The following is a 72089-nucleotide window of genomic DNA, read 5'->3' on the forward strand; positions in this document are numbered from 1 at the left end:
AGGCCAAGAGGATTTGAGTAGAGATTTTAAAACAAACTTGGCAATTAAGAAAGGTTTCGTCCCCAATTGCCACTGTAAATATAAATTTATACGTGGGAGAGCCATGCTTCGGCACGAATGGGCCGGCTCGACCGGAGAAATACCACGTTCTCACAGAAAACCGGCGTGAAACAGCGCTTGCGCTGTGTTTCGCCGAGTGAGTGAGTTTACCGGAGGCCCAATCCCCTACTCTATTCCCTTTCCTACCCTCCCCTATTCCCTTCCTTTCCCATCCCTACCCTCCCCTATTACCCTATTCCCTCTAAAAGGCCGGCAACGCACCTGCAGCTCTTCTGATGCTGCGAGTGTTCATGGGCGACGGAAGTTGCTTTCCATCATGTGACCCGTTTGCTCGTTTGCCCCCTTATTTCATAAAATAAAAAAAATAAAAAAAGTTAGCTTAGCCCGCTGTTAACACGGCTCGGTTAATAACGCCCGAAGCGCTCCCGAGCCGCCCCGAACAGAGCCGAGCCGCCCCGAGCCGCCCTGAGCCACGCCGAACCGCCTAGCTGGATTTATAATATGAATCCTCGCGAACGAGCGGTTTGTTCGCTACGTCGCGAGATCACAAGCTATGGCATGTAACGATTAATTTAAGTAGCGGCGCGGTATGCTGTCATGTATAATAATTGTGATCTCGTGGTGAAGCTGCAAACCGACCCAAGCCTCTCCAAACAGCGCCCCGAGCACCGCCGAGCGCCCCCGAACCGCCCCGAACCTGCCGAGTCGCCCCGAGCGTCCCCGAGAGCGAGCATACAGGATTATGATATACGCAAAAGAATTACCACAGAAATAAAACGAACTTGTTAGCGAGTGATGGTTAGCCGTCGGAGCAATCAGTTTAATTAATAACCTCTGCAATCAGTGTGCAGTGCTCAGACTGAACAAAAAAAAAGAAAGAGCTTTGTCAAACAAAAAGTTGCATTTATGCATAAAATATTATCTTGCTTAAAATGCCTTTGTGACAAAGTGAGGTGCCTACACAGTAAAATAGCTTATACTTACTCTAGAGTCAAGAGTACTATACGCTATTTTTCAGTTCGTAAATGAAATAAAAACAGACCTAGATTTACGATTCGTTTGTTCAATTACAAAATAGAAACAGATGAACAAGTTACAAAATAATCTAATTTATTTTCTACGAGACAATTAGTCTTAAGCGTGCAGTTATAGGAACCTTAATCCACTATGTAGTTATTTCTCTGTTCATCGGTATAAAATTTTTACTCTATGGTCTATCATGTATCTAGTTTATAACACACACTGCACACGGTATAACAGTGAGAGCTATGTCTTGTGTTCTCGTGATCTAGTGCATGTGATTTGATAGACACGTATGACTTTAATTAGTTATCTCTCTATAATGTATTGTCTCGCCTGTCTCTATATTCTATTTACGTTTTGTTTAAAGCGAGAACTTTTTTCGCATAATGATTTATTCACTATACGCGTGTATAAACTAAACATTTAAAATATCTTTAATAAATGCATTGCTCTGAGAAACACCTCAAGAAATGTTCAAGCCATATACTTTCAGATTCGATCAATAACTTGATATTCCTCTTGAAAGTGCATTGACTTAAGTGACTATCATAAGATGTCGATTGTGGTTAGAGGGAGGCTATAATATTACTCTACGTGGCGACGTCGCCAAGGAATGAACGCATTGAATTCCATATTTGCGTTGTATTTACGCGCGATAACACATTTGAGTTGATTCACAATTATTGCATGTTATTGTAACACCCTAAGGGTCAATTCAGACCGCAACGCAACGCGCAGATGCATTTCTAAATTTGTACTGAATTGACAGAATTCTATTGCATGAGATGAGATGTCTTGCAAATATGTCAAATTCATACAAATTTATAATTGCATAGGCATTTCTTTTATAAAAAACGCATCGCGTTGCGGTCTGAAATACATTTTAGGTGTATATATATATATATATATATATATATATATATATATATATATATATATATATATATATATATATATATATATATATATATATATATATATATATATATATATATATATAATTGGAATCGGCTCCAACGATTTTCATGAAATTTAGTATATAAGGGGTTTCGGGGGCGATAAATCGATCTAGCTAGATAATCTCTTTTTATTCGTGTTCTATCGATAATCGATAAACTGAAAAATAATACTATTTTGTTAGCAACTAATTGTTTCAACGACCAGCAGATGGCGTTATTAAGTAACACGAAGTCAATGAGTGTTTGTTATACCGAGCAAAGCTCGGTCATCCAGGTACTACACTAGAATATGGTAATTAAATAGCGGAACGCGCCCTCATCATTCACTCTGCCATTTCTTTATCTGATGTCTATCGTACGTAAAAACGGCATTTGAACTCTGACGTCACAGCGTGTGTGATAACTCATATCAAAAAATATGTGCTTAGATCGTTGGAGCATCACTACTCGCGTCGTTGCAATATCGTATATCGTCGCTGCGATATCGCTACGCAACGTAGCATCGTGGCCTCGCTTAAAGTTGTGCTTCATAAGCCACATACACAAGGCTTTAATAAGTTCAGTCGTCGAGCGGCGGCCAACTATTAGAGTATTAGCAGTACTTAGAGGTTTAGAATACGAATAAGCTTGAGCTGCACGGATTGCCGAGACTTCTTACTAAATGTGGTTACTGCGAAAGTTCATTTGAAGGATTAAGTAGCTTATAAATATAATAATTCATTTACATAAATGCAATGTTTAAAACTATATTCTGTGCTAGGAAGTATTATCTAAGACTGGGTTGCACCAACTAACTTTAACTTTAACTGTAAATTTAACTTTGGCTTTAACTTTAACTACAATGCAAAATGTCAAATCTTTAGTTAAAGTTAAAAATGGACGCCATCAAGACGCCATATTTAACCATAATTAACCATAGAGCTCGACAAGGTTTTAAATGCATGTGGCGAAAAAAGGAACTAACGCTGTCATCATACAAAAACGCCATTTTTGTCAGTTCTCCTTTACCAGCAGCGCCCTCGCCCACGTGCATTTATAACCATGTTGGATCAGCTGTCATCTGTCAATTTCTCCGGGCAAAGTTAAGGATAAAGTTAAAGTGAAATTTGCCTTAACTATAACCATAACTTTATCTTTAACTTTAACCACGCCTCTGGTGCAACCGTTGGGTTGCAAAGGTATGTAAAATAGCTTGATCCCGATTAGTCATACCTACAATTGTAATGGGTATTATTGATGTACAAACTTCTTAATTAGCAGTGTAGTGCAATTATTTTTGGTAAAAAAATTGTAACTTCCAAAGACATTAGATCATTTAACAGCCGGTGTAGCGTAGAATAGGAAATAATATCCCACTGCTCTGCCGTTTTGTTTTCATTCTGCTACAACTGTGCAACATCCATACTAATACTATAAATGAGAAGTCTGTCTGTCTGTTACCTCTTCACGCCCAAACCTCTGAACCGATTTTGCGGAAATTTGGTATGGAGATACTTCGAGTACCGGGAAAGGACATAGGATACTTTTGTCTCGGAAAAATGTACGGTTCCCGCGAGATAAACGAATTTTGGCGCAACGGAGTTACGGGTGTCATCTAGTTTTTAATAAGTGTCCACTTTAATAAGCAGTGGTGCTGAACGAAGATGTATTGCATACAACAGTTTAATAAACAAAACCGTTCTAGCCAGTCGCGTAGAAATAAAAGCAACAGCCACAATATTATGGCTCGCTTAGCAGATGTTCAGTGCTACGCGAGTGAATTTTGTGTGTCTCTGGCGACAGAACACTCTTTGATTTTTTCTTTTATCATAACTGTTTTTAGAAAACTATGATGAAATCGCTTCGGTAAACCCAGTGTTACCCGTACTAAAAAGTTATTTTGGTGAAATTTCTTCTACAAACATTTCAGCAGCATTTAAATAACAAACCGATAATTTAGTTATGTTTTGTGAAAAGGTCTTGCAAGATACGACTTTTTATAAACATGTAAAGCACAGAATAACATTATAAAGTTTTGATTTTAAATCGTCATAAAAATGATAAGATGGATGATAAAGAGGAATTAATGACATTCTCAAAACGAAATTTCCTAGAAAATCGCTTAAACAAATCGCCTAGTGATGACGATGTTTTCACAAAGACAGTCGAAAGGGCCGACAATTTGCTAAGAGCTTTTTTTCCTATTTTAAATCACTCAGCAAACTTGATCAAAGGCGTCTTATTTATTCACGAGGGTCTCAAATCCCAGATATTGTTCCCTTGGATTTGCGCCGTATATTTATTTTTATTTGATTTCTCGTCCCTCCGAGCGATCTCATTAGCTCTGCTCATTACCTGTCGAATATAACACACTCGCACGAGTGCACATTCATAAAATAATGATTTAATATATAAGGTTTATTATCTACAAAGAGATGTGTACACTCGTTTGGAGATGATATATATATATATATAATATATAATTGGAATCTCGGAATCGGCTCCAACGATTTTCATGAAATTTAGTATATAGGGGGTTTCGGGGGCGATAAATCAATCTAGCTAGGAATCATTTTTAGAAAATGTCATTTTATTCGTGTTTTATCGAATACCGAGCAAAGCTCGGTCAAACAGCTAGTTAAACAAATGCTTGACTGGTTTGTCAGACATTCTTTTCTTCAGGACAAATTACTATTTGCGTAGAAAATGTTAAAGGTGAAGTCTCGGAATGTAATAATTTGTGGGTTTCATATTATTATATCTGAAGTAAATTGGAAGTTCAATTTACAATAATAGGAGCTTAAAATTAATATTTTCGTAGACACGGCAACATATCCCCGTTTACGTTTACATAATATTATTATCCCAATACTATTATGTACTTTTTAATGATTTTATTTCAATTATTTCATAATAATACTTTGTTGGCATTGTAAAATGTACCTATATTCACTGGTTTGGGCCACGTTTCCGTTGCTACGACAGTAGTAGACTAACGGCCGTTCCCAATATTTGATCTATCTCTGGTTTTGCCCTACTAGAGATAGGAATAGCTCACATTAGACATTAGAGACATATATTTTATGTCAATTGTGAGCTATTCCTATCTCTAGTAGGGCAAAACCAGAGATAGATCAAATATTGGGAACGGCCGTTAGTGACAGCTCGATGTTATGTGCGAAGTTTTTCTTCTTGTGGATGTAGCAGTAGTTACCAATTACCATACGTCAGTGGCAGCAGCCCGCTCGAATTGGACGGTAATAAAACAATAAGTGCGTTCGGAGTGGATTTACCTCTAAGAATAATCTTATTCCAATGGCATAAGAGTCTTTTTGTTACAAACTTCGACGTAAATGTAGTGTGTTGATTGTTTCCGATCGCTCGTTATTTGGGCCGTAATTACTGGCGTGATTACTGATACATCTAGAAATAATTGACGATTTCAACGGCTGTATGGATATATTTATTATATTTTGTCGTGTCTGTGTGTTTGTTTTCGTTTGAACTACTAATCTGAATTTAATAACATTAGGTTTGGAGACCATTTGGGTTCTGAAATAAAGGATAGACAATACAATCTGGCATATTTCTGTGCAAACATATTCTATTTGAAAAGCGACCATTATTGCTAGCAACACCAGCCTGCCTAGCATACGCCAACGAAATATCCCACTCTCGAGATAATTAAAAACTACTCGTCGCATAATATCAAAATCTCGACATTATCTCGACAAAACTCTATAAAAATGTGTTATTTCGATGATGGATCTACGCGAGAAAAAAAATATTGTCATGCTAGAGTCAATAGAGATGAAGAGACAAATAATCAAAATAAATAAAATAAAATAAAAAATGTTTTATTTCTGAGTAAATTTGAATCAAATTTTTTCAGAATGTCTACCTGATGCCTACCACCGGTTCGGGAATTACCCCGGCGAGAAGAACCGGCGTAAGAAACTCGCACGGGTTCCACTTTTTACCAAAAAAGTGAGGGAAAAATTGTTCTTTTAAAATAAAGTTAACAATTTTGTAACTTAATATTATATACAATGTCAACATACATAATTGTAAGTCATAATATTATAATGTAGAAGTAGCCTTGCAAGAAGCCATCCTACTCCCAAGATGTGCCATCTTCTATGAAATCATTGACCTTATAATAAGCTTTGGCACACAAACGCTCTTTGACTACTTTTTTAAATTTATTAATGGAAAGATTTTGAACGTTTTCTGGGATTTTATTGTAAAGGCGTATATATTGACCTTTAAAAGATTTACTGACTTTACTAAGTCTGATCACTGGCATGTCCAGCTTGTGCTTATTTCTAGTATTTCTACAGTGAATGCCACTTTTAACTTTAAATTTATTTATATTTTTTCTAACATATATTACATTATCCAAAATGTATTGAGAAGCAACAGTTAGAATACCAATTTCTTTAAATTTATCTCTCAGAGATTCTAAAGCAGACATTTTATAAATAGAACGTATGGCTCGCTTCTGCAGCACAAATATTGTATTAATGTCGGCAGCGTTTCCCCATAAAAGGATTCCATATGACATCCTACTATGAAAATAACTAAAATATACTAATCGTGCCGTGTCTTCGTCAGAAATTTCTCTAATTTTTCTGACTGCATATGCTGCAGAACTGAGCGTACCTGCTAGATTAGCAATATGAGGACCCCACTGTAATTTACTATCAAGTGTAATACCTAGGAATACAGTGTTATCTACCAAATTCATCTTCTCATAATTTAATAGCACATTGGTTTGGACTTGCCTAACATTGGGCAAAGTAAACTTTATACATTTAGTTTTACTAGAATTTAAAAGTAAGTTATTAACATTAAACCAATGTACTATTTTTGAGAGAGCACTGTTTACCTCGTCGTAGTTCCACTGTTCTCGCTTCACTTTAAAAATAAGTGAAGTGTCATCAGCAAAAAGCACTATCTCATTATTATTATCCTTTACTAGATAAGATAAGTCATTTATATAGATGAGAAAAAGAAATGGGCCTAAGATAGATCCCTGTGGGGCACCTAATTCTATTTTGGTTCCATTGGACCTTTTACTATTTACCTCAACCCTTTGAGTCCTATTTTTAAGGTAAGAAGTCAAAAGGCTGAAAGCAGAGTCCTTTATGCCGTAGTGGCGCAGTTTCCTGATCAATGTAGCATGCTCAACACAATCGAAGGCTTTGGAGAGATCGCAAAACACACCTAAGGTATCCTGCGACTCCTCCCAAGCTTCAAAAATACTACAAAGAAGTCCTATACCAGCATCCGTTGTGGATCGACCCTTAGTAAATCCGTATTGGTTATCGTGCAGCAAATTATTTGAATTAAAATGCACTAGTAATTGTTTTAAAATAATTTTTTCAAATATTTTACTAAAGGTCGGTAGAATCGATATAGGCCTGAAATTAGTGGGATCCGATTTAGTCCCGGCTTTAAATAAAGGAACAATCTTGCTATGCTTCATCAAGTCAGGAAAAACACCATTTTTTATGCAGTCATTAAAAATCATTGCTAGATGAGGAGCTACGATATCAATTATTGATTTAATAATTTTTGTAGACATGCCCCAGAGATCTGCAGTATTTTTAATATTCAACAATTTAAAGGTATCAATAATATCTCTGGGGTTAATTTCTCTAAACTTAAAATTGACATCACACTCCTTTACATTGTCTCTGAGTAGCTTTTCGGCAGCTTCAGGTGAAGAATTTAAATTTTTAGTCGTTGAGACCGGAATGTCAGCAAAAAACTTTTCAAAGACCGTCGCAACTTCTTGATCATTAGTAATCTTTTTATTTTCAAAGTATAGTTCAAAATCAGAGCTGCGACAGGATACATTTTACAAACATCGAGAAAACATGTAGAGTGAGATATCTCGTTGGCGTATGCTAGGCAGGCAGAAGTATCAACGGGTGCTTATAATAAAGAAGAACTTAATTGATAGCCTTGAAAATGCCCGATTAGCAGATAAATAACTTTACAAAATTTTCGAATTGATGAAATTCAAAAGTTTAAAAAATTATCCCCCAAAAGAAACAAATCTTTCACTTAATTAAATTGGAAACTTGTGTCAACAAACAAGCCCCGAGATAAAATTTATATTGTAATTTCTAAGTCTTGTAATGTTTTAATTTAGAATTTCCAAATTGCTCTCTGTTTAACAAGTTAAGTACGTTTTTAAATCTTGCTAATTTACGCATTTTTAAATTCATAAAATTTGAATATCATGTTGATTTTCGCCAATTTGAATAGCGAAGTTAAAAATATAAGTAATTTAATTATTTATCCACTAAAACACTGCCTTCCCTAAATTATGTTTACTTAATTATAATTATATACTTACAATCATAATACTTTTCTGGGGTGAGAAAAGTTTTTTTAATAATAATCTTTGATTTTTATTAATTCATAAAGAAACACGCACGTACGAAATTTTTAAATTTATTACACACATATTTACTGGCGGGTTACCATACAGTTAAAATACAAATATACGGAAGCTCTCGAGCCATCGGATAATGCGAAACAAGCGCCTAAAGTACCTCAGTACTTGTGGGATTCACTTTTATCGACGAGCAATATGATACGGTAATATATAGGCCCACGGAGGCCATTAGGGTCGGAACGATATCGTAAGGAACATCAGCGATATAATATCGTTTCGGTAGGAAACGGAATATGGAATCGCCGATGGGACGATTTAGGGAAATTACGATTGTAACGCGGTAAAAGATCGTGTGATTTAAACGGAAGTTAACATGTTATGGCGTTTGTTTTACAATTTTCGTTTGAGGAAGGCTCGCGTAGGGCGGGCGATTATCGTATAGAGACGAAAATATATACAATTGCATAAACATGCCCCCCCTTACTTATAAAACATGTATAGATGATGCTCGCAACTCCGTTACGCCAAAATTTGTTTATCTCGCGGGAACCGTAAATTCCGGAATAAAAAGTATCCTATGTCCTTTCCCGGGACTCAAAGCATCTCCATACTGAATTTCAGCACAATCAGTTTAGTGGTTTGGGCGTGAAGAGGTAAAGACAGACACTTTCGAATTTATAATATTAAGTAAAAGTATGGACTTGGATTACTAGACAAGGTCTATATTTTTATTTAGGTATTTGTCTAATACACTGGAAAAGTCACATGCAAGATAAAAACAGCGGATCTGTTTACAGCTAGTTACACGCTGTGCTATCAAAAATATACTTATTAGTAAGGAGGAGGTTTCTTAGGTTTTTTAGAAAGAGTTTATCTTTACAATAGCGTTACTTCTTAGATAATTTTTTGGCGGCGGCCGTAGCGCTAGCAAAATAATAACGCTAGTAAATACTCCTGTCCCCGTGTTCCGGTTATAACCCATCAATCCCCAAGCGGCAGCCGGCTGACGTATAACAATTGAAAATCTATTGTGTCTGCGAAACCCACGATGGAGATGCTACGGGTTATTTTACTAGCATTTTTTGCATCAGAAAGAGTTATTAAAGTAATACATATTTAACAAATAACAATATCCGGTGGTAAGTCGCCCCCGCTACAGTTGTAATATACGAGGCCATAAGCACCGCCGGTATAATTCCGGTATAATGTTCCAACTTGATACCACACTCCGGCATAATGAGATTACACGTACTTTGGGTGCCGAGGAATCGTAGTACTTTTAATGACGCGTTACTTACTTTTGTTTATTCAAAAATGCGCTTTTGCTTACTAAAATATTTTCGTGGTTTGGCTTCTTGGCCAATACTTAATTATTACACACACAAAGTCATGGATACCGATCTGAACTGAAACAAGTTTATGGCTCACCCAGTTGAAACTAGACATGTTTATGAATTAATTTTTAAATTGAATTCAAACGCAAATTAGAAATAAAACTCAAAGAAGTGAAGGATTTGTTCTGACGTTTCAAAGCATACAAAACAATCGCGTAATATTTTTAACCGACTCTTGTATTGTTCATCACTCTTGCCCACCGAATATAATGAAATAATCCGAGCTACAGTCATCACAATTAGCAGCCAAGCTCATCTCTGCTCATCTCAGCCAGACAAGTAAGGCTAAGCGCTCACCTAAGACACGACTTTCGTCAGTCTCGGCGATGTAAGACAATCAATCAGTTTCATGACTGTATTTAGAGTGTTGTCAAGCTATCGACTTTTTGGTTTAGAGCTAGCTTAAAACATGGCAATTGGCAATTTTCAATGTATGTAACGATTTATTTAAATCACGGCGCGTTTGCGCTATAATTTACATACGAGTGCTTGTAACTTCGCGGTGTACCGTGTAGCCACCAAACCACCAATTCGGGCGGACGCATATAAATTCAGCCTAAGGGTCAATTCAGACTGCAACGCGACGAGGCGAGGCGCGGCGCGGCATAAATTTGTATGGATTTGACAGATTTCAATTGCGTGAAACGGCTTGCGAATCTGTCAAATCCATATAATATTTTAGAAATGCATCTACGCGTCGCGTTGCGGTCTGAATCAACTCTATGAAGCGTTTTTATTACGTGTATGTGCTCCGTTTTATACTACTTTTGCAGCAAGCGGCTGCAAAAGTAGTATATATATTAGCGGCTGTTTAGTCGTATGTGAGCGGTAAGCCCAAATCTCGGTGAAAGCCGTAAATAAGTGTTCCGGCATTACGTCTCTTCAATTACGCGACTGCCGACTCCGCTGCGGAGATAAAAACTTTCCATTAAATATTTCATTTTTACGATTCGTTTGAGTCTCGTATTCCGGAGCGTGGAACAGGCTGCATTAGCTACACTACAGACAGCGATATAGCCGCACACTTCCGACATTATAATACTGTATCTTCGATTCTTCAATCATAAATTTTCTTTCCTAGTTTCCAATATTAAACTGCTCGAATCGGCGGCGCGCCCGCGCGCGGACTTGGCCACCTTGTATGACGATTAAAGTTATATAACAAAACTCCGAAATGCGCAGTTAAAATATAATTTCGAGTAAAAGCGAAGTGCTGCACAACCATAAAATATCTACAGAGCGATTCCTACTCGACTGTAAATATTAAATAAAATAAAATTAAATCTGGATAGGAAAGCGTAACAGAGACAAAACTATCGTGCGGCCAGTAGATATCATCGCTCTCATTACTGCAAACCTACAACTTACAAGTCACAGATAGGTAAGTATTGGCTGCACGATCTCTATCTCTATTTCTAGGGAGAGGTCAATTTTATTCAGGTATTGCTCAGTCCATTTCTCTAAGTCTATGTCCTACCTGCTAAGCTACACACGTAAAGACAGAGCTCCTGCAATCGTCTTAAATCGCATTCGACTTCGATGTCTAATAACGCTCGAGGCGTCAGAGCACGTCAACAAATAAAAACTTGACGCTCGTCCGTAACCGAATACCAAACGAATTAGGTTTCTTTCGGAAACTTGCCAGTCAACAGAACATAATATGGAGCAAAACAATGCTTCGGTCTGCTGTTTTATCACCAGCTAGATAATTTATTTGTGAAAAAAGAATCCCCCGGAAACTAAATTTTTATTATAATAGTGATTACACTGTACAATACTCCACATTAGTGCCAAATTTCATCTGTCTGTCTCAAAAATCATCAAAATCAGTCATGTACTCTTATACAGGGTGTAACAAAAATAAGTGATAATACTTTAGGGTGTGTATGTGTTCCTTGTAGAGAGTTCACTGTGAAAGTAGCAGCGCTGAAAGACCAAAATTTTTTTTCACTTTTGTATGGGGAAACTCGTGACGCTCTGGCCCTTGCCCATACAAAAGTGAAAATTTTTTTTCGTCTTTTAGAGCTGCTACTTTCACAGAGAACTCTCTACAAGGAACACGTACATACCCTAAAGTATTATCACTTATTTTTGTTACACACTGTAGACATAAAAAATCGGCCAAGTGCGAGTTACGTACCACAATAGAGCAAAAATATTCTGAAAATTGTGTTTTTCATATGGGAGCCCTTAATTCTTTAATTTATTTAAATTTTATTATTAATTAATAAAGTACAAATACAACTGAGTATTTCGTGAATATTTCAAGTGCCTATGTGTTTCGCGAAAAAAATTTCGAACTTTCAGAGTTATATATTATAATGAAGAAGGCGCTACTCATATCTATAATATTTAAATAATAATATTTATTTATTGCATATAAATGTGGTACAAAAAGGGATAACTAGGGGATACCACGTAAAAGAAAGGCGCCTGGAGGTGCAACCCAGCGTTAGTGCGAAAAAGGGACTTAAATATTGATTACTTACTGAAAAAATCATAAGAATCAAGTTCGAGGAAATTTAATAATATTTGTACTTGTGTGTAGATTTTGTACTTAATTTTTTCTTTTGATGTCATACAGGCGAAATTATACTTTGACTTGTTTTTTGCAATTACTTCCGTAAAAATGTATAAGAATCAAACTTACAGAGAATTAAATTTGCAACAATCTTATAATTTTTGTAAAAAAATGAAAAATATAGATGTGGTCAAAAATAGACACCTTCAAACCAATATGGCGGCTAACGCCCCGTCGGATTTGGTTGAGAATTTGAGATATTTATGACCTTTTCTAAACACTAGCGCAAAAAATAACTTTCTATAATTATTAATTTCAGAAAAGATCTAACGCGAGTGTAGTAATACCGTGATGAACGCTATAAATTATAATGTTAGCGGCTCCTATAACTAGACTAGCAATTTTATTGCGCCATATCACGTATTGCGTAATATTATTGACCGTCTAGGGTTGATATTGAACATATCGCGCGCCTTCAGTCTAATAATTTTCAAATAAACTGTTCAATAAAATTGAAGGGTGATATTGCACAATACAATTGATCGTCTAAGGGCCGGCTTATGCAACAAATCATTAAAGTTTTCAAGAAAAATAATAAATAAAAGCCTAAAATTTTATCCCGTAGTTATCTTGTTTTATTTTATAATCTTGGTTGACATTTCAATTTGAAAAATATTTGAAAAATTGGAAAAATATATTGGAAATTTTTCTTTTTTTCTTTTCTTTTCTTTCGGAAATTTTTCCATTACCCATCTGTATTTACAATATTAGACGATATAATATTGTGAGCCCCGACAATATTAATTAATCGAAGGTATTAAAAATAAAATAAAAATAAAATAAAAAATGTTTTATTTCTGAGTAAATTTGAATCAATTTTTTTCAGAATGTCTACCTGATGCCTACCACCGGTTCGGGAACTACCCCGGCGAGAAGAACCGGCGTAAGAAACTCGCACGGGTTCCACTTTTTACCAAAAAAGTGAGAGAAAAATTGTTCTTTTAAAATAAAGTTTACAATTTTGTAACTTAATATTATATACAATGTCAACATACATAATTGTAAGTCATAATATTATAATGTAGAAGTAGCCTTGCAAGTAGCCATCCTACTCCCAAGATGTGCCATCTTCTATGAAATCATTGACCTTATAATAAGCTTTGGCACACAAACGCTCTTTGACTACTTTTTTAAATTTATTAATGGAAAGATTTTGAACGTTTTCTGGGATTTTATTGTAAAGGCGTATATATTGACCTTTAAAAGATTTACTGACTTTACTAAGTCTGATCACTGGCATGTCCAGCTTGTGCTTATTTCTAGTATTTCTACAGTGAATGTCACTTTTAACTTTAAATTTATTTATATTTTTTCTAACATATATTACATTATCCAAAATGTATTGAGAAGCAACAGTTAGAATACCAATTTCTTTAAATTTATCTCTCAGAGATTTTAAAGCAGACATTTTATAAATAGAACGTATGGCTCGCTTCTGCAGCACAAATATTGTATTAATGTCGGCAGCGTTTCCCCATAAAAGGATTCCATATGACATCCTACTATGAAAATAACTAAAATATACTAATCGTGCCGTGTCTTCGTCAGAAATTTCTCTAATTTTTCTGACTGCATATGCTGCAGAACTGAGCCTACCTGCTAGATTAGCAATGTGAGGACCCCACTGTAATTTACTATCAAGTGTAATACCTAGGAATACAGTGTTATCTACCAAATTCATCTTCTCATCATTTAATAGCACATTGGTTTGGACTTGCCTAACATTGGGCAAAGTAAACTTTATACATTTAGTTTTACTAGAATTTAAAAGTAAGTTATTAACATTAAACCAAAGTACTATTTTTGAGAGAGCACTGTTTACCTCGTCGTAGTTCGACTGTTCTCGCTTCACTTTAAAAGTGAAGTGTCATCAGCAAAAAGCACTATCTCATTATTATTATCCTTCACTAGATAAGGTAAGTAATTTATATAGATGAGAAAAAGAAATGGGCCTAAGATAGATCCCTGTGGGACACCTAATTCTATTTTGGTTCCATTGGACCTTTTACTATTTACCTCAACCTTTTGAGTCCTATTTTTAAGGTAAGAAGTCAAAAGGCTGAGAGCAGAATCCTTTATGCCGTAGTGGCGCAGTTTCCTGATCAATGTAGCATGCTCAACACAATCGAAGGCTTTGGAGAGATCGCAAAACACACCTAAGGCATCCTGCGACTCCTCCCAAGCTTCAAAAATACTACAAAGAAGTCCTATACCAGCATCCGTTGTGGATCGACCCTTAGTAAATCCGTATTGGTTATCGTGCAGCAAATTATTTGAATTAAAATGCACTAGTAATTGTTTTAAAATATTTTTTTCAAATATTTTACTAAAGGTCGGTAGAATCGATATAGGCCTGAAATTAGTGGGATCCGATTTAGTCCCGGCTTTAAATAAAGGAACAATCTTGCTATGCTTCATCAAGTCAGGAAAAACACCATTTTTTATGCATTCATTAAAAATCATTGCTAGATTTTATACGTGGGAGAGCCATGCTTCGGCACGAATGGGCCGGCTCGACCGGATAAATACCACGTTCTCACAGAAAACCGGCGTGAAACAGCGCTTGCGCTGTGTTTCGCCGAGTGAGTGAGTTTACCGGAGGCCCAATCCCGTAACCCCTACCCTATTCCCTTCCCTACCCTCAACTATTCCCTTCCCTTCCCTTCCCTACCCTCCCCTATTACCCTATTCCCTCTTAAAAGGCCGGCAACGCACTTGCAGCTCTTCTGATGCTGCGAGTGTCCATGGGCGACGGAAGTTGCTTTCCATCAGGTGACCCGTTTGCTCGTTTGCCCCCTTATTTCATAAAAAAAAAGATGAGGAGCTACGATATCAATTACTGATTTAATAATTTTTGTAGACATGCCCCAGAGATCTGCAGTATTTTTAATATTCAACAATTTAAAGGTATCAATAATATCTCTGGGGTTAATTTCTCTAAACTTAAAATTGACATCACACTCCTTTACATTGTCTCTGAGTACCTTTTCGGCAGTCTCAGGTGAAGAATTTAAATTTTTAGTCGTTGAGACCGGAATGTCAGCAAAAAACTTTTCAAAGACCGTCGCAACTTCTTGATCATTAGTAATCTTTTTATTTTCAAAGTATAGTTCAAAATCAGAGCTGCGACAGGATACATTTCCAGTCTCACCAGCTATAACCTGCCATGTTGTTTTTATTTTATTTTTAGAGTGTTTAATTTTGTTTTTTATGTACAGGGCTTTAGCAGCTTTGCAAACTTTTCTAAAGGTTTTTGAGTAGTTTTTAACAAATGCTTTAAATACTTCATTTTTTATTTCATATTGTTAATACACCTTTCATCATATAGTTCATATAATCTTTTTCTACTAATTTTAATCCCCTTTGTTGCCCATTCAATAAATTTAGTTTTTAGTTTTTTTATTACTGTTTCTAACTGTTTTAGAAGTAAATATTGAATTAAATTGAGTTCTTATCACCTTAAATAATTTATTAAAAGCTTCATCAGAGCTATGTGACCTATCCAATAAATGGATATTTGAATTTAATTTACTTCTAAATTGCTCAATACGTTTTGTGGTCACAGGAATAAACACAAGATTTTTCTTCGCGTCACTGTCACATTTCATATTAAAATAAGCTATTTGTCCACAGTGATCAGAACTTAGCTTATTAATTATTTATTTTTTATCAGGAATAAGATTAGTAAATATGTTGTCAATACAAGTGGCTGTAGTCTCACAGACCCTTGTTGGTTCCTGAAACAAACTGTAAAGGTTATACGATTGAAATAAAGATGTGAATCTAACAGTAGTGGAGGTTAAATCTAATAAATTAATGTTGAAATCACCACATATAATAACCTTTTTGTTAGATGCACATATTTTTGACAAAATTTGTTCCATTGTTACTTCAAAAGAATCAGTTAATGGAATCAGGCGTTACTTTGCGGAAATCCATAGTTTAAATTTAGTTTGTTATTATTTTTAGCAATATTCCGCGAAAACAACTTCCACCTTTAAGTAAATGAGTGAGTGTACGCATAGACATGCGTACAGCACCTCCCTCCTCCCACACTGCCTATGCGTACACTCGCATGCAAGAACTTGCAAACACCACCACCACACAAGCAATAATGTTGGCAAATCCGTGCAAGGCCCCTCACCACCATGCAGGTTGAAAACCTCGACGCGCGTTTCGCCCCAACACCGGAGCATCCTCAGGATGTGGACTCTACGAACAACGTCCGTTAAGTGCACTTAACGGACGTTTTCAACCTGCATGGTGGTGAGGGGCCTTGCACGGATTTGCCAACATTATTGCTTGTGTGGTGGTGGTGTTTGCAAGTTCTTGCATGCGAGTGTACGCATAGGCAGTGTGGGAGGAGGGAGGTGCTGTACGCATGTCTATGCGTACACTCACTCATTTACTTAAAGGTGGAAGTTGTTTTCGCGGAATATTGCTAAAAATAATAACAAACTAAATTTTCAAAAGAATCGTATAACCCTGATGGAGGCCTGTATACGCCCACAATGATGAGATGGCTCAGCTCTATGCAGGCCACTTCTATTATTCGTTCAGTAGAGAGACTCACGATATCCTTACGTTCCTTAAACTTCAAATTGTTTCTGATTAAAATTAGAGAGCCTCCTCTAATGGCATTTTCTCTACTGAACGAACTTGCTATCTGGTGATCATTGAAATTGAAAATGAGTTCATGTGATCTGAACCAACGTTCAGATATACACATAATATCAATGTTAAATTCGTTTAAAAATAACTCAATTTCAAGTTCTTTATGTAAAGAACTTGAAATTGAGTTGTTATACAAGGTATGGTATGTACCATACCTTGTAAATTCTGATGCACCAGATTAATCAAATTACATTTATTTTTCCTCAGTTTGATTGAGTCTATCAAGTTATTGGTAGGATTTTCAACATTTAGACTTGAACTTAATTCATTTGTGCAAGAGATGTCCTCCATTGTCTTATTATCTAATTTAAATAAATATTGGAACATATACCAAATCGTTAACACTATGACTAATATTCTGCTCAATAAAAGCAGTAGTCGGGGAAGCCAAAAACTTGGCTGGGTTTATATATAAAAAGTTAAATAGCAACTTGGCTATACGTCGTTTATAAAAATTAGATAAGAAGAACTTATCTCTTTTCATTGTGGATACCTTAAAATCTAAATTATTGATATCTATAACCTGACATTCCTTATGTGAGTCATTCAAAATTATACAATTATTATTTACAGCAGTATACATAAGGCTGTTCAGCTGATATCTAGCAAAATTTTCTTTATTATCACTCTTTGGCAAAATTTGTATACGAGTATAAGGAAAAGTAAACAAGATAACTTTTTTAAGATTTTCAATACTAAATAACTGGTCCAAAAATTCAGTCATATGTTTCCTATTTACCTTTCCTTTCCTCCCAGCTAAAATTATTAATGTAGTATTCGGACAGTAATTCATAGTTAAGGCCCTTTTTAAAATTTCACTGTATGTAGCTCCGGGCATACAAAAATTAGAGATAGATTGTCCGATACACATTCTATTCAAATATACACCCAAATCTTTACCTAACTCGTCACTGAACAAAGTAATGTGTGTTGGGCATTCAGTATGCACCTTCTGACTGGAACATATATCTGCTACTTTATTTAAGACAGAGAGATCTGTTTTATTTGAGAAGCCGTTGACCCTCAATAGAGAGTAAACCCGCTCCTCATTGTAATGAGTCACTTCGAGCAGATCATTCATAGCTGATATATGCCCCTGCATTTCTTGCTGTGACAATTCATATTTCTTTTTCAAATTATCCAAGGAGTCGAGGAGTATTGAAATTTCGGCCTGAAAGTTGCATACATCGGCCTCATAGCTACATTTTATTTGCTCTAAGTCAATTTTACAATTTAGTAAATTATTATTCAATTTTTGGTTTTCTTTAGCAAGTTTTGATAAGTTATTTATACATTTTTTATTTTTCAGTGACAGTTTACAGTATTGTTTGATGCACTTTCTGATTTTAATGTATTTATTTAATTTTTTCTTACTATTCATTTTACACAGTGGTAATGTATCGTCACCGGTCAAATCAATAGTAGAAATGTCAACGTTACATGATTTTCTGTTAGAATCAAACTTACTTTTGTTACAAATGAGTTCATCAAATAAAGTTTGTGTTTGGGTGGCCCTTTGAACATGGATTTGTTCTTCAAGCTTTATAATATAGTCCTCAGCATTATTCAGTTTGATTTTTAAGTTAGCCGAGTTCTTGAGAGTGTTTTCATACTCCTCCCTGCATTGGTCGAAGCCGTTGACGATGCTCTGTAGTTCCATGTTTTGTTTCTGAATGTCATCAAAGTCCAAGCTTAACTTGTTAAGTTCTAATTTTAACTCTTTATTCTTTTGTAATACAGATAGCATTACTTTTTCATTATCATCTCTCTCCCTTAACAGCATTTGGCACTGGTCCTTATATTGTTTTAGTTCTGCGACGATAACCTTGAGACTCCGGAATGAAGCGCGTAAAGTGTAGTTAGTTATTAAGTATATATAATAATTAATATGTTATTAAGGTATACATTGTATGAACCTACGTAGCCTGATTTAAATAAAATTAAATAAATATATAAAAATCTATACATATAAATAAAATTGGAGTGTCGGTTTGTAATATTGAAAGAACCGTTTTTTACTAGATGCATATGAATTTATATAGGGTACATACACCAAAACAACAATTTTTACAATTTTTGTCTGTATGTCTGTCTGTCTGTCTGTTTGTTCCGGCTAATCTCTGAAATGGCTAGAGCGATTTTGACGGGACTTTGTTTGGCACATAGCTGATGTAGTAAGGCATAACTTAGGCTACTTTTTAACCGACTTCCGAAAAGGAGGAGGATATATTTCACTTTTGTTATATTGGTTCGCGGACAACTCCGTCGTTTGTAGACCGATTTCCAAAATTCTTTTGTTGTTGTATGAGATGTAGCCCGCACTTGGTAACATGATCACAAAAGTGGTGATCTGATGATGCAATCCGTGAGAAATCGACGGGACTCCTTAAAATTTATATGGAAACATATAGTGATTTTACGTTTTTCTGAAGGATTTTAAGCTTAAACTACCAAAAAATAAGAATTTGCGCCGAAGTACACCTTGCTTCCGAAGGTGCTGTACAGAACTCTTGAATCCTTATAGATAAATGTTCGGTAATTTTGGCGTTGTTTCAACAACTAAAAGCATATTATGTCAATGTGTCAATAATACTAATCATCATCATCACATTATTCTCAAAAATCTTGCCTTTGATTGTATTATTGTTCCACCGTTTTTTTAATGGTTTTCAAAACTCTTTTGTTGCTATTTAGTGTTTATATAGAGGTACAATAACCCGAATTTCGTACAATGCTTACGAAAGTGGTGATCTGATACTGAAATTCGTGAGATATAGAGGTAACTCCTGGATATTTTTTGGGACACACATTATAGACGCGTCAACTATTTCTGTATTCAATCTTCATAATTTTTTACTCGGTAGCAGCTAACTTTAGCGCACTTTTATTTGTGCAATTTACCAATTTAAATACAGAATATTTAATACTTTTAGTCCATTGAATTTTTTTGTAGATCTAAATTAAATGGACTAAAAGTATTAAATAATTCATATTCTGTACCCAGTATTTCTGTTCTCAGTATTCATTATTTTGAAGTAGGTACCAACTACCAGCTAACTTAATCGCCAGTTCTATGACAAAATATAACTGCAACTTATATTATGAAGACTGGTACCGACTTTAAATAATGAAGATTGAGAACAGAAATACTGAGTACAGAATATGAATAATTAATTAATACTTTTTAATTCATTTAAGAAAATTACTATTGTCTTTACCTTGGAAGTCGGTTTCAATTTTTGTTTAAAGAAAATAATTTTACTCTTATTCGTTATCCTTAAGATTTTCTATAAATAGTATTGGCGTTTTTTTTACATCTTTGTTCATGAAAAGTGATCAGATCAACTATTTAACAAGATCCCATTTTCACTACTTATTTGGGTAAGGAAGGGGAAAATTTATCTCTTTGTTCATTTTCTTTTTTTATCACATTTTGCTGACGCGGACGAAGTCGCGGGCAAAAGCTAGTAGATTATAAAAAGTGTTCAAAAGAATAATGTCCGAAATAATAACTATGGTAATATCAATTGTGATGCCAGAGTTCTGTGCATCTACGGGACTTCTTATGTTAGTGCGATGCGGGATCGAATCTATTGTATTCGCTAATTTCAATAGTGAAGTCAGTATTTAATTTTATGACGCTATGTGACATAGGTCATAGTGCTTGCGATAGTTCCGTGATCCACGAACGGCAACTGTGCATAGCTCCGCTCGAACTTCGTGCATAATTAACCACAGCATATCCGACATACGAACTACAGCTTAAGACTCGAGTGACGTCAGTCTAGCTCATAATTGGTCAGATTAAGCTCCCTCACGTCCCGCGCCAGGGTGTGATTATTGCTGAATTAGAACGTAAATTGCGTTTTTACGTGAAGTGTAGCTTGATACGTGGTACAAGCGGGGTCTTACAGGCCGTTATGATAAATAAAATGCAATTAGTATGATAATAGTCAGGTAGTAGGTATAAATTCGTTTTTCCCGGCTTAACACCGCGCGAAGAACGGCGGCATGATTTGATTTGAAAGATCGATGATATCATCGACTGAAGACGACAGCGACGACAGTAAAATATTATGATAAAATTGTTTATGTAATTAAAAATACTCAACTTGATTACACGCAAAACCGCTTACAGAAAAATATAAAATGAAATATAATTTTAAGTACAAACAAGGTTAATTTGGACAACATTTTTATTATTTTTTATTTATTTAATTATTTATTGTGCACAAGAAATATTAACAAAACAACAATTCACACAGTAAGACGACACAAAGGATCTGCTTATTTCTAATAGAAATCTCTTCCAGCAGCCCTACGGAGAGAGATTGGATAAGGATAGCAGATAGGACGTGCACAATCATGAATGTAATATTATAATATAAACAAGTACTTCTACAATAAAACTAATAAAATAATAGTAGTAATAATAATAATGAACAGATAAGATAATATTATATGAATGACAAAATAAATAAATTATAAAATATGAACCAAAAGCTATAGCTACAACATACAATAAAATATAATAAATAGTATTATAAGTATAATAAATAAATACTATATGTATATATAATAATGGTATTTAAATGGATGGAGATTCAAGGTAGTGCTCTTTCAAGCGTCTTTTAAAAACAGCAATGGTGGGACTGTCACGGATGGTGTGAGGGAGCGAGTTCCACAATCTGACAGCATGAACAGTGAACGAGTAGGAGTAGAAGTTGGAACGATGGGAGGGGAGGGAAAGATTAGACCGGACATTGGACCTACAAGGGAGATCAGGAGATCGAGAGAAGTTGAATCGGTCAAGGAGGTATGAAGGAGAGTGAGGATTGTACAAGGTTTTGTAAAGTAGGCAGAGGATGTGGGAGTTACGACGGAGGCGGATAGGTAGCCATTTAAGTTTTGTACGGTAGGCCGAGATATGGTCAACCTTCCTCAAACCAAACACGAAACGTATACACAGATTCTGTAGACGTTAGAGTCTAGTTAACTGCTCCTCAGTGGCGTCTAGGTAATAGGAATCGGCGTAGTCAAGGATGGGAAAGATGAGTGTCTGAACAAGGAAAATTTTGGTATGTATAGGTAGGAAGTTTTGGAGGCGCCTCAGCGTGTGTAGTGAATAATGGACTTTCCTGCTTACTTCGGTCACTTGCGGGTTCCATGACAGGTTACGGTCAAGAATTATGCCAAGGTTTTTAGCCGAGTCTACGTAGTCGATAATGGTGCCATCATAAATTACGCTTGGAACATTGCATAACCGTTGAGACATGTATCTGCTGCCTATGATCATGGCTTTCGATTTGCTGGGATTAACCAACAGACCGAAAGATTTTGCCCAGTTGGCTATACGCTCAAGATCAGAGTTGATGTTATTGACTGCAGAGACGATGTCGAGGATGTGAGAATGGTGGTAGATTTGCAAGTCGTCTGCGTAGAGATGGAAGTAGGATCTGATTATTAAAGCAATGTTATTTATAAACATTGAAAACAGGAGAGGAGAAAGAACGCCACCCTGGGGCACCCCCGCATCGAGAACACACCAGTCCGAGGTGGCCTCACCGGAGCGAACTCGCTGCAAGCGTCCCCGAAGATACGAATCTATCCAGTTAATAACTGACGGGGATAAGTTAAGGGAGCGCAGGACGGAAAGGAGGATGTCGAAGTCAACAGAATTGAACGCACTGCTGAAGTCAAGCAACACTAGTATAGAAACACACTTATTTTCTAAGGCAAGGCGCAGATCATCAGTTACCTTCAGCAGTGCAGTTACAGTACTGTGACCAGATCGGAAGCCGGATTGAAAAGGAGAAATCAAATGGTTGGAGGATAAAAAGTGGGACAGCTGCTGGTGGACTATGTGTTCGAGGACTTTGGAGAGGTAAGGTAATATGGAGATAGGCCTGTAATGGGACAAAGAGGAGGGATTAGGGGTTTTAGGTAAAGGAATCACATCAGCACGTTTCCATGCCGAAGGGAAGCAACTCATTGCCAAGGAGAAATTAAAGATGTGTGTGAGAACTGGCAAGAGTTCAGGGAGGGAAAGGGATATCATACGGGAACTGAGCCTGTCATTACCTACAGCAGTAGATTTGATAGCCGCTATATGCTTAGCGACATCGTCCTCAGTAACAGGTGTAAAGGAGAAAGCGGTACAGGAAGGGAGTGGAGAGGAAGAGAGATGGGATAATGTGCGCGCTTTTGTGGCTTGGTCAACGATAACAGGAGGCTGAGAGAAATGAGCATTGAGTAAATTTAAATCTAGGGTGCTGTTGGTGCATGGTGAGGACTTACCAATGCCAAGTGTCGAGAAAAATTTCCAAATTTGAGATGGGTTGGATTGGTCGATGGAAGAATGTATGTGGCGTCTTCTAGCGTCTCTACACAGACGACTGCAAAGATTCCGGAGATATTTATATTTGGCTAAGTTCTCGTCGGTGGGTCGTTTCCGATATCGACACAAAGCTCGGTTGCGCCTGGCCATCACGGATTTGATGTCCTCCGAGAGCCAAGGTGCCGGTGAGTGCTTAATTTTGACTCTTCTGACAGGAGCATGCCTATCAAAGATTTTGATTAGGAGTTCAGTTAGCAGCGTCACCTTCCGGTCAATATCAGAGGCCGAGTATATAGGAGACCAGTCCGTATCACACAAATAACGTTTGAGGGCCTCCGGGTCGAGGTTATTGAAACTGCGAAGGAATTGGTACTTAGGGACTCGACAAGGAGGTTTGATTTTAAAGGAAAGGAATACCAAATCGTGATAGGAAAAGATGGAAGGAAATTGGCCATGAGAGGCGACAAGGTCAGGAGACGAGGTAATGAGGAGGTCTAATAGCGAAGGAGTGCAGTTCGGAACGTGGTGGGTTGCAGCAAGTGGGATAATGTTTAGGTTAAGGGACGACAGCAAGGAATGGAGCTTTAAGGCACGTGAGTCGGATTTAAGGAGACACGTATTGAAGTCACCCGCAATCAGAGTGTGGTCGTAGTTCGGACAGTGTGCGGCTAGTAAAGATTCTAAGGAGCTAAAATAATCAACGCGTATAGATGGGCTGTAGACCACACAGAGCATGATAGTTTTGTGATGTAAGGTGACCTCAATACATAGATATTCGACGGAGCCAGAGTAGCGGTTTGGCGAAGCGGAGATAATATTGTAGTCAATATCACCACGCAGATATATAGCTACGCCGCCACCACCTTTGCCCACGCGATCGTTGCGAATCAACTTGTACCCCGGTAGAGCATACGCAGTAGATGAAAGTGAGGGCTTAAGCCAGGTTTCAGAAACTAAAATGGCGTTGACAGGAGAATCCCCAAACAATTCCAAAAAATCAGCATAATGCCGTGGTATGCTTTGGGCATTAACATGTACAATATTGAAATTGCTTTGGAAGGAGGAGAAGGAGCTCAATAACTGATCATGTGCAGAAAATGAAGCGGATATCCCATCGCCACTGTGAAGACTGAGAAAGCTGTCGGACGAAGAAGAGCATGAGAAAAAATCCTCGTTCAGTTCAATGAAATCCATTAAACTACCAAAATATCATAAATATATTATTATATAAATAAAATAACTATATATATACAAAGAATATAATATAATATTATAAATAGAATAATATATAAAATATAATGAATACTAAAGTTTGCTGTGTTATTATACCCATCCAAGCTCGCCGCAGCGATGAAGGAAGAAAATTACACACTCATTGATATGGTATACACGACAGTACAGAAAACAAAAAGAAAACAAAAAAAAAGAAAAAAAAAAGTTACAAAACGTAAAAAATTTAACACAAACCAAAACAAAAGAAAAAAAAACAATTCATAAATAACAGCAAAATGTATTGCAAAATGGGACTGCATAAAGTCCTGTCTTACCCTTTAGAATGGAAAAGAAAAAAATATATATATGACAATGACAGTTTGACATTTAGTCACCATTACTCTATGAATATGGAGTCTGTCAAAGTCAATACGAAGAATAAATAAAAATTCGAACTACAAACATTTTATAGTTATTATAATAATTAAGTGCTAGAGAAGAAAGTACCTTACAGTTAGAAAGAAATCTTCGTATACAATTAGGTTATTACAGGACTCAGTATAACTTTGAATAGATGGTCGCCTATTATGGTTTTCTTGTACGACGAGTAGAAGAAGCGGCTCTACTGGCCGGCTTATTTTCAGTGGGTTTTGGTACCTCAATAAGACCACTCTTGGTAACTGGCAAGGAAGGAGTAGCCTTGGTATCTTTGGTGGTGGGGAATTTAGCCATCAGCGCCTTGAGCTCTTCCATGCATTCTATTTTCCGCCGAGACTTATCTGGCAAAACGATGGCTATCTTACCCTCTGCAGACCAACAATTGCGGATGCCAAAGTGTTGCCGTGCATTCATAAAGACCTGATGCCTTGTCTTGGTCAGGAATTCAGAGACAACTATGCCGGTGCTCTTGAGTGCAGTCTTAGCTTCCCATACCAAGCGACGCTGCTCCAGGTCTTTGAATCTAACCAAGACGGCACGGGCTTTCCCTTTTGGAGATCCAAGGCGGTGACATGATTGTAGTTCATCGCTTGTAAGTTCAGAAATTCCCATTTTAACTTTAATTGTGTCAGTTATAATATCAAATAACTGTTCGTCGCTGCTTTCAGGGATACCATGGAAAAGCAATATCTTCTTTCGGGGTGTAGTGGGTTGTTAGCGACAACTTCTGTTAGTCGGCCATCTCTTAATGGAACAGGAGCTTATGTTTAAATTCGTTAATAGCCTGCAATCCTCTCGCCAGTGGCTCCAAGTAGCTGTCAGCACACAGCGGCCACACCCTGGTACACCACGTCGACTCGTGGGCTAAACCTGGTTGAGGGGACTCCAGTATTGAAACACATGATGCTATCTAAGCGGAATCGTGTGTTTCAGAACTGGAGGTTGTACGGTTTGTCCCCGTACTTTTAGTGCTGTTGTCTCGGTGGTAACGCAATCCACTATCTGTGGCGAGATAACCAGGCAGTTGTTGAGGGCCTGAAGGTAACGATAGGACAAATAGTGTCGTGACCAGAAACTGCATCTACTCGTTCACTAATCGTAGCGGTTTACCGTTCCATTAGAGTAAGAATGAGGAGACGAGAGAGTGCACCTGTGTATTGCGCGCGCACTTATGCACTTAAATATTTCCTGCGTATCTGACTTGGTTACGTTTCATGGACTCCGAGAAAGTAAAGTCCTGTGGCGATGGGTAGAGGTAGAAAGGTCTGGCATTGATGTAAGCTGGGATTTGTCTGATACCTGCACACGGGCGGCTGAAGGAGAGTGGTCGCTTTTGCACTGCATGGGAGTGACAGTGTGGCTCGGCAGCACCCTCAGCGACAAAGCAGCTCTATTTAGAGGGGCACTGCTTTCCACGCGCAGTCGAGGAGGGGACTAGAAAAGGTGTCCCAAACAAATGCTCACTCCAACAATTTTTTGGGAGGTGGTAACCACGACTGCCTGTGCATCCCAGCTAGACGTGGTCGAAGTACTAAGAATAAACAAATGACATTTGGTGCTTGGAATGTCCGCACTCTTTTGGATCGACCAAATAATATCTGTCCAGAGCGTAAAACCGCTATTGTAGCCCGGGAGCTAGGGCGATACAATATAGACATAGCTGCTCTCAGCGAAACCCATCTACCTGAAGAGGGAGAGCTTGTCGAACATAGAGGAGGCTACACGTTCTATTGGAAAGGTACACCAACATCTGAACCAAGACGATCTGGAGTAGGTTTCGCTATAAAGAACAGCATTGCCTCTAGGCTAGTAGAACGACCGATTGGAATTTCTGATCGTGTCATGTCCCTTCGTCTACACCTAAATAATCACAGGCACTTAAATATTATTAGCGTATATTCCCCAACCCTAGATAAATCTGATGACGAAAAAGAAAAATTTTACGAGGAACTCTCCCAAGTCCTAACTAAAATCCGCCCAAGTGAAAAAATCCTACTCCTTGGAGACTTCAATGCTCGCGTGGGTCGGGATTTTGATGCCTGGCCTGGTACATTGGGACGGCATGGTATTGGAAATATGAACAGCAACGGACTATTATTATTAACTTTCTGTTCCCAATTTCATCTGGCAATAACCAATACCATGTTTCGTCAACCAGCTAAATATAAAACCACCTGGATGCATCAAAGATCGAAACATTGGCATCTTATAGATTATGTTATTGTTAGGCAGCAAGATATTTCTGATGTCACGATAACGCGAGTGATGCGCGGTGCTAACTGTTGGTCTGATCACCGTCTTATTGTCACCAAAATGAATCTACGTCTCAAACCATTACATAGATCTTGCAGAATCAAACCAAATAGTCTTCACCTTAAAAAATTGGAGAGTAAAGAAACTCGTTCCAAGTACATTGACTCTATTAATCTTAATACAGTAAACATAAATATTCAGGCTGGAAGTACTGACGAGAACTGGAAACTTTTATCTGGTAACATTTTAAATGCTGCCACAGATACCTTAGGTACCAAGCCTCGTGTATGTGATGACTGGTTTGATGATAACAATGAGCTGCTTACTAAAGCTTTAACGGAGCATCGCAAACTGTTAAGACGGAAGGATCAAGCAACCAATAGTCAAGAAATTAAAGAAAGTACAGCGCAAGTCAGGAAACTAACTCGTATTGCAAAGGATGAATGGTGGCAGGAAAAAGTTCGTCACATCCAAAATCTTGCAGACACGAACCAGCTAGGGGAATTTTTCAGAGAAATGAGAAGGTTGATAGGCAGTAAATATAAAGCAAATGTGCCAATAAGATCTTTAAGCGGTAATCTCTTAGTCAATAAAGATGAAGCACTTAACCGCTGGGCACAACACTTCAATACCTTGCTTAACGTAAATCGATCAGCTGATCTAGAGTATTTAAGAACTCTGCCAACTTTATCCCCAAAGGAAGAACTGATAATCCCTCCTAGCCAGCAAGAAGTAACGAATGCCATAAAAGCTTTGAAGAACAAGAAGGCAATCGGAGTTGATAATGTTCCAGGGGAACTATTAAAGTATGGAGGTGATGAATTGCACAATAAGATGTGGCAACTTTTTTGCAAATATGGGAAACCGAAGAAGTTCCCGCGGACTTTAGGGTTTCAATTATTTGTGCTCTATATAAAAACAAAGGCGACAGATCTGAATGCGACTCCTACAGAGGAATCTCCCTTCTTTCCACCGCTGGAAAAGCGCTCGCAAGGGTAATTCTAGATCGCTTGATGGAGTTGTCTGAGGAGCTGTTACCAGAGACCCAGTTTGGCTTTAGACCAAATAGAAGCACCTGTGAGGCTATTTTCTCACTGAGACAAATTCAAGAGAAAAGTAGAGAACAGCACCAGCCTCTTTGTATATGTTTCGTTGACCTTGAGAAAGCCTTCGACAGTATCCCTAGGGAGGCTCTTTGGATAGTCTTATCAAAATTAGGGTGTCCCGACAAATTAATTCGCTTGATAAGACTCTTGCATGACAGCATGACATGTTGTGTAGCCGTCAGTGGTGAACGCTCAGAACGATTCCCAGTTACATGTGGCGTTAAGCAAGGGTGCGTCCTAGCGCCCACTTTATTTGCTCTTTATTTCTCTGTTGTCGTGAAGGAGACTTTGAAAAGCAATGCCGAGGGCATCCGCATACGTTATCGCACAGATGGTAGTATTTTCAATCTCGCAAGGTTAAAATCTCGTCGAAAGGTATCATATGATCTTATTACCGAGCTAATGTACGCTGATGATCTATGCTTTGTTGCGAACACTCACGAAGGACTACAAAGGCTGATTACTAGACTGAACAGCGTCTGCATTAGGTTTGGTCTGAAAATCAACATATCTAAAACAGAGGTAATGCTTATGGACACCGTGAACCGAGCTTCTTTAAATATGTGCATTGAAGACCAAGCCCTAAAGGAAGTCAACAAATTTAAATACTTGGGAAACACTGTAACAGCCAAAGGCGACCTCGACTCTGAGATAAACAGCAGAATTGGTGCAGCAATGTCTGCTTTTGGCAAACTCCGAGACCAGGTTTTCCGTTCTCACAATATCAAACTGAGTACTAAAATACAGGTGTATATGGCGATTGTCCTGCCTAACATTCTGTACTCATCAGAGACGTGGTGCCTCTACCGAAGACATATACGCATGCTAGACAGATTCCATCTGAAATGCTTACGTGACATCATGAATATCAAGTGGTCGGATCGTATTCGCAACACTGATGTTCTCCGACGAGCTAATGTCTGTGGCATAGAAGCATACTTGATAAGGCGGCAGCTGCGTTGGTGTGGACACCTTGTAAGAATGCCGGATCAGAGAAAGGCAAAGCGCATCTTCTTTTCTGAGTTGGAACACGGCAAACGCAAAAGTGGTGGTCAATTTCTACGCTACAAGGACGTACAGAAAAGACACATGAAGAGATGCAATATTGATCCCTCTAGCTGGGAATCTCGGGCGGAGGAGCGGCTAGAGTGGAGGCAACTTATAAATCACAAAACATACTCTTTTGAGGAAGAACGAAGGCGGGAACTAGATCTCAAACGTGACCAGCTAAAAGCAAGACCGCCTGCTAATATACGATATAATTATGTAAATGGTGCCCTAACTTGCGAATCCTGCTCTCGCACCTTTACTGCTAAGATTGGGTATATTAGCCATATAAGAGCAAAACATAATGTTATGAACAATTAAACATAACCAAGTCACTGAAGCCGAAAACGGCTAGGTAGATTATATATATAATATCTTCTTTCGGAAGTAGGTTTCATGCCTATCCAGTCCAATAGTTAAAAGATCTGTGATTTTAGTTTAGTGAGAGTTTGCCAGACAAAATTCTTAAAATCGCGAAACTCACTGCTTAGTGTTGAAAGGTCTGGAACTGAAGACATGGATGCAGTTTATTTTTTTTATTTTTTATTTTTTTTATGAAATAAGGGGGCAAACGAGCAAACGGGTCACCTGATGGAAAGCAACTTCCGTCGCCCATGGACACTCGCAGCATCAGAAGAGCTGCAGGTGCGTTGCCGGCCTTTTAAGAGGGAATAGGATAATAGGGGAGGGTAGGGATGGGAAGGGTAGGGAAAAGGGGAGGATAGGGAAGGGAATTGGGCCTCCGGTAAACTCACTCACTCGGCGAAACACAGTGCAAGCACTGTTTCACGCCGATTTTCTGTGAGAACGTGGTATTTCTCCGGTCGAGCCGGCCCATTCGTGCCGAAGCATGGCTCTCCCACGTAGAAGTGTCCTGAAGGCGCTGCTCGTAGGTATCCATGCGGGACTGGAACAGCTTGGCTAGGTCTTCCAAATTGGCGGCAAGTTGTGATGATAGATCCATTTTTAGTGGTGATGGTTGTTGATGAAAGTGGTACTTAAAAAGTGCTGAAGTTGTTTTTAAACTCGTGGCTCGTAATATTCTTGTTAATTATTAAAAGTTTGAGAAAAATTAGGCGCTCGCATAATTTTCTGCGAAGCCAACTTTTAATTATCACCATCAAGGCATCAACAAACATAATTGTATAATATATAATAACTGAATTTATGACGTGCTTCGTCTTAAATAATTATAATAATAACTCGCCGAATGGGCCAAAAAGTCTCTCCATGGAAGACATCTGCACGACTTATGCCAGACAAATGTCGATAAGGAAGCGTCGAACGCGTGGCTGAGTCGTGGAGATCTCTTCCCAGAGACTGAAGGGTTCATGATAGCCATACAGGACCAAACAATAGAGACCAGAAACTATCAGAGACACATCACTAAAACTCGAACCGCTGACAGTTGCAGAAAGTGCCAAAGTTGCCCGGAAACCATACAGCATATTACTGGAGCATGTAAAACAATAGTACAGACTGACTACAAGCATCGGCATGACCAAGTTGCTGGTATAATACATCAGAGACTTGCTAAGAAAAGACATTTCATAACTGACATTGAACCTTATTACAAATACAAACCAGAAAATGTCCTGGATAACGCCTCTACCAAACTATATTTTGACCGAACCATACTGACTGACAGAACTACATACTACAATAGACCTGACATAACCTTAGTGGATAAAATTAACAAAACTGCATACCTGATTGATATAGCTGTACCGAACACACACAATTTACAAAGTACAATAGGCGATAAACTCACTAAATATATAGAACTCAAGGATGAAATAGCCCGCCTCTGGAACCTGCAAAAAGTAACTATAGTTCCCATAGTCCTATCGACCACAGGTGTCATCCCTAAACAACTACATAACTCTCTAAATACCCTCCAATTACCCCTAAACTTAGTATATTTATTGCAAAAAGCAGTAATCTTAAATACTTGCCGCATTGTAAGAAAATTCTTACAGACTGATGATGAAGCTACTACTCTACATACATCTCAATCAAACCTATATACTCATACATCATACAATATGTTAGAAACCGATCATACCAACCCTCAGCATCATACCAACAGCTAAACACAAATTACTTACCTGTTGTGTACTTGGCTTCGGCCCGTACATATTAGTTTACCGGTGAAAGCCGAGAAAATCAAAATAAAATATAATAATAATAATAACTCCTACATCGGTTTCGGTGACGGTGGCCGGTTTCACCGAAACCAGGCCAGTTACGCAGGAGTAATTTTATAGTGACCAATTGTGTGCGCAGTACACAAGAGCACTCTCTGTTCCTTTTACTCTCATAACCCAGTGGGACAGAAAACCGACACGACTGACGAAAGGTTAGGCGCAGGACCGACATTTTACATGCCCCTCCGACGCATGGATCATCTTATTATCAGACAATCAGGTGATTAGCCTGCATTGTCCTAACCAAACTTGGAAATAACATGTTTCCAACACGGGATTCGAACCCGCGACCTCCAAGTGAAGAGTCATGCTCTGAACTACTGGACCACGGAGGCGTCAAATAATAATAAAGGTAGGTATATCAAATGTTTACTTTCAAAATCTTTTAACATCATCCAATCCATCATCAAAACTGGCAATTTTAGATGATTTTCAGGCAAATGGATAATATTTAAAATAAAACATAGCTTTTCCTACACTGGCGCCCCTGCCCAGATATGAGAACAATATTCCATATGAGGCCGAACCTGCGCCTTGTAGAGTTGTAGGCGTTGGTCCGAACTGAAGTACTGTCTCGCTCTGTTAAGAACACCAATCTTCTTCGAGGCTAAGTTGGCCTTACCCTCTAGATGATATCGGAACTGGTCTTCGCTCGATATGTTGACGCCAAGTATGTAACTGTAACAAGTACTACGTGTAACTGGTGAACGATTTTATGTATATCTTTGCGTGTTAGGTTTGATTCAGACCGCAACGCGACACGTAGATGTATTTCTAAATTTATATGGATTTGACAGAATATTTCGATTGCGTGAGACGTCTTGCAAATCTGTCAAATACATACTTTAGAAATTATATTATGCATATCTACGCGTCGCGTTGCGGTCTGAATTGACCCTTATGAGAAAAACTAAGGAATGCTATCCTGAGAAAATACGTGGTTACATACTCGTATTTTGGTATTCTCTTCATTCTTGGAATAATGATGTCCATAGGGATTAGGCAGAAGTCTAGAATACTAAAAATCCGAAGGAAGGAGGCTCCAAAATAAATCGAACCCAGGGGACGTGTCACCCGCGACCTTTATCCTAAAAATATACACCCACGGAGCTGAAACAAATGTATGCAAATTCGGCACTTACCATCTATGAGGACGAAAATAACACCTGAAAAGGTACTTGACGTAATTGAAAATGGGGACAAAAACCTTCAATGAGACTGCTCTCTTAGTGGTAAGTGAAAGTGGTTGAATTATGGGTTAAGGTTACTAATTGGTCACTAAAGCCTAGTAGATAGATTTAGCTATACTAGAGATCGCCCAATGGTCGAAATTCGACCTTAGTTTCAACGACATTAGGACTACTACCTATATTTTGTAAAAAAAAAATTGACTTTATCAATTTTTTTTTAACTTTTGTCTTTGGGACTCAGCTGATCTCAGACTGGCCGTGTAAGCATTATCTAATAGTATCTAAGATTCAATAAAAAAAAACTATAATCCATTTTCAATTTGTCACCTTCTTGTCAACAGACTTCAACCACAAATAAAAGAGTATAATTCGTATGTATAGGCTTGTCACTCAAAAATCTGTCATTTTTCCTAGTGTGTGTGTTGTAGTGTGTGTAATGTTTTATTTGTTAAAAAAATGTATGATAAAAGCATAATTTCAAAATAATATTAGCTCGATGCACTCCTTCATCATATAAACTATAACTGTGAAAAATTTCAATCACCTATTTATACGTGGGAGAGCCATGCTTCGGCACGAATGGGCCGGCTCGACCGGATAAATACCACGTTCTCACAGAAAACCGGCGTGAAACAGCGCTTGCGCTGTGTTTCGCCGAGTGAGTGAGTTTACCGGAGGCCCAATCCCCTAACCCCTACCCTATTCCCTTCCCTACCCTCAACTATTCCCTTCCCTTCCCCTCCCTACCCTCCCCTATTACCCTATTCCCTCTTAAAAGGTCGGCAACGCACTTGCAGCTCTTCTGATGCTGCGAGTGTCCATGGGCGACGGAAGTTGCTTTCCATCAGGTGACCTGTTTGCTCGTTTTGCCCCCTTATTTCTTAAAAAAAAAAACCTATGTTTCCCCATTTTTTGTCAAAAGGGATACAAAGTTTTTGGCTCACGTAATCTATATATTAGACTAGCTGTTGCCCGCGACTTCCTCCGCGTCAGCAAAATGTGATAAAAAAAGAAAATGAAAAAAGAGATAAATTTTCCCCTTCCTTACCCAAATAAGTAGTGAAAATGGGATCTTGTTAAATAGTTGATCTGATCACTTTTCATTAACAAAGTTGTAAAAAAAACGCCAATACTATGTATAGAAAATCTTAAGGATAACGAATAAGAATAAAATTATTTCTTTAAACAAAAATTGAAACAGACTTCCAAGGTAAAGACAATAGTAATTTTCTTAAATGAATTAAAAAGTATTAATTAATTATTCATATTCTGTACTCAGTATTTCTGTTCTCAATCTTCATAATTTGAAGTCGGTACCAGTCTTCAAATATAAGTTGCAGTTATATTTTGTCATAGAACTGGCGATTAAGTTAGCTGGTAGTTGGTACCTACTTCAAAATAATGAATACTGAGAACAGAAATACTGGGTACAGAATATGAATTATTTAATACTTTTAGTCCATTTAATTTAGATCTACAAAAAAATTCAATGGACTAAAAGTGTTAAATATTCTGTATTTAAATTGGTAAATTGCACAAATAAAAGTGCGCTAAAGTTAGCTGCTACCGAGTAAAAAATTATGAAGATTGAATACAGAAATAGTTGATGCGTCTATAATGTGTGTCCCAAAAAATATCCAGGAGTTACCTCTATATCTCACGAATTTCAGTATCAGATCACCACTTTCGTAAGCATTGTACGAAATTCGGGTTATTGTACCTTTATATAAACACTAAATAGCAACAAAAGAGTTTTGAAAACCATTAAAAAAACGGTGGAACAATAATACAATCAAAGGCAAGATTTTTGAGAATAATGTGATGATGATGATTAGTATTTTGACACATTGACATAATATGCTTTTAATTGTTGAAACAACGCCAAAATTGCCGAACATTTATCTATAAGGATTCAAGAGTTCTGTACAGCACCTTCGGAAGCAAGGTGTACTTCAGCGCAAATTCTTATTTTTTGGTAGTTTAAGCTTAAAATCCTTCAGAAAAACGTAAAATCACTATATGTTTCCATATAAATTTTAAGGAGTCCCGTCGATTTCTCACGGATTGCATCATCAGATCACCACTTTTGTGATCATGTTACCAAGTGCGGGCTACATCTCATACAACAACAAAATAATTTTGGAAATCGGTCTACAAACGACGTAGTTGTCCGCGAACCAATATAAAAAAAGTGAAATATATCCTCCTCCTTTTCGGAAGTCGGTTAAAAAGTAGCCTAAGTTATGCCTTACTACATCAGCTATGTGCCAAAAAAAGTCCCGTCAAAATCGCTCTAGCCATTTCAGAGATTAGCCGGAACAAACAGACAGACAGACAGACATACAGACAAAAATTGTAAAAATTGTTGTTTTGGTGTATGTACCTTATATAAATTCATATGCATCTAGTAAAAAACGGTTCTTTCAATATTACAAACAGACACTCTAATTTTATTTATATGTATAGATGTATAGATTACTTATATAATGTTTATCTAACTTAGACTATTTCAACCCGCATGGTTATGAAGGGCCCTGCGTGAATTTTACAAGTGTTTATAGTATCTGCAACTTCTCCTTGATTTAGCTGCTGAATCGATTTTAATTAAATTTGATGATATTTATTATCAAATTTCATTAACTTTTGAGTCCTAGATAAGAACAGAGTTTAATAATTATTTACTGCTACTGCAAAATGTACGGTTAAACAAATTGAGCGCGATGTGATGTTAGTATGCGTTCACCTTAATCATGTATTTCCAAATAAATATTTCGATTGGATTAATGACGAAATAATAATGTACATCGTGATTCGGTTATCATGTTTGTGCAATATCGCCATCAAATAACCAGATTATAAGTTCTATTACTAACCAAAATTTAACCTCACTTCACAAACTTGCTCACGACACGGGAACTGTATAGTTTTCTAGAATAAAACGTATGTTTGTTTTTTCCCGGGTCTCAAAGTATCAAATTTCGTCAAGATCACTTTAGAAACGTATGGCTTGCTGAGGCTACTCATTGTCTTGATGTATTCCTCAGATGTGACTGAGTTGGGAGACGGGTAAATAATAAAAAAATGTGACGACTTAACACGTAGACTGTAAGTATTAGACTAGAGACTACGACCTACGCCTAGTAGCGTAGAATGATGATGGACTCGATGGACCGACGATTTGATGATAATGGCGGGCAGCTTTCCAACATCAGGATTCAGGATGATCGGCGCTCGTTGGCCCGACCCCAATCAAAATCAAAATATTTATTTCTAAATAGGTTAACAAAGTTAACACTTTTAGAACGTCGTGTCTACATGAGGCCTACCACCGGTGCAGGAACTACCCCGCCGAGAAGAACCGGCGTAAGAAACTCGCACGGGGTCACCCTTTACCAAAAAGGGTTACCAATGGGTGCATTCTGAACTTGGGCAACCACGTATAGCAGACGACAATAGGCTGATGATAATGATGCACCCTAACGAGCAACAGTAGCATTACACGAGCTGCAATCTTAACAGCTCTTCTCCAGCTCTTTGTGGAAACTTAGCTATTTTTGTCTTCTCATTACCGCGCTTTGACTAAACCTAAATTACCAAGATAAGGGAAGTTTAAATGAATTTAGAAGTTCTCCGGCGTTATGGCGCTAATAGAAGTTCCGACAGGAATTTTAAGCTTTCCAGCTTTTAAATACCAAGTTTTAAAACTCGTGGAGCATTCTTTATCAAATATTGAAAGAAATACTTTTGAGAAAGTTTATAATTAGTTAACAGGTAAATTACCACAGGTAAAATCATAATAAACTTTCCTTAATTTTTTGATAATCTATAGTTTCAGAAATACCTTGAGCGCGTCATGTGAGATCGGTGGCTGATATTTTATTTTTCACTAGACAATGACGATTGCTCTAGGTAATTATTATTATAACTAGATGACGCCCGCAACTCCCGTACATCTTTTCCGGGATGAAAAGTATCCTATGTCCTTTCCCGGGACTCAAAGTATCTCCATGCCAAATTTCAGCAAAATCAGTTCAGCGGTTTGGGCGTGAAGAGGTAACAGACAGACAGACAGACACACTTTCACATTTATAATATTAGTATGGAAGTATGGAATAATGTAATAATATTATGTACATTGTACATAATATAATAGTAATGATAATAATAATACCTACATGCCTTATCTATACTATAATATTATAAATGCGAAATAAATGCGAAAGTATCTCTGTCTGTCTGTCTGTCTCGCTTTCACGCCAAAATTACGGAACCGATTGTAATGAAATTTTGTAGACAGATAGTCCAAAGCCTGAGAAAGGACATAGGCTACTTTTTAACTGGAAAAGGGGGTTGTAAGGGGTTGTTAATGCGTAAATTTGTTCAAATTAAGTTAGTTCCAAAAATTCCTAACAGATGGCGCTAAGAGTCGCCTATATCGCGCTAGCGCTTACTCAAACGTGTTTCCGGTGGTACCATTTTAAGTAAGACCTTTTGATTCTTTCGATTGTTTATACACGTTTATAAATAACTCACTACTCAGTATTACACTTTATATCTATGCAGTGACATAACCTTAAGGCTTACGGTAAACTTATCAATGATAAATAATTTATTGGTAAAGTTTATTTAAAATAATATACAGATTTTATGATTTAAGGCGACGCCTTGATAATTTGGCTGTAGCGATACCGTATCGATTATTCTCAGCAATGATTAGAGCTAAGAAATTAAAGTTCACTGTCACTTAGTATTCATCATGTCTTTGTCTTTGAATTACCCATAGTATAACACGATTGGTCAACTTTTATAACACAGAATAATCAATCAAAGAGACCTCTGTAAAAAAGGGGATTCCTATTTAGCCAACAGAGGAGAGTGATTTAAGCTTCCAAAATTTGTACATAAATTGGTTCAAGCATACACTTTAATTTGCCCATAGCTTATATGAAAATATGTATTTATGGTTTTTAAATTACGCGACAAAAACTATTTTGTCGCTTACGCCCTTTCCATTTTTGCTGTTCCATTGCTTGAAAACAAGCAATCTAAACATTGGATATGTTTTTTACTTTAACGCGGCGTCACCTTAATAAATATATTACTCGTAACTACAGTACATAAGAAAACATTTGCTTTCATCGTAATATACTACAGTTAAGTACTTTACGTTAAGAAATTGGTAAGCAAATGTTATTTGATATTTCTAAGCACTCTCAACGTTCAGGCAAAGTTTTCTAATTTTCGGTCGATCCGCTGGGGTGGGGGTGCATTGAACTGTGCAAGTGCCAAATCGTTTTTGCGTCTACACCTTTATTTGTTTTGTTCTATACCAGCAGGCCTGGCATACCAACATTATGAACGGAAGAGAACGGACATACTGATAGATTTTATTGAGAAAATGGCGGATTTCCTTTGTCTAACTGTCATTTTGTCTATTCTCCCGTAGAAAGAAATCGCTTTTATGGTGACCATGCTAAGCCTGCAGGACTCAGTGGTCCTCAGGAAAAATGCCTTCGTTGATTTCACTACTGTATTGTACATAATAATTTTATGTCATTTGGAATACTTTCTTTTACATTTTTACTTCGAACTACGACAGTGAATTCAATGAAAACATAATATTATCTAAGAGGCATTATGAACAATATTACACGTGTTCGTTGTGTTCTATATATTAAGAAATAATTGGGGTCCTTTCTTTGAAGTTCTGCGAACCTTACTATACCCTTGTATTCTGTTATTGATTGTACCTATTATAGTACCTACTGATGGTTCTTGATGGTAATGTATTTTTTATTTATTGATATGAACAGCCAACAAAAGTTCTGATTGTACATATATTAACAGAGATTAGATATTGATCATGGTTATTGCACTTTAAATTAGAGGCTATATTTACATCTTGCTATTAATTAATCAGCTATAATTAAATCAAATCAAACCAAATTTGAATAGCGTGGAGTTCCGCCATTTCTGATTTGAAATTTACATAATTTTCTACATTAAAATAAAACATAATTTTCTTGTGGGTTTTCCACTTTATTTAATATAATATTACTTTTTAATAAAAATCATTAATAAGTGTACAGATTTCAGGTGCTGACTATACCTACTTAGTTCATTCATATTATAAATTGCTGCAACCCAACTCAACCCAATGGCTCGCTTATTACGCACATTATAATAATATTATGTTACGTTATAATTACTGTATCCGATCAACCTCAAAGGCAATGAGCAGCTCGCAGTAATCAGAGCCGTCGCCGATACATCCAATATCACAGTAAACCAATACTCCGTACTCCGTACTCCTGTAGTCCTGTGGCAATCATGTGTAATGACGTCGCTCAGTCAAGTGTATACTATACAGTACATAAGTAGTGTATACTGTGTTGACTGTCACTCGATAACCACGAATGTGTTTAGTGTATACGTTTTTACGTTACGTACGTTAACGTATTACGTTTTTATACGTGGGAGAGCCATGCTTCGGCACAAATGGGCCGGCTCGACCGGAGAAATACCACGTTCTCACAGAAAACCGGCGTGAAACAGCGCTTGCGCTGTGTTTCGCCGAGTGAGTGAGTTTACCGGAGGCCCAATCCCCTACCCTATTCCCTTCCCTACCCTCCCCTATTCCCTTCCCTTCCCATCCCTACCCTCCCCTATTACCCTATTCCCTTTTAAAAGGCCGGCAACGCCTGCAGCTCTTCTGATGCTGCGAGTGTCCATGGGCGAAGGAAGTTGCTTTCCATCAGGTGACCCGTTTGCTCGTTTGCCTTCCTATTTCATAAAAAAAAATAAGCGGGTTTGATACAATTTGAAATGTTTGTATCCGTGTAACATGAAGTTAATTGGTCTTATTTCCAGCTTTGTGTCCAGTTCTAAAGCCCTATATTATCATCATTAGTAATAAAAATATAAAAAATAATGAAGCACTATAATATTATCCCATCAATGAAGCGGCACCCGGCTGTCGCATAACTATTATATTATAAATCTATTGTGTCTGCGATTCCCATGATCGAGGTAATAATAATTAATATTTACGTGGACTCTCCGGGCGAGCAACCCGCGCGGCGCGCCTTGACGACGCCCAATTCGCAACGTGCAGCAGAAATCGTAATATTTTAATTTCGCCATAACATTAAAACCAAACGTCCAATTTTAATCATTCAAAGACCAAATATTATCTACATTAACTGCACTTAGTAATGAAATAATTTATTTTGATAAGAATTAATGCCATGAGTAAAATAAAGGCATTTAAATGTAGTCCAAAAACATTTCAAGATTTTTTAATAAAAAAATGGTTATTGTGCCTCACTCAACATAGATAGGTATAGTGTGTCGCGGACTTTTTTGTAGATATTTAAAAGATCTACAATTACTTAGAACATTTTATGGTTCTATATTTTATAGTTTAGGCAGCGTACGCGAAAAAAGTAACATTTCTGGTTGATTTTTTACACCTTGCGTCCGAAAATCCCCAATATCTTACGGGCTAAATAAAATTTAGCCTATGTTCAGCAGAATTAATGTAGGATTCCAATGGTAAAAGAGTCTTTCAAATCGGTCCAGTAGTTTCGGAGCCTATTCAAGACAAACAAACAAACAATCAAATCTTTCCTCTTTATAATAGTAGTGTAGATTAGTACCTATTGCATATTGTCCTGAAAAAACAAACTAACAATCTTGTTAACTTTCAAATTGTTACAAGTATTTGAGTAAATTGAATTTTAAGCAAGAAATATTATAATCTTCTTTGTAAAAAGTTAATAACTTAAATTACAGTCAAACTAGATTTTATATTATCAAAGTCTAAGTCTGAATCTGCTTAACTAGGAGCAAATTGTAGGCTAACACAATAATGATTGTCATAAAAGTTCCTCACTAATTATTCGAAGAACATAATTCGATTAGAGCGCCGTCAAAGGCGAAAGTTTAAGTCTCTGAACTTAGCGATAGATCAGCATCATCAGGACCACTTTACTCCACCAGGAATTAGGTCACTTCTAATATTTCACATTATCCATATACTGTGAATATACGAGGGGCGTTTAATGTATTCTCGGTATAATTTTATTTTCCTCTGTAGTCACCCAGAAGCTCAATACACTTATTAGTTCTATAAATTAACTTTTGGATATCTTCTAAAAAAAAATATTCTTATACTTGTCCGAAAATGCGCCTTGAGCTCTTCGTCGTCGGAAAAACGCTTTTCACAAAGATCTTTTTTTAAATTTGGAAACAAAAAATAATTGCTAGGGGCCAGGTCTGCACTGTAGGGAGGATGGTTGATTTCTTCGAACATGCATTCTAGCACAGCAGTCTTGGCAACTCGCGCAGTGTGAACCGGTGCGTTGTCGTGAATAAGCAACACCCCTGCGCTCAATTTCCCGCGACTTTTCTCTTTGTTTGCTTGTGAAAATGTATTCATATATGACGATGCAGTTATACTCTGATCTTTTTTGGTGTTTTTTTTTAAGGTTTCTTCTGTTGTGGCACTCACCGGCACGCCCACACGGGGGTCGTCTTCAATGCTTTCCCCTCTTTTAAACTCACTTGACCACTTTTGAAATGTAGATAATGAAGAAGCAGAGTATTGGTTAACTGCTACCAATTCCTCGTGGATCACTTTTTGAGTTTTCCCCTGATTTATAAGGAATTTAATCACTGTGCGGTGCTCGATTTGCGTCAACATTGTCGCGTCAGTCATTCTTGCTGTGTTAAACTTGAGATTTCTAAATAACTAGTGAAGATAAATGCTGTGATAAAAAAAAATGTACTTATACCCACAAATAATGTCATTACTTAATGATATATTTAAAGTACCGTCATAGTTACTTAATCACCCTGATACCGAGAATACATTGAATGCCCCTCGTATTATAACATAATAAAATATTATGTATATGCGAAAGTATATTATCCATCTATATCTTTATAGTTCTTTAGTATTTTATGCTTAAACCGCTATACCAATGATGATAGATGATATTTAGTACAAAGTAAATACTTTTAGTATCGAGAAAGGACAGTGTTTATCAGATTCGACAACATTTTTGGAATTTGTGCGATTAAGCAATCGGTATGGAACAAAATTACAGACGTCAATAAATAATAAACCTATATAAAAACAAATTAAAATTGACTTGGGGAAAAACATAAATTTATAAGCGTTATATTAACGCACCCACGTTAAAATTTAATCAACTTTTAAAATAATAATTTCAAATTAATCAGCATTGATACTTGAAACTGATGTCAAGGCAGCTCTAACCAAGAAACGTTCTTGTAAATTAATGTTGAAAATACGACATGAAACGGGCGCCCCGCGGCACATTTTTGAAACACGACCCACATCTAATTAGACCTTTATTAGATTATAATATTTGTGAAATTATATTATACTAGCGACCCGCCCCGGCGTCGCATGGGTATAAAATAATATATAGCCACTGAAAAAATGATTAAAAATGATCGAAGCCTATGATCCTTCACGTGGTCTACTTCTTATCTGTGCCAAATAACATAAAAAATGCTCCAGTAGTTCGCGAGATAAACCCTTTCAAATAATTACCCCCGTTTTTTCCACATTCTCCTATTAGTCTTAGCGTGATAAAATATAGCCTATAGCCATCCTCAATAAATGGGCTATCTAACACTGAATGATTTTTTAAATCGGACCAGCAGTTCCTGAGATTAGTGCTATCAAGTTAGCCCTTTCAAATAATTTTCCCCGTTTTTTCTACATTTTCCTCTATTTCTTCGCTCCTATTAGTCTTAGCGTGATAAAATATAGCCTATAGCCTTTCTCGATAAATTGTGTTAAATATGTGCTGAGGATAGAGAAACACGCTAGGCCATTTTTCGTAACTGTTTATTTTCGTAGCCTAGCAACATGACATAGACTAAACATACACAACATTTCTCCCCCCATAAGAGAAAGGAATTATTTAACCTAAACAAAATAACATTTCAAACATAAACAATTATAAAAATCTTCTATAATTTACACGAGGAATATTCCTCAACAATCTGTTAGGATTTCTCGAAGAAAGAGGGCTGCTAACAGTGTCCGCCCCCGGAAACAAGGACACATTGTTATTATCATCAACATTCTGATGTCTCTCGTCCCCCCCCGTCGACTCCTGAGGTTCCGAATTCTGGGCACTGTCTAAAAATGCAGGCCATGTCCTTCTCGAATGCAGCACTACCTGATTCTTGTGTTTCTTGACGTGAGAAGACGTTTGATGGTCAAAAATCAAATATACGACCTTCCCAATTTTATCTAAAATGGTTCCCCGTTCCCACACGAACTTATTATTATTCAAATATTTCTTGTACATTATTTCATCTCCTGGCTCAAAACTGGCTTCGCTTTTATTCCCTTCTCTATTGCTCTGTAAGCACTGCTTTTTATTTACAAGGGAAGAAGATGATAACGAGGGTGAGCTAGACTTTATCAAGTCCAAACGACATCTTAAATTTCGACCGTACACCATTTGAGCCGGTGACAAACCTGTGGCAGAGTGTACCGAATTCCTATAATCAAACAAGTATTTTAACAATAAAATTTTTTGACGTTCGACGTTATCCGTTAGCAACAGAGCTGACTTGATTCCTTTTTTAACAATTTTTACAAAGCTTTCCGCTTGCCCGTTGCTCGCCGGATGATAAGCCGGTGACGTAACGTGTGCTATACCATTACTTTGACAAAAATTTTGAAATTCGTACGACGTAAAACCCGTTCCGTTGTCACTTACTATAGTCCTCGGCAACCCAAATCGTGAAATGTACTCGTACATTTTGTCTATTACCTCACTAGAGCTAGTATTCCTGCATTGATGCACTTCTACCCATTTAGTGTAAGCATCTACTACAACCAGGTACGTACGTCCATAAATCGGTCCTAAAAAGTCTAAATGTACTCTTTCAAAAGCAACCTTTGGATATGACCACGGTTCGGGCGGAACGCGCGGCGGAGACGGTCGCAACTGTGAACAGATCGCGCAAGTTCTAATCATGGTCTCTATCGCACCGTCTATGCCGGGAAACCATAACCGTGCCCGAGCCTCGGCTTTAGTTTTGACCATACCTAAATGAGATCTGTGTAACTCCCTTAAGACTTCCGTTTTTAACGACTCAGGTATGACTACCTTATGACCTCGCATTATACACCCGTTCTCATACGATAGCTGAGCTCTACATAAACGGTAAGGGATAATTCGGTCGTCGACATTACCCTTAGGCCAACCGTTCAAAATGTAAGTTTTTATTGTTTGTAATAACGAGTCCTTTAATGTTTCGTCGCGAACTCTACTAAGAGTCACCGGTATATCCCCGTTTACAATAAAATTGATATAAGACGCCCTATCAACGCCGTCCTCTACACCTGTCGCGTCGGCCGGATCCGGCGCGAGCGGCTGGACGTCCGGTAAGCTGGCACGAGAGAGATAGTCAGCGCAATTGTTGGCACTGCGAACGTACTCAATAATATAATTGTATGCGCTTAAAAACATCGCGTACCTTTGTAGCCGATTAGCCGAAACCTCCGGAATACCTTTATAGGGCCCAAATATGGAAATTAAAGGTTTATGGTCTGTGCGCAAAATAAACGGGCACGCTCTTCCATACAGATACTGATGGAAACGCCTAACACCAAAAATGATTGCCGTCGCCTCCTTTTGAATCTGTGAGTATCGTTTCTCGGCAGAATTAAGCGTACGAGACGCGAAAGAGATAGGGCGCTCCGCCCCCGTCTCGTCCACCTGCGACAACACCGCACCGAGGCCGCTCGGCGACGCGTCCACCGTCAAAATTAACTTCGCGCTAGGATTGTAGTGTGTTAACACCCGATCCGATGCCAGCCGCTTTTTAATTTCTGTAAAAGCATGCTCGTGCTCCTGCGACCAAGTCCATTTGGTTCCCTTTTTTAGCAGCTCATACAATGGAGCAAGTAACGACGAAGCTCCATTAACAAAATTCCTATAGTAATTGACTAACCCTAAAAACGACTGTAACCTTTGTACATTATCTGGCCTAGGCGCATTGACAATAGCCTTGACCTTGTCCGGCGACTTTTTCAACCCGTACTTATTAATAACGTACCCTAAGTAACTTATTTCATCCTTAAAAAACTCACATTTACTCCTTTGTAACGTTAGCCCTGCGTCCTGCAGTCTCTTGAGGACCTCGTGAATCCTCTGTACGTGCTCCTCTCTATTGGAAGCCGTTATCAATATGTCATCGAGCAGACACAACACACCGTCCATGCCCGCGAGCACGCCCTCCATCGCGCGCTGAAAAATAGACGGCGCGCTTGTCAGCCCGAACGACATGCGCGTGTACTTAAATAACCCACGGTGCGTATTTATGCACGTGAGCTCCTGGCTGTCTTCATCCAGAACGAACTGATTGTACGCACTCGATAAGTCCAGCTTCGTAAATTCCTGCCCCCCGTGTAAACGCGAAAATAACTCGTGCACCGTTGGTAGCGGGTAGTGCTCGACGACTAGCAATTTGTTTATGGAAACAGAGTAGTCCACGCACAACCGCACTGAGCCGTCCCGTTTCAGCACCGGCACCACGGGCGACGCGAACCTGGAGTGCTCGACGGGCTTCAAAATGCCGAGCCCGACCAGCCGTTCCAGCTCCTCGCCTATCTTATCCCGCAGCGAGAAAGCCAACGGACGTGCTTTAATAAAAACGGGTTTAGCGTCATCCCGGAGTCTGAGTTTAACCTTATACTTATTAAACATACCTAACTTACTCGAAAAGACCTCCGGATACTGCCTTTCTAAATCCTGTACACAATTATTTACACTAGATACAAAATGACAGGTTGTCAAATGTAAATTAAATAAAGAAATGAAATCTCGACCTAGGAGCGGCGGCCCTCCGCCCCGCACCACGTACACGTCGAGCTCGCGGGTGTTCCGCTCGTACGTCACCGCCAAAGGTTGCTTTTGAAAGAGTACATTTAGACTTTTTAGGACCGATTTATGGACGTACGTACCTGGTTGTAGTAGATGCTTACACTAAATGGGTAGAAGTGCATCAATGCAGGAATACTAGCTCTAGTGAGGTAATAGACAAAATGTACGAGTACATTTCACGATTTGGGTTGCCGAGGACTATAGTAAGTGACAACGGAACGGGTTTTACAAATTGGCTATCTAACACTGAAAGAATCATCAAAATCCGTTGCGTAGTTTTAAAGATTATAGGGAACAAAGGGACATGAGGGAGAAAAAGCGACTTTGTCTTATAATATTGTATTGATTTTTACTTTGTATTATCGCGAAAGTCACCCTTGATAATATACCAACAAAAAATATATTATAATAAATATGATTGCTGTGCGAGCTCTTGGTACTGTTTAACTTTAAATGAATAAAACTGTGTTAAAACTTGTAATCAGGGCGAGCAAAGCGAGCCCTAGTTTTTCTCACAACCTGAGTATACTTTTACAATTACACTACCTATAGATTTATGCTTTTACATAGTAATTTTATTTCTGTATATATAGTGTTATCCTCGGTCAGTCAATGTTTGGTTACTTACTATTAAAATATATAAAAAAAATTGCCATATTAGCTTATACCACGCCGAAAAACGACGCGAGCCGTCACAAAGCTCGACTTTCAGCTATTTTATTACTGTAATTTGAAAATATTTCACACTTTACACGAGTGTATTTTCTATATAATATTCTTAATAATGTAGCTTGTGTAACGGAAAAAATAAGTTACCTTATATAGGCGTTGGTGTAGTTCGTTACAGACCTTGAAGTCAAGGAGGAGACGTAACACAGACCTCGCTTTTATATTTTCTCCTTATTTTATTTCCCTTATCTGTGAAATATCTTTATTGTAGCCTCTATTTTAATAAAGTAAAGGTAAAACGTCTTCATCTTCAGTGTTGGATATTAGTCTTAACTTTTCGAACCATTTTTCGAGAAACCTGCTTAATATTACAATATTATTTCTTTGCCATAAATAAAATAAGTCCTGGATGCTAATATGTATGTGATATAAAATTTCCTTTTGTCCATTCATTTATCCATTACTTTTATCATTAAAAAGCTGATCCGATTTAAAAGATATTAGAAAGATACTTTAAGGGTTCAATTGAGAAAGAATCCCTGCCCCCCTATCATTAACTTTGTCAAAACCTGAGCTAATCCGTGCAGGTATGTAAACAGTTGTAAAGTGAATGGTTCTGTTTCCGTATCATGTGCACTTTTACTTCTGAATGGTTTTAACCTGTAATATTTGTCTCTGAACTGGATTAAGAAATGTCAAACACGAACGTCAAATTTGACTAACGGAATTGTTTTTTTTTTTAGGAATTGAAATGGCTTAGCCATAACGACTAACGGAAAAATTGTAAATCAAGATGAAAATATAGTTTAAAAAAAGATTAATATTTTTTATTATAAAATATACTATTTTCTAATATAAAACGTGGTCAATGTAGGAATAGTTACTTTTGCACCGATTTATTGTATTTAAAGGTAATTATTATAAATGTGTAAATGGTTTTATTTATATTTTTTGGTATTTTATAAGCCCTTTATGAAAACACTGAGAAAATAACACTCCTTCATGTTTATATTATCACAAGCATGGCGATCTAGAGGAGAAAGAATTCTCTGACATTGGCAACTAACTGAGTCGGCAATTAAAAAAGAGAAGAGAAGGAGACAAAAAAAAAAAGATAATTGGATATTGTTATTAAGTATATAGAGATTATGTTATAAGCAAGAAATTGATAAGTTTATTATATCCTATACCTACTTGATACCTACGCTAAATAATCTACCATGAAAAAGTCTTAGAAATGCATCAAACTTGTGGATTACAATTACATGCATTACAACAGAGTTGATGTCATGAGTTGAACATAGTTTGTTGAACTTGAACTCATTCTTGAACACCTACGTTTTTTTGAGCTTTCAAATAGGTATTATTGTAACATAAACAGGCAATTTATAAGTTTAATAATCCCCTTTTCGTGCCTTGTAAGGCATTTTACATTATTAGTATTGTGTACGCTGAACCAAATATTTTTCAGGATAAAGGATAATTGCTAACACTGAGATACTATAAGTACTACATTTTATAATAAAGAATTGCAAGTGTAATGATGACAAAGTCCTAGGAAGATAATATATATTCACTCAAAAGCTTTAATTAAAAGAAATTTAATAAATACTCGTTTTTAAATGTTTTTTCATTTATTTTCTCACTTAAATATACCTACCTTAGATACATATTCATACACAGCTTTCATCAATAGGTACTATATTTGTCTTACATCTTATTATCAACCTAGTATCAGATAGGCAAGTGGTAAATCTCTTTTATATTATACTTATAAAAATATTTATACAGCGGAAATCTTAAACAAGGTCTTGTCACTTAAAATCAAAGAAGATGAATCAAATATCCCTTGCGTAAATATTAATTTATTATTATTAAAGGAGTTCAAATACAAACTTTTGATGAAAGATAAAAACAATATTATAATTTCAGACTTTTATTTGGCAAACCAATAACAATTAAAAACTGCATTGCAAGTTGCAACTATGGGAAATTGCCTGGGATATCTCAGACAGAGAGCGGTCAAGGGTTTTGTGTTCTTTGTGTTGTATTATGTTGTAGAATGCCTCCCGTGTGAGTATCTCTATATACTCACACAGGAGGAGTTCTGAATGTGTCAGAATTGCTCCTCAGTCACCAACGCAAATGCTTCAACGCATGACCACTCTGTCTGATAGGTCCCTAAAACGACCACATCTTTTTAAAATGTATAATACATGAGGACTTACTAAAGTCCTCATGTATTTTAAATTTTAATGTAATAATATAAAACTAATATTATTATTATTGAGGTACAAAAGTATTTTTGGTAATAATAATATAAGTTCCAATGAAAACATTATGTTTTATGAACAATAAGTATGTTTGTTATGCAATTTTTGTTATGTCTTTTTGGAAAAAGTACTATAAGTAATGTAGGATTATATTTTTGAGTTTTAGTGACTATTCCCATTGTATATTATATCATATTGTAGTCAAGAGAAGTTATAAATGAAAAAGTGCATATGAGAATTTAGCTAATTTGGATTTTATATTATCAATGATTTAACTTTTCTAGTAGTTTAGGTGTATGTGTGTGTGTTAATATTTATTCGTGAATATACATGAATCTAAAGTTTCAAAGGTTGTGTTCTCAAAATTCTTGTTATTGAGAAAGTAATACCTTTGAATTTACCTCTTTGGTGCAGCGTTTATCATGCATGGCTTACAAGGAAATAGTTTGTGAAATAACACAAAGACCTACTGCAATCAAAAGATTGTACGAAATGCTCCTAAGATAGGTTCCTAAGAAGTACATAGTAAGTCCTCATGTATTTTAAGTTTTAATTTAATATAAAACTAATACTTACTTATTATTATTATTGAGGTAAGTACAAAAGTATTTTTGGTAATACATAATAATATATGTTCCTATGATAATATTATGTTTTATGAACAATAAGTTCCATATGTTTGTTATGCAATTCTTATTAAGTAAGACTTTTTTGGAAAAGTACTATAATGTAGGTTTTTGTTTTTGAGTAAAATTTAGTGATTTACACTATTCCCATCATATAATACCATATTGTAGTCAAGAGAAGAAGTTATAAATGAAAAAGTGCTCATATGAGAATTTAGCTAATTGGGATTCTATGATATTATCAATTATTTAACTTTTCTATTAGTTTAGGTGTGTCAATGTTTACCCGGAGCATGTTATACATACATCTAAAGTTTAAAAGGTTGTGTTCTGAAAATTCTTGTTAAAAGTAAGTACTTAATATTGAATTTACCTCTTTGGTGCAGTGTTTATCATGCATATACCAAAATACTTCAGGTTTACAAGGAAATAGTTTGTGAAATAACACAAAAACCTACAATGCAACTATAAGATTGTACCTGTAGGTTTTTGGTGAAAATTCATACTTGTTTTACAGTAATTATACACAACACTTGTGTTCCTTATACCTTGTATGTGTTTCTTGTGTACTAAATCAATGCAGTCTTAGCTCATCGCACAAATGCAAACCTTATTGTTGACTAGACATATAGGTATATTGTACTAATATACTATACCTCACTTATGTTATTATTCTGAAACCTCACTAACACTAAATGGATTACTAAGGTCTCTACGTCTTTACTTATGTATCACTTCGTGATTAACTTGAGAATACTTAATCGTTTTCCAAAAATTTGGACACTTCGAATGTTTAGTTTTTTGGTTTTAATAACGAATTATTTTCACTAAAATATATGCTATAGACTAAAATATAACTTATTAAGTAACTAACCAACTAAATAGCAATATAATTTAAGACTAAAAAGTATGTAATAAAATTACTAAAATGTAAACTATTCAGTAAAAGCTACTCGTTGGTTGGTGTTTATTGAATTGCTGTATTTGACGTAAAAGCAAGCGAGCTTATGTCAGAAGTGTTGGCATGATACCAAATGATACGAAATTATTACTCAGTTAACAATGGAGAAGTGAGTTTTGTGTCACGTGACCACTGACTGGCTGGAAAATAGAGGTCATGGTACCAAAATGCGAGCCAGTCAGTATTCTGGCTGGCTTTAAGAGCTCATGATAGAGGAGCTGTTAGTGTTTTTACCAAATATAAGGATATCATGTCTCCAATTACCAAATTACAATCGAATAAATTGATTCATAGATAGATTACAGACCTACCACATTTGGTCGGATCCGGTCAATTCAATGTTAATTGTGATCTGTCTGGGCTGGGTTTGACATAACGCGACCAAACTACGTAGGGTATGGGGGACCATCTGCCTAGGAATCAACTTCTCTGATAGTACATTAAGTCGCAATTAATGGCTATATAAAATGATTTAAGGCGAGCAGAGCGCGCAGTTTCTTACTCACGTGTAGTTGCCGGGGCGGGGCCGGGCCCAGGTGGCAGACGAAATTATTTCAAACCTCCGAGGCCATAAAAAGGTTGATAAAAACCAACGAGAGGCACTCAATATACAAGCACCAGACGAGGAAATATGATACGGGTTCTGTATTTCAGAATCAATTTTGTATGTAAGTACTAAATAATTGCACGGTCACACTTACAATTTGTGTTTCTTTTGATTTTAATTTAACTTTGTTTAACTAAATAATTGCACTTTGTTAAGTACTAAATAATTGCACGGTCACACTTACAATTTGTGTTTCTTTTGATTTTAATTTAACTTTGTTTAACTAAATAATTGCACTTTGTTAAGTACTAAATAATTGCACGGTCACACTTACAATTTGTGTTTCTTTTGATTTTAATTTAACTTTGTTTAACTAAATAATTGCACTTTGTTAAGTACTAAATAATTGCACGGTCACACTTACAATTTGTGTTTCTTTTGATTTTAATTTAACTTTGTTTAACTAAATAATTGCACTTTGTTAAGTACTAAATAATTGCACGGTCACACTTACAATTTGTGTTTCTTTTGATTTTAATTTAACTTTGTTTAACTAAATAATTGCACTTTGTTAAGTACTAAATAATTGCACGGTCACACTTACAATTTGTGTTTCTTTTGATTTTAATTTAACTTTGTTTAACTAAATAATTGCACTTTGTTAAGTACTAAATAATTGCACGGTCACACTTACAATTTGTGTTTCTTTTGATTTTAATTTAACTTTGTTTAACTAAATAATTGCACTTTGTTAAGTACTAAATAATTGCACGGTCACACTTACAATTTGTGTTTCTTTTGATTTTAATTTAACTTTGTTTAACTAAATAATTGCACTTTGTTAAGTACTAAATAATTGCACGGTCACACTTACAATTTGTGTTTCTTTTGATTTTAATTTGTTTAACTAAATAATTGCACTTTGTTAAGTACTAAATAATTGCACGGTCACACTTACAATTTGTGTTTCTTTTGATTTTAATTTAACTTTGTTTTTGTTTTTAACTACAGTGTTAGAAAGAGCCAAGCAGGTAAGCCAACATTGTACCATCAGAGTAATATTTTATTCATAAAATCTATCTACGTAATTTGGTAAGGTATGTCAAGTCATTCTTAGTCTGTACTCTGTAGTCACGATCAAGTGTCGGCTGGGCTGACATAACCCGACAAATTAGCGTTGGTCCACCATCTGCCTATTGGCTTATTTAATTTACACACAGTACATAATATTCTGTTTAATATATTACTACATAGATACGGAACCCCACTTCCGCAGCGTTGATATACAGCAGGACGTGATAACTTAACCGCCTTCATTAGTGCCGATTTATAGACCCCTAAATTGTAAAGTGGTCTTCCTTTTATATTGCTCCTTAAAGTTATTGCCGAGATCTAAATAATATATGTTACTTACAATTTTGTTCGAATGTCGCTTGTTAAAAACTTTCTTGGAATTTGAATATCGTTTATCCACTTTTAGAAAAGAATTAATTGTAAAGCTTAAAATAAAAACAAAATAATATTGTAGAAGGCTAATGATGATGTATAGTACCTACTATACATCATTACTTGACATTACGCGACCAAATAACGTAGGTCCGTCAAATGTATGGATCAACTTCCCACAATAACACAGATATGGATCTCGTTACTAAACTGAAAAAGGCAAATATTGAAATGCAAATATAGCTCACAAAAGATACTCGTAGCGCACAGCGCGACGTGATATCCGGCGCGCCTCGGAAGTGCCGGCCGGCGCGGGCCGGACGGGGGCCGGACGCAGGCCCGACGCGGGCCGGACGCTGGCCGGAAGTGGGCCGGGCGGGGGCCAATCGGAGGCCTAGCGGACCACCGCCTGTTTACAGTTAGGTACCTACGCCTGTCCACGTACCCGCCGCTCCGCTAATGATGTAACTTAATATTATGATATTTTCTTTTGACTTAATCACGTCGGCTGAAGAAAAATTAATCTCCTTATAAACTGAGTGGGTATTTATAATGTTTACCTTTTGGAGCTGAATTTTCAGTCGTCAGATAACTTTTAACTAAGGAATTATTTAGAAAGATAGACTTTTTTATACAAAATCTGTCAAAGCGTCATATTTATTTCTTTGTTAAAAAAGAAGATCGAAAAATCAGCCCTTGGTATTTTAATTCTGACTTAAAATAGTATCACCGTCATGTTAAAAATTATATCTGTGCTTAAAAATTAATTACTAATTCGACAATCAATTACTTAATATCTTTGGAGTTGTGTAGTAGGTATAATATAAATATTTATTTCGACATTAATCTCTTAACTACTCTTTCTTTCAAATAAAACTGTTCTATATTTTCTACAAACTGTTTGTACAACTAAATGAATTCAATTTCAATCGTAACGAGCAAACAATGATGATGAAGTGGTTATTTAAAATGGCCGAGGAAATTCGTAGGAATTCTAGAGGCGAATATAAATCAGCCTCGTTGAGGCAGATTTTAAAACGTTTAATTTTAAACTTAATTAAAGGATAGCGCGAATATTGTGATATTATTTCTAAGCATTTCCACATAATATATATCAGTAGTACCAAGCATTTCATAAAAATATTGTTGACTGTTGAGCAATTAATAATTATTTTCGAGTAACATGAAATGAACATTGTAGCATAAGATGAGAAAAATCACTCTACATAAGAAAAATTTAAAATCTACGATAAATAAAATAGGTACAGCATGAGTGTCCAGACAAAAGGTTATTTTGGAGCCATTGGTTCAAATTGATGTATATGTCAATTTGTGTGTAAGTATATTATTTTCTGTGAAACAAAAAGGGTACCGAATCCTGAATTTTGAAATATTTGTTGAAAACAATGTTCGCCAAGTCTTTGTTACACACACATAACCGAATGCATGCGTTATAAAATGCATGGTTGCCGAAAAAAATTATTGAACTCACGTTAGGATAAAAAGTTTTTATATTGGAGGGTCTTACACCATTAGCACATCATGAACGTACTTAAAGTACTTAAATAAAATACGTGTGGCACGGACTGCCGTGGTAAAACTATTGCATAACATTTTTTATCAACTTATGCAATTATTGTTCGCATACGTCTATTTACGCGCACACAAACACCGTGCCGAAGTCTGCCAAACTGAAACGATGTTAGGTGATACACGGCAACGCCGCACCGACCGGCACAGCGGTGCAGAATTCCTTGATTCACCCACCACGCTCAGAGCCCGCGATAATAATTATAATATTAAACACACACACTCAAACAAAAGAAATAAAAACATTTTCCATTTCATTTTTTTTTTTTAATTCAAGACAAAGAAAACAGTGTAGCTCGTCCTCACATGAGCAGCGCAACTCCGCGGAACTTGTAACGGTTGTAACGGTTGTTCGAGAAACTTCGCTAAGGCTTTTACCTTGTTTATATTTTAATTCGCTTACTTCAATGGATGTTTTGTTTTTTCCGCTTTGTGTCTTCTAATTAAGTCAGGAGAGGATTCTTAAAATATTTACTTTGAGACAAGTTATTTTTCTTTCTACATTTCTAAAGATAATAATGAATAAAAGTACTGTTATAATATTATGATTAACCATAGAAATCTTGTTCTTCTTATTGACGCTACTGTAATTATTCCTACATATACACTGTAATCCCAAAATAATTTCAAGAGTGCCCAAAGTATTATGATGTATAATTATAAGTAGAGATCCGCAACAAATTAGTCAGAGGGTAAGAGGAGGAGGAAGTAGGTATTCAAATTTTCCTGTTCAAGCAAATCGGATTAACGAAATTTATAAAAATATAATTTAAGGGAACAAAAATACCTGACGAAGTAAGATATAAGATACTTTAAATAATAATGCCTAAGATTGAATACTACGTCGACGCAACTGTGAATCAGCGTACCTACCAAAAGCAAACTTAACCTAAAGACTATTGACATTAGACCTTCGTTACACCGGGCCCGCAGACCCCAGTAACGAAACGTCAAACACAATTTTATATTCCAAGGAAGCGAATCTTATAGAGTTAGTTCGATTATAATAAAAAGTGCTGCGCGCGGTGGGATCCGGTTCGAGACCGGGGTTCGTTACCTTTCATATCAAATTACTTGAGATCAGCGCTTTACTATTTATATTCAAAACGCAAATACGGAATAGTTGAAATATAATATTATAGTTTTGTTGCTTATAATATTATGTCAAAATAGTATTATAATCCGCAAGGAGCTTCTATTAGATGATATTGTCATAGAGCCTTTGTGGATAGATGGCAGATCAATTATACCCGCTTGCTACATATTCTCATGAGGTTATACACGTATGAAACAAAACGGCTATAATATCTTGTGTGACTGACACTTCAAGAATAAATGGAAATCGGCACTAACGAGTTCTGATATTTGTTACACACTAAAACATCCTTGTAGGATATTATCGATACTTATAATTTTTGGCTATTTGGTTCCTCGTACGACAAAGCACATATTTTCAAAATATTTTTACAGGATGTTTAAGGTACAAGCAAAATTTATCCGTACATTAATCGCCACGTGAAGTGGAATTTACTTACACGAACGTCGAGCGTGGTTCAGCGAATCTCGCAGCAATCGGGCGCGGTTTCAATTTCCGTCGGCGCGTTGTGTCGAACAATACCTGCTGCCGCACAGTGTTTTAGAAATCCCCAAAATCGGACATGACTAAGTTAATGCAATGAGTCGATGGCGTCTTATATTTCAAATGCAAGAGTATAACTCCCGTGTGCGCGTTTTACTTCGTTTTTTAGAAAATAAATTTTTAAATTAGTCATTTTTTGACTCCCTGAAAACGAAATTATTTTTTTAAATTAATTACGAGGGTTTGTAAACTTGCTACCCAGTTGATTAGATTGATCATTAAGAGACACATATTTTAATTCGCGCCTTAAAAATTTTAAGAGCAAATTTCATCGAAGTGTTAAAAAAATATCATGTGTTAACATGTGGACAGCATTTTTGACGACCAAGGTGATAAAGAATTTTTTTTTATTATTTGACTGATTTATTATTTGAATGATAAATAATTGACTGATTATTTAAATTGTAAATGTTTTATTATTTGACTGATTATAAAAAATAATAATATTTGATGAAACTTTGCTCTTAAAATTTTTAAGGCGCGAATAAAAATTAGAAATTCGAAAATCTCTGGTATGATACGCGATTCACAAAAAATAAAAATATTGTAGTGTAAAGACTATAACAAAGTATTTTTCAGTTTGGATAGAAATTGCGGAAATCATATAGGAAAGCAGAAAAAAAAATTCTAAATATTTAAAAACATTAAAATCTCAGGAACTACTTGAATTGTAGGAATGAAATAAAGTACAAAATTTGTGTCTCTTAATGATCAATCTAATCAACTGGGTAGCAAGTTTACAAACCCTCGTAATTAATTTAAATAAAATAATTTCGTTTTCAGGGAGTCAAAAATGACTAATTTAAAAATTGATTTTCTGAAAAACGAAGTAAAATGCGCACGGAGTTCTACTCTTGCATTTGAAATATAAGACGCCATCGACTCATTGCATTAACTTAGTCATGTCCGATTTTGGGGATTTCTAAAACACTGTGTGCCGGTTGATCCCACTAATCGCATCACTGTTTGTTTTGCCGACGATACTTTAGACATGGTATATTACGGAATAAGGATTTCAATCAGCAACTCTCTGATTCTCTGTTATCTTGACTCTTTGATGTTATCTTTCGCAATCATAATATTATCTGTGTAGGCTGTAATTATAAAGCATGTTGGGGTGGTTTCATCGTTAGTCGTTACTATAACCTTGCCGAAATGGAGCAGCTTAGAGTTTTAGTGGGAATCCCATGTCTGGGGAGGCTTACCCCGGCCGATGTCTTCACTCCGCTAGGGATGCGACAAGCATTTCCCCTTTAAAAAAGACTATTTTTAAAGCATATTATCAAACTGTTGTCTAATATCACTAATATCTTATATCACTCGTCATAGCAAAGGAACCAGGCGTCGTTTAAGTTAAAAAGGTCAACGCTTCTTATTTTATTAAATTCACAATAGAAAAACTATCCACTCAAAAATGTAAAGGAGTAAATAAAACAACAGTTCATTCCATAGAACCTTGAACTGATAGAATAGTCAAGAGGCCTAAAATATTCAGTGGCACGTTTATGAAAATGAAAGTAGTATTAGAGAGAGGAAATATGAAAATCATGGCCGAACCGAAGGGACTCCTCTAAGGTTAGTTCGTACTAGCGCAGAGACGAACATATTAAAGTCTAGTCACTATAATTTCCATAATGTATTCCAACTGAATTAAATAAGAAGCTTGATTCGTTGCTCGTTCGCAGGCCGGCTGTTGCTCTATATTCTTTTCTGGGACTAAAAGTATCTTCACATCGAAAGTTATCAAAATCAATTCAGCATTTTTAACGTAAGATGAGAGAAGCGTGAAGAAATAACAGACATAATTTAAATATGGATTGAATTTAATAAAGTCACTATAAAGGTTGATGGCACACACCTGAATTAGCTTAATCCAGTTCCAGAAATTCGCTTCGCTGCGTTTCGAATCTGCGCTAGTGTGATCGGACCCTTAACACATTCGACCAAATTTCATTTTGGCGCAGACCTTTTTTATATTCGGAACTGCATCACCATTTTATTGGACACCCGGGCGGGGCAACTTCCTCGCGTTATATTCGGAAAATGGCCCGGAAACTTTGGCAATCGGGTTTCTTTAAAACTGGTTATCCGAGTTTGCGGGATTGTAGTTATTATCATAGCAAAACTAACTTTATCGGGGAACGTAAATGTTACCTAGTACCTACCTTACTATCCAGCTACGTAGCAGATACACGCCATGCAAATTACATCCGAAAATGTGAACGGAATTATTTTGTTTATTCCCAACTAAAACTCGGAGGCGGATGAAAAAACAATTTGTTCTCATGAAAGTCGTGAACGTGAAATAATTGAATCGCCGCGAGACGACAACAAAACTCGTATTTATCGAATAAATATCATATTTCAGCGGCGAACAGATCTCACTTCCATCCGAGTTGGAAACTTAGATTGACGTGCGCGGTGCGTCTCAGATGAAACAGAAAAATAGCTCGGAGCTTTTCTGAGGGCTGAGTCTGAGTGTGAGTTTAATTCTTCGTGAGCACGTTCACGGAAATTAGTAGGACGTCGAATTAGTTACTACATGGTTACTACATTGTTTTGCAGTAGCAAATCATGTGCGATCATTGAATCTCGTAAAAAATTATAGGTCCAAGCAGCGAAATATATAAAAAATAGACGCGACGATGCCCTCTATTGGCCGTGAAATACAACACATTATGTCCGAAATTTGATCATACAATTTTCTATCGTATTTATACTTTAATAGAGACCTTTTTATATAACCACAAAATTTGACTTCTCTACTCTGAACAGAACCTAAGCGAACAATGATAAGCAGATGTGTCGCGGCGATTTTATTGCAATTGTTTAATGCACGCACATGGGGCATCAGCCATCTTATACTCGTTACTATAAACTTTGACGGCCCTGAATATTTGATGCCGAGGCCCTCCCCCTCCCGGAGGCGTCGAAGTGTCTTCGATTCGCTTTATATCATTGTTGTTGGAAGGAAGCCGGAAGTATTTCTATCAACTCTGGTATGTAAAATGCTATAATATTTTCAGTAAAGCGATTAATTGTAGTATTAATTTGACGGCGGTGGGCCGTGGGCGGCCCGGCCGGGGTTTATAATTTCATTACGAATCTCTAAGAGGAATTCCGTTTATTCAAGTGTAAATTTAATGGTCCGCTGCCCGCCCGGAGAGCGTCGGTCACCCATATTTCGACAACTTCGTCAATTCGACACTTCGTCCGACGAATAGACCGCACTTTGTAACATAGTTTCTCCCCTTTTTTACCCAATTACGGTGAAGTCAAAAGTAAGGATAATATATGATTTTGGTAGTATAATAATATGTAATGTTTGTGCCCTCATAACGGCTAAACTACTGGTTCGATTATAACTGCAATGAGGTGTCAGTAGATTGATAATATTATGTACGGTACATATTGTTGCCGCACGTGAGAAAGGTAATATTTTTAATTTTTTCTACTATTTACTTACTCACGTTATTATCTTTACATTGATTACTTATTTTTCCTTTGTAATAAATAAAGTGGTATACAAAGGTGTGACGTGACGTGTCACCGCGTGCGGGGGGAGGGGGAGGGTGTCACGTGCGTGACGGGGAACTTTGTGAGCAATTTACGTTACAATCGCGTTATGTAATTTGTGAAAACAAGTTTCTCTTATTCGATTACATCGCGGTGACAACACGGCGCGAGAACACGGGACATTGTCCTTTTTATAGAGTTAGAGAACAAACAAGCAAACAGGTCACCTGATGGAAAGCAACCAACATTTCCCATGGATACCTACTCGCAACATCAAAATTATTGCAGGTGTATTGCCCGTCTTTTAAGAGGGAATACGCTTTCTTCTTGAAGGTTTGCAGGCTGTACTGGTTCGGAAATAACGCTGGCGATAGTTTGTTCCAGAGTTTTACTGTCATTTTATAGTTACTAGAGATCGCCCAATGGTCGAAATTCGACCTTAGTTTCAACGACATTAGGACTACTACCTATATTTTGTAAAAAATATTGACTATCAATTTTTTTCAACTCTTGTCTCTGGGACTCAGCTGATCTCAGATTGGCCGTGTAAGCATTGTCTAATAGTATCTTAGATTCAATAAAAAAACTGTACCTAATCCATTTTCAATTTCTCAACTTGTTGTCAACAGACTTCAACCGTAAATAAGAGTAAAATTCGTTCGTATAGGCTTGTCACTCAAAAATGTGTGTGTTGTAGTGTGTGTAATGTTTTATTTGTTAATAAAATGTATGATAACAGCATAATTTCAAAATAATATTAGTTCGATGCACTCCTTCACCATATAAACTATAACTGTGCAAAATTTCATGCACCTACGTTTCCCCATTTTTCGTAAAAAGGGTTACAAAGTTTTTCGTTCGCGTATTAATATTATGATGATGATAGATGAAAATTTATAATATAATAATTGTTTTATAGCAGCTACAGCAGATATAGACGAACTTTGACCAAGGCAAATATAATATCCACAATCCACATCTAGGCGGTCCCAATGGTTTAAGATCCCACCATAGAACGACCTTCACCGAACTAGTTACTCGTAATGGGTGAAAAGTATTTTATGTTCAATTTCGTATGTCAATAAATTTGTTGCTAGTGGGTAGCCTCAAAAATTTCAGTCCAGAATATTAAAAAAAAAACATTTTTTTAACATTTCACTGGTTTTGTTAATAGACAAATTACATAGGTACCAATCGAAAATATGAAGCCCGTAGAATATGCAAACGTTAGGTTGTCAATTTTTTCCCGTCACATAAATCGATTAATTAATGCTTAATTTAATAAATCGATTAATTAATTCTACGGGCTTCAAACTTTCGATTGGTATGGAATTTGTCTATTAACCAAATCAAAAAAATTTTTTTATTAATTTCATATGTTTTTTTATTCTGGACTGAAATTTTTTTGGCAACCCACTTGCAATAAATTTGACATACATAAAATACTTTTCATCATTAACTAGTTCGGTGAAGGTCGTTCTATATAATAATAATAGCTCCCACACCGGTTTCGGTGACGGTGGCCAGTTTCATTGAAACCAGGCCAGCTACGCAGGAGTAATTTTATAGTGCCCAAGTGTGTGCGCAGTACACAAGAGCACTCTCTATTCTTTTACTCTCATAACCCAGTGGGACGGAAGACCGACACGACCGGCGAGAGATTAGGCGCAGGACCGACTTTTTACATGCCCATCCGACGCATGGATCATCTTACTTGTCAGACAATCAGGTGATCAGCCTGCATTGTCCTAACCAAACTTGAAAATAGCATGTTTCCAACGCGGGAATCGAACCCACGACCTTCCGAGTCAACAGCCGCGCTCTATACCACTAGACTACGGAGGCGTCATAAGTTCGTTCTATAGTGGTATTCTATACCACAACACGGTTTAAAATTACGAAACATAATGAAGCCATTTACATTAATTAACTTTTATGTGTTTTTTTGGCTCTTAGATGGATACTCTTATTATGATAATATTATAGTATCCTTAGTATTCAAATCTGTCGTTGCCGGAAGTTGACATCACTGTTGCTAGCAAATTAGAAGCAATTTACTGGATATGTTCAATTTTCAATATATGTTCAAAGTTCAATAATCTCATATTATGAGTAAATAAGGAAACAGAAGTTATTTGTAAGATAATCTCTGCAACAAATTGTCTATTGAATCTGATTTCGAGTACGCATAAGGTTGTAACGCCAAAAACACAATTTTACATGCGAACGAATTTTAGCTTTACATAATATAATACAAGATACGTCTAATAGTTTTAAATATTCCTATATACGAGTATCATATTAAACTAGATGACGCCCGTAACTCTGTTGTGCCAAAAATCATTTATCGCGCGGGAACCGTACATTTTTCCGGGATAAAATCTATCCTATGTCCTTTCTCGGTACTCAAAGTATATCCATGCCCAGTAAAATCGGTTCAGCCGTCAGCGGTTTGAGCGTGAAGAGGTAGCAGACAGACAGACAGACAGGCAGACACACTTTCGCATTTATACTATTAGTATGGAAGTCTTAAGTAATTGAAATTTGATGAAAATTCCTTGAAATAAAGATATCAATTTCTCAAGAAACCAATTTCGCCAAAAAAACGAGTTACAGCTTTACGCGTGAAGGCCCTCGAAATAACCTTTCGTCTTTTCCTGTATAATTAAGGCAATTGAAATCAATCCTTTTCATAATGTAATCGGTATTTTGACAACAAAGTAAGTCTCGTCGTAGTTCATAGCAACAACCTTTGCCTCGTGTACCGAACCGATATTGTAATACTTTCCTGTTTGCCACTATTTACGTTCCAATTTCATTTGTTTTGTAATATTGTTTATTTAAGGGCGGGTTATTCGAAATTCACGTTTCTAGGTAAGTAATTTTTAAAGAAAGCGTCATTTAAAAAGACTGAAAAATATATACATGTATAGATACATCTTTAAACTATGTAGTGACTTTTTAGTTAGAAACTCAATGCATATAATTTTACTCGATAAAAAAAAATCAGTAACAACTTCGATTTGAAAAATTTTTTAAATTTTGACAGTTCGATTACTATTTAAATTTTACAGGGTATTCATTGAATACATGTTTAATTATAATATTTTTCGATTCAATATCAACGAAAAATTCGGCTTGCGCGCACCACGCCTGACGCCACATCTGCTGTGTCCATCAAAATAGCGCGGCGGGATAACAGCTGCCCTTAACAAATTATAATAAGTACTGCGTCTCATATTGCTAAATATTACATATTTACGTAAAAAAGTTTGAATTGCTTTGCTATCCGTACTATCCATACTTCCTGTCTGTCTCTCTGTCTGACTGTTACCTCTTCACGCCCAAACCACTGAACCGATTTTGCTGAAATTTTATCAAATTTGAGATACTTTGAGTCCCGGCAAAGCACACAGAATAGTTTTCATCCCAAAAAAATTTTCATTTCCGGTACCATAAACGAATTTTGGCGCAACCAAACCAACCCTCCAACCAAAAATCCTATGAGATTACCAAGTTTGGTCCCCCTACAGCAAATATTGGGATCTCCTGGTACTCAAAGGGTAATAGAATTTCGTTTTACCTCAGTATTGTTATTGAATAACACACATCTGTCGTTTTGCTGGCAAGTTACCGTCGCCACGCTGCCGAAACTACCAGGCTCCCAGGAGTGTTCTCAACTAAAGGGGAATATTAAATCCGTTTCGATTTATGATTTCCTTGTGGTTTAGAGTATGCAAACATGCATAAGAAGTTCCAAATAATAAAAGCGAGCATTCGCGTGTAATGTAACATTTTAGATTCAAATTAACAATCCATAGCAAGCTGACTTCACTGCTGCACTGTCACGAAGCATTGATATTACAAGTTGTATCAATATACAATTACACATTGTATCATTACAAGGTGCGCATTGTAATGCTCGGTTCTCCTCCCTCACTGATGTAATGCTCGACTCTGTAACGTTACACACTACGAGCGAATTGATCTGATACTACTAGATGACGCCCGCAACTCCGTTGCGCCAAAACTCGTTTATCGTGTGGGGACCGTACATTTTTCCAGGAAGAAAAGTACCCATAAAAATCGGTTAAGCGGTTTTGGCGTGTAGAGATACCCCTATTATGTTACCTCTATTCCTACCACTAGAGATTTGGCTGGACCACTGCTTTGCTTCATCCACCCTAGCCCTACCTCATCGGTGCCCACAAATTACTTGTGGATTCCTCTTTCTGAAGGAAGTTTATTTTTTCTCTTATTTTCACAGCTTAATAAAGACAATAAACAAACTTATTGCGTGATACATTATCAAATATAACTATGAATAAATTAATTATTCTAGAACCCCTATTTTAATTAAATTACGTTCGGACAAAAAGCCCGAACAAATTAATGAAGCCTCCAGAAAGTCGGCCTTCGGGAAGATTATGGAGACAACGACGCGATGTTTTACCAATTGTCACAATTATATTCGTTGTACATTTTAAATAAGTACAACTTTTCTCAAGGTCAGTCATGTTTTGAAATAGTAGTAATACTACAATGTCCATACTTAATAATATTATTATTAATGCGAAAAAGTGCCTGGTTTCTGTCTGTCTGATTACCTCTTCACGCCCAAACCGCTCAACCAATTTTGCTGGGTTATACGGTTACTTTGAGTCTTGGAAAATGACATTATATTAGTAATTAGGATACGCCTCCTTGGTCTCCGTAGAGCGTGGCTCTCGACTCCGGAGGTCGTGGCTTCGAATCCCGCGTTGGAAACATGTTACTTATTTCCAAGTTTGGTTAGGACAATGCAGGCTGATCACCTAATTGTCTGACAAGTAAGAGATCCATGCGTCGGATGGGCATGTAAAAAGTCGGTCCTGCGCCTGATCTCTCGCCAGTCGTGTCGGTCTTCCGTCCCATTGGATTATGAGAGTCAAAGGAATAGAGAGTGCTCTTGTGTACTGCGCACACACTTGAGCACTATAAAACTACTCCTGCGTAACAGGCCTGGTTTCAATCAAACTGGCCACCTTCACCGTAACGGTGTGCAGGGGAGTATTATATTAGGACACTTTGTGTCACGAAAAAATGTACAGCACCCGCGCGATAATCTAATTTTGACAGAGTTGCGGGCGTCATTTAGTATTATTATAAAATTAAAATGTACTGTCTGCGAGCGATATCTATATATACAATATCAAACGAAGTAGTACCCTCCCTATAATTTTCGATCACATTATGTCTCTGTCTTTAATTATTCAATAGACAAAACATCCAGTCATCTATTCCTTTATACTTAATATATTATCATAATAGTGGCAATAATTAGCACGCTTCGATAGAGCAATTTTATGCACACAAAAGCGTACAGGAGTATAAAAGGGTGCGACTACCAGACACCATCACAGTCTCATTCGAGCAACGAAACGCATAAACAGAAGATACACAGAAGAACCACCAGCACCATGTTCACCAACTTCTCTATGTTTCTCATCATGATCACCCTGTCTTCGGTCGCGGCGCAGACCTTCCAATACTCCCGGGGCTGGAAGAACGGCAAGCGGGACGGACCTGACACCCGTCTCGACATCGACAGGCTGGAGAAGGTCGTCAACGACCGTCAGATGCAGAAGCTCCAATATCTGCTCGATGGAAAGGTTGACAGACTGCTGGCTCCCTGCGAGTATTTAGAAGAGGAGGAGCCGAGACGACTGAAACTCAACATCGCTCGAGATCCCTACAACTACCAGTGAATTCTGTTCACGGATGATTTATTTCATTCTTAGATATACAGCGCTATTATTCCTATTAAGTTTTAATAGTTAGTAAGTAGTAACTATTAATCTATTACTTGCCCTCAAATTAATAGAATCTGATTTGTGCTTTGTTATTTTACTTTGTTAATATTAACTTAATACTTTGTTAATATTTTAATAACAATTGTAGTTTATGAAGATTGTAAGTAAATACGCAAAAATATATTATTTGTTATTATTGAAATAAACATTTAATTTTCATACCAAAGAGCAAAGGATTCTAACTAAAAATCCAATTCTGTTAGTCTCGTTAAAACTCGAGAACGGCTGATCCGATTTGGCTAATTTTAGTCTTGAAATATTCGTGCATACGTCGTTCACAAGGTTATGTATTTAATAAACTGAACAAACATTGTTACAAACCAACAGTTTTTCATGACACAAACAAGTTTTAATTAGTTGCCGGGTAACAAAAACAAAATGTACATTGTCATCGCAGCCTCGGTTGAACGACAAAAACAATACCCGATCAAAAGTTAAAATCAAAGGGAGGCGGCACTGTACAGTCTAAGAAATCAGATGTTTAGCTCATTAATATTTTTGAGCGTCATTTCAAAAACTTTAATGATAAGCACTAACGAGACAATATAATAATTCGATTTAATAGGGATCATCAAACTAGCAAATATTTTATTTCCACGCTTGTACATTACCGTGAAGTGGAGCACAATACAACAGAATTAGAGCAGAAAAGTGCGCCGATTTTTACATGCGGAGCTACTTACACCTACTTACACCTCAGTGGATTTCAACAACTTGCATTTATATAATTTTGGGGATTAGGTGTTTACGGGAAACTGGTACGACAACCACCACCTAGACGAGTTAGCTTGTGACAGAATGAAGTGAATGGCGTATTTTTTATGCTTCAAGAATCAATGGTATTTTGTAAAAATAATGTTTTACACACCCTCTTACTTATATAATCTTTAAAAGAAAACTATGGGCACTAAAGTTATAGCATATTAACTTAACTATAAACAAACCAAAACTCTACCGATATTCAAAATAATAACATGATATTATTGCCCCAAGTAGGATAATTTAAGTACACCAAAATTGCATAAAATCGAGGGTTTTGTGATAAAACGGTTTTCTTTCATTTCTGGCTGGAAACTGGTACAACCCAGCCCACAGCCACCTCCTAAACTAGTTAGCGTGTGGCTGAATGAAATAAATGGCGTATATTTTATGCTTATGGGATCAATGGTATTTTGTAGAAACAACGTTTCGTAAATCCCACCAAAATTTAAAAATTCTCGGCGACAGACCTAAAGTGTGTCATAAAAACTCAACTACAGAAGTTAGTACAATAAAATTCATATATTATGAAGAGTAAACTATATAAAACGACTACATAAAAATAAAAATCTAATCCAGTATCAAGTTTTCTGTTAATCGGTCTAGATATTGAGTAAAATAGTTCGGCGACAAGCCACCAAAATTGGTCACCAAAATCGCCTATTTATGTTTATTTTCTTGGAAAATAATAATTATTTTTAAAAAATAACGATAGGCCCAAATTATAAGCGTTATGTTTTACTTTTAAAATCAAAAATTAAGACGATATCTAGAAAAAATAAGATAGTTTTCAGCCTTGCCGCGCAAAAAAACGGTTTGGGAAATCCAGTCACCTACTTGCAGTGCTTACGTGCTGCTAGCAACAAATTGTAGATGTTAAGCCACTTACGACAAGCACATCACTTCTCACAACTTAACAATAGCCTAGAGTGCGCAGAGGCGACGTAAGGCGTAGGCGATGCGGCCTCGCGGTCCAAGGGGTCCTCGCGCCTCGAAGGCCCGTATACACAAAATATTAAAGATAATATAATTACTCATCTAGCAATAAATGTTTTAAAAAAACCGGTTAGCAATTTCTAAAGTTAAGACTTAGGATTGTATCTTTGGAAATTGAAAGTTAGAATAAGTGGGCTCTTGATGCAGCCATCCATCAGGGGGCCTCGCAAAATATATTGCCCACTTCAAATTTAAATCTTGCCACGCCACTGAGAGTGCAGTGCTCTAATTATTCTGTTTGTATGAAATAAATCAATAAAATATTCCTTTAGAGGGTCTCGAGTCTAGGCGGATGTATCGAGAGACCAGACTTCTAACTTTCTACAAGTAATTAATGTGTTCAAAATACGTCATAGTTCTGTCCTATTCTTCCTCCGCTTAGCATATAATTCCTCTGCGTAGTTTAAGTGATTTAACGTAAGGCGTTATATTAGAACGTTGAACAATAAAAGGTAAATAATAAAATAAGCACAGTTTAAAAATCATCCTCGTTGATTGTTATATATAAATAACAGTAGATATTTACCTATATATAATAATTATTTTATTAGTCGACAACATTTCCAAACAGTAGGTACACCTGAGCATTAATTACTCTTCACATAATACAATCAGGAGTTACCAAGTTCCATGACATGTCATCCCACGGGCAACACGACACCCCATCCTACCCCATCCTGCCGCCATGCTTCCCCCATCCCTGAAGTTCCCGGGACCGATACGTTTGATGACCTCCGCGGATCTCGAGATTATAGACAAGCGGAAATATTAGGAAAGTTGCGTCGTGTGGGGGGAAATAAATGTTGAGCTCATGATTGCTTTGTATTAGAGCTATTTTTCACTAGGACGAAATATTGTATAGAGATAGCAAACGATCACCATCGCTGTACAGCTGTTTTTGATTTCTTTTGCAATTTGATGTAGCGATTCTGCCGCTGGTGACACGCTGGTTGCAATATTCTATGGAGTAAGGCCCCTTAGGCATATTTTAGGCAATCCTTGTCGTGAGGTATGTACTATAAGAGAAGTTGATTCATAGGCAGGTAGTTCGTAGGTATATGCGTACGTGATTTGATCGCGTTTTGTTATACCCAGCCATATCATAACTAACATTAAATTGTTATTACTCGACCAAATGACACAGGTCCGTCAGCTGCCTGCTTTGACAATACAATAATAATACTGCACAAAAAAGTAAATAAAAAACGCTGTTAAAATAATCAACGGTGTCATGAATTTTTTTCACAAAATTAACTTCTAAACGAATTAAATTATGAAATTTAGGATATTTTCGCCCCACTAATTGTTTTCGTAGCTCGCAAGCTTACCAGCTATAATTTTAACAAAGCGTATTATTTTTAACAAGTGTTTTCAGGAGTTATTGATTGTAATAAATCGTCTTAAAACTCCAAACGAAAATAAAATAAGCAATTAATTGGTGGTTCGCCGCCATAATATAATCCGCCGCCGCCCGCGCCCGGGTCCGTACAGTCGAGGAAATAAATATCTTGTTTTGGGGAATATTGTGTAAACGAGCTGTTATAGATACACTAATATATTATAATATACTACATTCAGGGCAGAGACCTTGATTATAAGTTATAACTTAAGCAATATGATACATCAAAAGCAATAATTCATGAAAATTTACATTGAAATGAACAGATAAGCAAGTGTATAATATAGTATTATTATCATTTTAGTTACATAGTTTAATTGCTTTTGATTAATTATTTGTCATTGGTCCGGGTAACCCGTCATAATTAACTTAAAATTCTACTTAAAATTATTATAATATCTATGTTACTATACATAAAATAATTAAACTAATTACAGTGTAATCAGCGTCTTTTACTTTTTAACAATTATTATGAATATTTAAATTAAAGATTACTTCGGCCGAGTGTACCTCGCATCCGGGGCTCCAGGTAAAAACAATTAAACGAAAGTAAAAAATCTGTCGGATTTGGACGCCGGGCGGACGGGTATTGGGTGTCTACAGCTAACACTGACAGCTTGCTACCGCTACCGCTGCGGCGGCTCCGGACAGCTCCGGATGGCTCCGGACGGATCCGGACAACTCCGGATGGCTCCGGACGGATCCGGAGTCCGGACAGCTCCGAATGAAGCCGGACGAAGCGAGATTGACAGACAGGTTTATAGTACGAAAAAATTCTATTCCCAAACATTTCAGACCACAACGGGCTTATATAGAGCTTTGAAGCCCTGTCTTAAAACAATACTGAGCCTGGTGTAATTTTTGGCAGCTTGAAGTTTTGTTTTTAGAGTAGTTAGTTTACTAGTGAAATAGTAGGGAGGATTCTAGTACCTAGTACTAGAGATTCACATAGTCTTTTCTGTACAATAATACTATAACTGTTTTTTTTTTCGTATAAAAAGTACGTAGATTAAAGGAATGGGAAAAATGTAACTCGTTTCTTAAACCGGCAGAATGTGACACGGCAGCGAGGGGCGCGGCGCGACAATTATGTCGGAAAGTGACGTGTAACCTTGCCGGTTGGCTTTAAGAGGGCGACTAACCGCAAAAATCAAACATCGTCCTTCCCTCTTCACACTCACGCCCGTCTTTCATATGCCAGGTGAAAAAGAACGACGCGGATTCATCGCCAAATTAGTTTTTTAGTGCCAAGCCCTAGAGCCTTGAAATCAATGAGTACCAACGAAAATTACAAAAATTGAGAACATTCTAGGCTGACTACAGACACCGGCAAGCGATAATAGATTTACAGTGAGGATCAATAGAAAGAATGGTGGCTTTATACCGCAGTAACATGCACCCGAGCGCGCTGGATCGGATTACTCGTAGCTCGCAACCTGCACATTTTTAGCTTTCACTTTTTACCCGACTGCGACAGAATCAAGAGTTATGATTTTGCCAGTATGTATGGAGACAACATGATCTGATTTAAATTAATGAGGTGTCTATAGGTTCGGTAAAGTGGAAGATACAGAGGTTTTTTCTGTATTGAGGTTATGGATTTAATTCCTTATTTTATTAAAGTTTGTGGTTGTAAGGACCCGAAACTCCTAGAAAGAATTAATAAACAGAAAACCTAATAATTAAATGTTATCAAATGATAGTAAAAATAAAATTCTACGAAATTAATAATAAAATGAGCATCAATAATGAAATAACGCCCGACGCTTCTGCGAAACCGAACCGTGGTTTATATAAACCTCCCGCTTTATATTATTAACCAGAATTAAAATTAATTAACAAAATTACATCACTATACAGTTAATTTTATACTCAATTTCATTTAAAATAATATGTATAAAGCATAGTAAAATTAAGTTACAAAATTTTAGTTGACTTTTGTACTATATAATTGACGTTAAAGGCAATAAAAATGATGTAAAAATAGTGATATAATATAGTGTCTTTCCTTCTACTATTGAAATACAAATTTTTACAAACAAGACTAACGACTAACAGTGGTTCAGGACGAGGCTGCACAGACTTTCTTTATGCCCATCAAATGATCAACCTTCATTATCATAACTAGCTAGTAGCTTGTAAAAATATTATTAGAACCCGGGAGTCAAACAGCCTCCGAAAGTGACACCCAAACTCGAAACCACTGAACCACGGAGGCGTTACAGTGGACGTCAGCACAATATTAGCCAATACCTGAGCCAGCAACATGTAATTAGCCGAACATATTCATCAGTCGCCCCGCACAGAATCATCAGTAGGATTTGACTGGTAATTATAAAACATAATTATTAACTCGATATGGCTCTATTCATTGAACACAGCTCTGTTTAACAACGTTGCTAAAATTGAAGGGGTTTATTTTTCATTGAATTGGACTTCATTGTAAGGTAATTTAAACGTTATTTACATTTTATAATATCATTTTGCGTAATGCCAAATGTGATATTATATTAATTACATATTATTATATTATGTTACACAAGTATCAAAATGCTATTGTAATTGTTATGATTTGCCTACAGCGGGTTTCGGGCTAGACGATTATATCTTAATGATGAATTAGGCCCCAGAATCTATATACTAGATAATGGTGAAATTCCCCGCCCCAAGCTTTACATAATCGTAAGTATACTTTCTAGCTTAAACTCTTTGCTACCATAAGTTTCGATCGTTAAATCTAACTATCTATAGTATGTGGTACAAGTTTCAATATAATACAGTGGTAGTTTATACAAACGCCACGTACAAAACATAGTGTAAGCCCCGGGGATAAACTTTAAGCGACAAAACGCTCGAGAAATTACGGCGAGCACGTACCTGCCGCCTCCTGGACTACTGATAAGCTACGAAACTGCTTCGTAGCTCGTAGCACCGCTATTACGCCACTACGAAGCCGCTACGACGCCGCTACGACGCCGCTACGACGCCGCTACGACGCGGCTACACCTGCAGCTACGGATAGGAAAAATATTGGTATACTGTCCTCGGCGAAACATGGCGGCAGCGGTCATTGACTCCCTGTCAAAAACTTGTCATTTTCTATTCAAAGTCGCGATTGACAGCATTTGACACTTCACTGTCAATCGCGGTTTATATAGAAAATGACAAGTTTTTGACAGGGAGGCATTAACCGCTACCGCTATGTTTCGCCGAGTACACTGTACAGTATAGTTAATTATTATTTATTATTATGTTTACATCGATATGCCGATTTAAGCATATTTTCTTCTTAATGACATACCTACGCATAGTCAAAATTCAGTATATTCAAGAACATGATAGTCTTTTAGTACTGATATTAAAAATGGTTCTTTGTCGGGAATTCAATCAGTAAATAATTATTATTAAACAGAAAAAGACACAAAAGACTTATGCACTTGCAAAGTCGCAAAAAACGTCTAACAATATAGAAGAATAAGATGCTACATTTCCTTGTAAAAATGATTTTAAACAAGAAATATACCTCTTTTAAAATTCATTTGACTCATTTCGCTTGAAGTTTAAAATGTAATATTTGCACGTGAAGAACTCACAAAGGAGTTGTGTTTAGCGGGAAATTACTTGACGCTCCGTCGGCCGCCGGATCCCCGACTATTATTACACTTTATATAAAATAACGGTGAATAAAAAACTCTATATTTGCTCCAGACTTCTGAGAAACGAGGTATTGTGATATTATTATGGTAATATTTAAATAACAGGGCGTAATATTGAGCTAAACATACTCGTATTATACCAAAGGTTTTTGCTAATGTGTTTTATGATTGTGATATAACACTTATATAGTTTGACGCCGTAATTTTATATACTACATTATAATTACGTTACGAGTACATAATCATTATCAGGTTACGACTACCGACTTCTCAAGTCCACCTCAACGGTCCTCCGTTTGTTTTATCGATGGTTGAAAGTAACCAGCATAACGGCCACACAAACTACCATA

The 72089-nt window shown here is 36.7% G+C and overlaps 2 protein-coding genes across 2 annotated transcripts; one reads left to right on the plus strand and one right to left on the minus strand.

Moving 5' to 3' along the window:
* Nucleotides 1–39074: 39074 nt before the first annotated feature.
* LOC121727159 (uncharacterized protein K02A2.6-like) lies at nt 39075–45932 on the minus strand. Its single transcript, XM_042114836.1, has 3 exons — nt 45891–45932; nt 42889–45837; nt 39075–39188 (listed from the first exon to the last, which is right to left on the minus strand). Exons 1-3 carry the CDS (start codon nt 45930–45932, stop codon nt 39075–39077), a joined length of 3105 nt encoding a protein of 1034 aa, XP_041970770.1.
* Nucleotides 45933–64506: 18574 nt separating this feature from the next.
* On the plus strand, nt 64507–64871 carry LOC121727224 (pro-corazonin-like). The gene has a single exon (XM_042114930.1). The coding sequence runs from the start codon at nt 64537–64539 to the stop codon at nt 64822–64824; it is 288 nt and encodes a 95-aa protein (XP_041970864.1). The 5' UTR covers nt 64507–64536; the 3' UTR covers nt 64825–64871.
* The last annotated feature ends 7218 nt before the right edge of the window (nt 64872–72089 follow it).

Source organism: Aricia agestis, chromosome 5 (genome assembly GCF_905147365.1).
Source record: "Aricia agestis chromosome 5, ilAriAges1.1, whole genome shotgun sequence".
Lineage (NCBI taxonomy): Eukaryota > Metazoa > Arthropoda > Insecta > Lepidoptera > Lycaenidae > Aricia > Aricia agestis.

Coding starts and splice junctions, on each gene's coding strand:
- LOC121727159 (XM_042114836.1), bottom strand. CDS start 45,932: ATGCACTTCTACCCATTTAGTGTAAGCATCTACTACAACCAG. Junction 45,838..45,890: donor TAAGCATCTACTACAACCAG/GTACGTACGTCC, acceptor CTCTTTCAAAAG/CAACCTTTGGCGGTGACGTA. Junction 39,189..42,888: donor TGTTGAGGAATATTCCTCGT/GTAAATTATAGA, acceptor TGATTGCCACAG/GACTACAGGAGTACGGAGTA.
- LOC121727224 (XM_042114930.1), top strand. CDS start 64,537: ATGTTCACCAACTTCTCTATGTTTCTCATCATGATCACCCTGTCTTCG.